Here is a 72,089-nt window from a genome sequence, read left to right as displayed (position 1 = left end):
CTGGCCCCTCATTTGGTGCATATATGTTTAGGAGGGTGATTTCTTCCTGCTGTACATATCCCTTGATTAATACAAAATGTCCATCTTTGTCCCTTACAACTTTCCTAAGTATAAAGTTTGCATCATCTGATATTAATATGGCCACTCCTGCTTTTTTTTGGGTGTTGTTTGCTTGGATGATTTTCCTCCAGCCTTTTATTTTGAGTCTATGTTTGTTCTGACTATTCAGGTGCGTTTCTTGTAGGCAGCAGAAGGTTGGATTGAGTTTTTTTTTTTTCCTTCACAATCTTCTTTTTTTTTTTATAATGCAATGTATTGTATATAATAATATATTGTATATACATTGTATTCCATTATTGAATAACAATATTTTTTTTCTTAACACCACCCATCACCAGTGCAACATTCCCATCACCAATGGATTGAGTTTTTTGATCCATTTAGTCACTCTGTGTCTCTTAACTGGTGCATTTAGTCCATTGACATTGAGAGAAAGAATTGTCCTGGGAGTTAGTGCCATCTTTATATTAAAGTTTGGTGTGTCTGTTGGTAAGCCTTGTCTTAAAGTATGCCGTTCAGTTTTTCTTTTAAGAATGGTTTTGAGTCTGTGAAGTTTTTGAGCTGTTGTTTGTCTGTGAAACTATGTATTGTTCCTTCAAACCTGAAAGTGAGTTTTGCTGGGTGCAGTATTCTAGGCGAAGCATTTATTTCATTGAGTTTTGTCACTATGTCCCACCACTGCCTTCTGGCCTTGAGTGTTTCTGGTGACAGGTCTGCAGTAAATCTCAAGGATGTTCCCTTGAATGTAATTTCTCTTTTCGATCTTGCTGCTTTCAGAATTCTGTCTCTATCTATGGGATTCGTCATTGTGACTAGGATGTGTCTTGGGGTGTTTTTTCTGGGGTCTCTTTTAGTTGGCACTCTTCGGGCATGCAGGATTTGATCACATGTATTCATTATCTCTGGTAGTTTCTCTTTAATGATGTTCTTTTTTTTTTTTTTTTTTGTTTTTGTTTTTGTTTTTGGGTCACACCCGGCAGCACTCAGGGGTTACTCCTGGCTTCATGCTCAGAAATCGCTCCTGGCTGACTTGGGGGACCATATGGGACGCCGGGATTCGAACCAATGACCTTCTGCATGAAAGGCAAATGCCTTACCCTCCATGCTATCTCTCCGGCCCCTTAATGATGTTCTTGACTGTTGATTCTTCCTGGAGATTTTCTTCCTGAGTCTCTGGGACTCCAATGATTCTTAAGTTGTTTCTGTTGAGCTTATCATAGACTTCTATTTTCATCTGTTCCCATTCTTTGAGTAATTTTTCCATTGTTTGATCATTTGCTTTGAGGCTTTTTTCCAATTTCTTCTGCTGTATGTAATTGTTATGTATCTCATCTTCCAGTGTACTGATTCTATCCTCAGCTGCTGTTAACCTGTGGGAAATCTCAAACATGTTTTTCTTCAATTCATCTACTGAGTTTCTCAGACCTGTTATTTGATCTGAAATTTCTGTTTGGAGTTTTCTCATTTCTATCTTCATATTCTCCTGATTCTTTTTAATTTTCTCTTCTATACTTTGTTTGAGTTCTTTGAACACGTTCCATATTGCAACTCTAAACTCCTTATCTGAGAGACTGACTAGGTGGTTGGTCATGTTCAAGTCATCAGAGTTGCCATCTTCATTCTCTATGTCTGGCACTGGCCCGTGTTGTTTCCCCATTGTCACACTAGTACTGCGTGTTTTTCTACGTGTTGTGATTGTATTCATCAGTTAAATGCTGTGCACCGTCGCGAAGGGGAGCGGAGCAACCGTGCTCCTCTGGCTTCTCCCTTTCTGGGCGTGTCGACTCACCTCCACGGAAGGCTCACAGGAAGGCAGGCTGGCAGATGGGCCGCACCCAGGATGAAATCAGGCCGAAAATGCAGGACAGCAGAGTAGAGAGGCAGAAGGGTGCTGGCATCTGAGATCCAGCGAAGTTCAGTGGCTCCTCCCTTTCTGGGCGTGTCGACTCACCTCCACGGAAGGCTCACGGGAAGGCAGACTCCCCGGAAAGCTCACAGGAAGGCAGGCTGGCTGATGAGCCGCACCAAGGGTGAAATCAGGCCGAAAATGCAGGACAGCAGAGTAGAGAGGCAGAAGGGTGCTGGCATCTGAGATCCAGCGAAGTTCAGTCCTGTGTCTATTCTAAAATTTTTTTTAATATAATTTTTATTTTGATCATAGTGGCTTACATATTGTTAACAATAATATTTTAGGTACATATTTACATAAAATCAGGGGGGCTTCCCATCCCCAAATTGTCCTCCCTAACCCTCCGTTTTTTTCCTACCTCCCTTTTCCTCTTCCCTCACCCTCAGGGCAGCTAGAATATGTGGTCCTCTCTGTATCTAACCTACTACTTAGTAGTCTTGCATCAGTTTGGTCTTGATGCCTCCCTTATTTCCCCCTGTAATTGGGGGCAGGGCTAGCTAGTTCAAGTTACGTGGTTTTGCCTGAAAAAGAGAAAGTAAATAAACTGGGGTAAGGGTCTAATACCCCGAAAATGGGTAGAATCCTTCTAGAGGTTCTCATCATCAATTTGGGAAGTGAATGAGAACAAGAAGGTGAAACACTCCACCAGTACCAAAAGAAGTGTCAAATATCCAGTGAGGACTCCGGTTATATCGATATGCACCACAAAAAACAGATTAAAAAAATAATAAAAAAAAAAGAAACAAAAAAAAAAACACCGTGGTCTTGAAATAAGAAACATGGCGTAGCACAAAACGAAAGAAGAGAAAGGAAGAGAGAAAAAAAATAAGAATAATTGGGGACAACAATTTTAATAATCACATTCAAACAGAGAAATCGACCAAAATTTTAAGTGTGTTTCCTATAAGTAGCAAATGTTTGCGCTTTGTTTCCTGACCTCCCCCACCCCACTGTGCTTTTTTGTTGGAAGATTTTAGTACATTGACATTTAAGGAAACTACTGACAAAAAGGGCTGTTGGGCCATTATATTGTGTAGGGTTGTTTCTGTTATAATAACACATTTGTTTTTTATATAAGTTGTATATATAGTTCATTTAGAATTGGTTTTGTTAGCCTGAACGTTGCAAGTTTCTTTTTTGTCTAAGAATGTTTTTATCCCATCCTTCCATAAAAATAAGAGGTTTTCTGAATAGTGACTCTAGGTTAAAAATTTCTTTCATTCAGTAATTTGAATATGTTATTACACTCTTTGCCTGCCTGGATCATTTAAAATGGGAGATCTGGTTTGATTCTTATACTCTTTTCTTTATACGTAAGTTTTTCTTCTCCCTTCTTGTGTTAAGGAGATCATATCTCTCTCTTAATTTTTGCCATTTGGATTAATAAATGTCTTGGTGCTGTTCTACTAGGGTCACTTTTGTTTGGCACCCTGTTTGCCTCTAGAGTTTGTACAGCAACCTCTTTCCAGTGAGTGAAAAAGTTCTCTGTTATTATATCTCTTCCTAATTGTTCTTGCCCTTTCCCTTTTTCCTTTCTTTCTGGTATTCCTATAATTTAGAGATTATTTCTCTTTGTTTAAGTAACCTACATTTTATTCCATTGTTTTGTCTCTTTTTTATTATTTTTTTTAAATTTCTTTATCAAAGCTGGCTTATAATTTGTCTTCAAGTTCATCACATAGTTCTCCAGCTATGTGATTCTGCTATTATGGCTTGTCAACCTGTTCTTTATTTCCTTCAATTCCATTTGTATAGATTCTCTTATATTCTGAGAAAGTTATTCTTTGAGTTGGTTGAGTTGTTCATCAATTGACTGCTTAATTTCACAGGCTAGCACCTTCTTGATTTATATTACTAAAACATTAAGTGTTGATTTAGGTTCTCATCTCTGAGGCTTAGGTGCTTTGATTTATCTAGGTTTCTCCCCATATCCACAATTTAAGTTGTCTTCCTAGATTCTCCATTATTCTTTGCTCTTTGTGGGTTGGAATGGTGGTGAATCCTTTTTCCTGTTACTTTAGAAAACAATTAATTGAATTGATTATAAAAACTAACTTACAGGCTATTTCCTAAACACAGGAGGTATTCTGGTTTGGGAGGGCAGACTGAGTGGATGTCCATAAGGGTACGGGGCTGAGCCTAGAGCTTGAGGGCTTGTGATCTGTGTTTTGCATGGAGATCCTGGAGAGCTCTGGTTCCACAAATAATTTTAAGTCAAATATTAATCAATAATGTCTCATGTTATTGGATATTATCTTGACAGAGTATTAAATTGTCTAAGATTTTTTAATAAGCCTTAAACTAATAGAAGTCAATACAGTTCATGTAACAGTTCAATAATAAGCTAGCCAAATTCAACAAGTCAAGAGAAGTGTTTATATCACTTCTGAAATATGTAAAATTCAGGAATTTCTGTTCATTGCAATTTCTCAGGGATTCAAGGGCATCAGTTCTATTTTTGTTATGCATGTTTTTTTTAGCTTTGAGACAGAAGGAAAATAACTGCAGTTTTTGCTGTTTTTGAAAGATTTCATCACATTTCATTAATCAACATGTTATGTAAGTCACATCTAACTTTAAAGGGGTAAATAAATTAATTTTAGCATATACTCATGGTGGTGTAAGGAGCTGTAATATTTGTAAATGGATCCACTGGCAATACTGTCTCCTGATAAATATTATCTAACAAGTTTGTCCATATCCTGTACATAACATTTGACTGCACTTAATAGTTACAGGTGTTTTTGTCAAGAAATCATCAGGCACTTGACCTTCTACTAATGCTTCCAGGAACTACCCCTCCTAGAAGAACTCATGGAAGGCACATCAACAGAGGTGAACTAATCTACCCATGAAAGGTGGAGACAGAAGAGCCCAGCTAATGCTATTTGCTTCACAGCCACACACATCTCCTAGTCAATGGAACTCAGCACAACAAATAGAAAACATTAAATTATAAGAATCACAATAGGGAAACAACACAAACCTCAATCATGTTTAGAGAATGAAGATGGCAGCTCTGATGATCCAAAAAGTGCTAACTACCTACTTAGTCTCTCAGATAAAGAATTTAGAGAAGAAATATAGAGGATACTCATAGAACTCAAAGAAAACATGGAATGAACTGAATGAACCACAAATAAAAATCAAGAAGATACTCAAATAGAATTGAGAACTTTCTGAACTGAAAAACTTGGTTAGCAAAATGAAAACCTCCCTGAAAAGCTCTCCAACAGAGTGACAGTGGCTAATGACAGAATCAGTGAGCTGTAAGATGAGATGCATAACAACTCCATACTACAGAAGAGATTGAAAAAGAGACTTAAAACATATGGTCAGACAATGGAATAAATCCTCAAAGAATGTGAACAGATGAAAATAGAAGTCTTTGATAAACTCAACAGAAACAACATAAGAATCATTGGAATCCCAGAGACCCAGGAAGAAAATACCCATGAAGAATCAATAGTCAAGGACATCATTGCAGAGAAACTCTCAGAGATAAAATGTGCACGCAACCAAATCCTGCATGCCTGAAGAGTACCAACTAAAAGAGACACAAAGAAAAGCACCCCAAAACACATCCTAGTCACAGTAACAAATCCCACAGATAGGAATAGAATACTAAAAGCAGCAAGAAATCACAAAAAGGGAAATTACATTCAAAGGGGCATTCTTATGATTTACAGTAGATCTGGGGCTGGAGAGATAGCACAGTGATAGTGCATTTGGCTGACCTGGGAAGGATCTGGTTCAATTCCTGGCATCCCATATGTTTTCCCAGCCTGCCAGGGGAGATTTCTGAGTGCAGAGTCAGGAGTGACTCCTGAGCGCCACAGAGTGTGACCAAAAACCAACCAATCAATAAATAGTTTAAAAAAAAACCGATTTACAGCAGATCTGTCACAAAAAGCCCTCAAGGTCCAAAAGCAGTGGTGGGATATAGTGACAAAACTAAATGAAATGAATGATTCACTTATAATACTTCATCCAGTAAGACTCACATTCAGGTTTGAAGGAAACATACATAGCTTTACAGATAAACAGCAGCTCAGAAACTTTGCAGACTCAAAACTAGCCTTAAAAACAAAAACAAAATGAAAGGTCTACTTTAAGACATGACAGACCAAGAGATACACCAAACTCCTACATAAAGATGATGCTCAGTTTGAGAAAAGAAAAAAAGCAATAAAGTGGGGTAAAAAATCAAATAAGTAGAAAATGGGTGTAGTCCTTTTTTCCCTGTCCTTTCTCAAACTGAGGTTAAAAGCCTCTAGAAGAACTACATCCATTTTCGGCTTATTTGAGTTTTACCCCACTTTATTGCTTTTATCTTCTTCAAACAAAACCACATAACTTGAACTATCTAGTTCCGCCTCTCAAATAGAAGTGGAAATAAGGGAGGGTACCAGGACCAGACAGGTATATGATCACTATGTAGTAAGCTAGACACAGAGGGGACCACTTACTCTAGCAGCCCGGGGGGTGAGGGTGGGGTAAATGGGATGCAGGATGGGAATGGGGGTGGAGGAAGGACAAATTTGGTGATGGGAATTCCCCTGATTCAATGTTAATATGTACCTAAAATACTACTGTGAAAGATATGTAAGTCAATATGGTCAATATATATAAAGATGATGCTAAATTCCATTACAAAGATCTCTCAATGTCAATGGACTAAATGTACCAGTTAAGAGAGAGAATGGCAAAATGGATGAAAAAAAAAAAGCTGAATCCAAAATTCTGCTGCCTACAAGAACCACATATGAATTTCAGAACAAACATAAACTCAAAATAAAACATTGGAGGACAATCATCCAAACAAACATTATTTGCAGACTCAAAACTAGCCTTAAAAACAAAAACAAAATGAAAACAAACATTAAAAAAGCTGTAGTGGCCATATTAATATTAGATGACACAAACGTTAGATTTAAAAAGTTATAAGGGACAATGATGAACATTTCATAATAATTAAGGGATATGTAAAAACGGAAGAAATCACACTCCTAAACATATACATATCCAAAGAGAAACCAGCAAAATATTTAATACAATTGTTTACAAATCTGAAAGAAGACATCAATGGCAACACAACAATAGTGGGGGACCTCAATACTGCTTGAGAGGTCACTCCTTGAGAGGTCAACAAGGATGAAATCTAACACGAATATACTAGCTTTAAAGGGAGAAATGGAAGTGACCTTCTAGATATATAGGGTTCTCAATACCCAGATAACTAGATATACATTCTTCTCCAATGCACATGGGTCATTCTCTAGGATAGATCACATGCTAGCCCATGAAACATACTTTCATGAAAATCAAGAGGACAGAAATAGTAAGAACTACCTTCTCAGATCATAAGGCACTAAAATTAGAACTGAATAACAAGCAGACAGAGAGAAAACTTTAGCCCCTGGAAATTAAACATCTCACTATTGAACAACCAGTAGGCCAGAAATGAAATCAAAGAGGAAATAAAAATATTTCTGGAAACAAATGGGAATGAAGAAACAAATGATCAGAATTTGTGAAAAATTTATAGTTTTGCAAGGATATATCAGGAAGGAAGACTGGACTACATAAACAACTTAATGATGCAGTTTATAAAATTAGAAGTGATCAACAAAATGAACCAAAAATAGGTATGTAGAAGGAAATAACAAAGCTTAGAGCAGAAATTAATGAATTAGAAATTAAAAAAAATCTGAAAGATCAATGAAAGCAAAAATTGGTTCTTTGAAAAAAAATCAACAGATCGATAGAACACTAGCAAAGAAAGGAAGAAAGAGAAACTTAACCGGATTAGAAATGAAAAGGGAAGATCACTACAGATAATACAGAAATTCAAAGGGTAATCAGAGACTACTTTGAGAAATTCAATGCCACAAAACAAGAGAACCTGGAAGAAATCAATAAATTATTGTTTACAATTGAATTAGGTAGCATATTTAAAAAGACCCATCACTATTACAGGGCTAATTAAATTGTACTAACAGAACTTAACAGGAAAAATCAACATCTGACTTCATAAAAATGTGGAAAAGAAGTGAACAGACACTCCCTAAAAGAAGAAATACAGGTAGCAAAAAGGCACATGAAAAAATGCTTCACATTACTAATTACCAGGGAAATGCAAATCAAAACAACAATGAGATACCACCTCATGTCATAGAGCTCAGCACACATCACAAACAAAAAGAACAATCAGTGCTGGCAGGAGAAAGCAACTTTCATTCACTGCTGGTGGCAATGCCATCTAGTCCAGTCTTTCTGGAAAATAATATAGATATTCTTCAAAAACTGGAAATTCCAGCAATACCTCTCCTAGGGGTATACCCTAAGAACACAAAAACACAATAGTAAAATGCCTTCTGTACCTCTTTGTTTATAATAGCACTATTTACAATAGCCAGAATCTGGAAACAACCCAGAAGCCTGACAACACTTGAGTGGCTAACAAAACTATGGTACATATATACAATGAAATACTATGCAGATTTCAGGAAAAATAAAATCATAAACATTTTCTACATATAGATATACAAGGAGGCTATTATGCTGAGTGAAATGAGTCAGAGGGAGAGAGACAGACACAGAGTAGTCACACTCACCTGTGAAATTTAAGAAAAATAAAAGACAGTATGGTAATGATTCCCAGAGACAACAGAGATGAGGGCTGAAAGGACCAGCTCATGATGTAAAACTTACCACGAAGAGTAGTGAGTGCAGTTAGAGAAATAACTACACTAACAACTATCATGACAATGGTAGTGAGTGTGAGAAATAAAATTCCTGGGTTGTGGGGAGGATGGAAATAGTGGTGGAATGGTTGCACTGCTGAAGGGGTGTGCATTTTTATGACATGTATTTTACAAACATGTTTGTAACCATGGTGCTTAAATATATTAAAAAACTTATCATGTCTTTAACATGATTATTTATCTTTCTGATATTTTATTTATGTTTCTACCTGAAAATGTTCCAAACAAGAAGTCTCAGCATATTTCAGTATAAAAAGTGACTGCTTTGCAAGCATAGACCTAGGTGTTCTACTTCTGCCCCACATGCACCCATGTTTGTGATTCTCTGTGCAGCAACTGGGTGTGCATAACAAGTGCATTACAACCAAGTTTGGGCCAGCTCTGCAGCTAAAGTGGGGGACTCCTGATGATACTGTTCTGTTACTGGAATGTGTGATCAATATAATAAAATGTTTCTGCACAACTGAATATGTTAGTTGTACCTATCTATAACAACATAACATAACAACAACAGAGACGTGTATATTGAAAAATAAAATTAAAAGCTCATAATTCTCAAGAATGTTATTTCAGTTAGATTCTATGTCCAAATCCATGATTTTAAAAACAACAATCTTTAAAATTATAAAGTGATACTTATATATTTGGATTTGGGGTTATACCTAGTAGTGTTCAGGGCTTATTCTTGGCTCTTTGCTCAGAAATTATTCCAAATGGTGCTTGGAAACCATAGGTCATGATGGGTATTGAACAGAGATGACTCTGTTCAACTAGCAAAGCAAGCATATTAACCTCTCTACTAGCTCTTCAAATTAAAACTATATTTTAAGGGGCCGGTGAGGTGGCACTAGAGGTAAGGTGCCTTGCAAGCACTAGCCAAGGAAGGACCACAGTTCGATCCCCCAGCAACCCATATGGTCCCCCCAAGCCAGGGGCAATTTCTGAGCACTTAGCCAGGAGTAACCCCTGAGCATCAAATGAGTGTGACCCTCCCAAAAAATTATATTTTAGCCAATTAGAAAATTGTAACAAACGTAAAAATGTAGAACGTGTGTTATAAAGTTAGGATCATTAGTGTTCTTTAAATTCTAATTGTGTTGGGAAATTTCTTAAATTAAATAATAATTAAAATTCCATGAAAATACTTATTTATATACAAGCTCAACAAACTTTTTCTGTTACTAATAAATTCCATCAAATTTTCTCATATTACATATATATTAGAAGAATCAAAGAAAGACTAACCCCACTGATATATAGGCATTGTACTTTTGTGATAACATTGTTTTTCTGGAGTGAATTGTAAACTGTAGAGTGAAAAATTGACTATTTGAGGGAGTTTGGTCTAAAAAAAGTTTGAGTACATCAGTAGTAACCTTTTAAAACCAAAGTTTTGTTTTTAAGGATATTAATTTAATATATTTGCTTTCTATTTAGCACTTCTAGGGATATATATCTATTATTTGGGATGAGCACTGCTTTGATAATCACATCACACATAGATTAGGAAAACTATTACTACAAGATTATAGAAAAAGATTCTTTTACAAATATATGTAAACAACAGCAACAAGATTTATATATATATATATATATATATATATATATATCAAGGCAAAAATCTACTCCTATTTTCATTCCTTAAAGATTTACATGTACAATCATGACTGGGGAAATAGTATAGCAGGTAGGTTGCTTGCCTTGCATGCAGTCACCGAGGTTCAACCCTGACATCCCATATGGTTCCCTGAGCAATGGCAAGAATAATTTCTGAATAAGAGTCAGGAGTAATCCTTGAGCACCACCAGTTGTAGGCTCAAATCAAAAATTAAAAATAAAGAAGAGTTATATGTAGGGGGGATGCAAATGCAAATAACAACATAATATCTCACACCACAGAACTGGTACACATCAAAAAAGAACAAGAACAACCAGATCTGGGCAGATGTGGGGAGAAAGGTACTCTCATTCACTGCTGGTGAAAATGTAGATAAATTGGTTAAACTTCTTGTTTGTTTGTTTGTTTGGTCACACCTGGCAGTGCTCAGGGGTTACTCCTGGTTCTACTCTCAGAAATTGCTCCTGGTAGGCTCTGGGGACTATATGGGATGTCAGGATTCTTACCTCCATGCTATCTCTCCGGCCCCCTGGTCCAGCCTTTTGGGAAAATAATATGAATATCCTTAAAAAACTAGAAATTGAGTTCTCATGTGACCCAACAATACTACTTCTCTAAATATTTCTTAGGAAGCTCAAAATACAACGCAGAAAAACTCTCTACAATCCTATGTTTATTGCAGCATTATTCAAAATAGCCAGAATCTGGAAACAATCTTAAGTATCTAAGAACAGATGAGTGGGTAAAGAAACTGTGGTAAATCTACACAATGAAATACTGAATGAAATACAGCTGTTAGGAAAAATAAAATAATGAAACTTGCTTACAAATGGATGGATATATAGAGAGTAGGCTTAGTGAAATGAGTCAGAGGAAGAGGGATAGGCATAGGTACGGTAATAATACCCAAAGACAATAGAGATGATGGCCTAGAGGATTTGTCCATGATAAGAATCTTACCATAGAGTAGAGAAGTACAGCAAGGGAAGAGAGGGTAGTACTGTGATAATTGGAGATGATCACTGGAGAACTGAGTGCTGAAAGAAAATAAAGTGTTATGCATGATATCCCTTCAGTAACAATATTGCAAATCACTGTGCCTAAAAGACAAAAGGAAAAGAGACAAAGAGAGAGACTGAGAGAGATAAAAACAGAGAGATATCTGTCATAAAGGCAGGCATGGGGACAGGGAGAAGAATAGGAGTGAGGGAAACTGGGGATAATGGTAATGAGAATTGTGCACTGGTGAAGTGATGGATGTTGGACATTGTATGACTTAAATTCAATCATGAACAACTTTGTAACTGTATCTCATGATGATTCAATTAAAATATTTAAAGTAAATGAAAAAGATTTATATATATTTTATTTGCTCTTTAAGATAGTTCTGATATTTGTCATCCTTATTGTGATGGCTATGGAGAATATCATCCTGATTTGATTAAAATACATTTCTCATAACTTTTAGCTATTTCATGGTATGATGGGTCACAGAAAAATTTTAGAGAGACCAGACTGATCGATGGGAAAGTAGTGGCACACATTGAAGGGGGGCACACCTGTTTGACGTTCAGGGGTTACTCCTGGCTATGTGCTCAGAAATTGCTCCTGGCTTGGGGGTCCATATGGGATGCCAGGGATAGATCCCGAGTTTGTCCTAGGCTAGCGATTGCAAGGCAGATAGATGCTTTACCTCTAGCGCCACTGCTCTAGCCCCAAGTGGCACACATTTTTATGCAAACTACTAACTCAGCTGATAGTATGAGCTCCATTCAGGTGTGTTTAAGCCCATTATGCCAGGTTTTTACAACATTTATGTCACAGATTCAATAAGAGTAGATATCATCTGAGCCTATGCTTTTGGCCTCTGACCTTTCCCCTCAAAAGCATGCCCTATTGTCTTCAAGTCTAGCTCTAGCTGTGGGATCAATATTTTTGCCCAACCTGCTTAGTCAAAGTGCCTCTTATAATTGGGTTAAGATAGTTCCCCACATTGAAAGCCTATATTTCCTTTGGGTTCTGGTTTTCTGGGTTAACTTAATGATAAACTTCAATGATAATTTTTTTCTTTTGTTTGTTTGTCTTTGGGTCACAACTGGCAGCGCTCAGGGATTACTCCTGGCTCTATGCTCAGAAATCGCCCCCTGGTAGGCTCGGGGAATTATATGGGATGCCGGAATTTGAACCACCGTCCTTCTGCATGCAAGGCAAATGCTCTACCTCCATGCTATCTCTCTGGCCCCCAATGACAAATTTTGATCATAGTAGAATCAAAGACTATTTAACTTGCACTGATAGATCCCAACTTGTGTACCTGGGTACCATAAGTCTTTCCTCTTCTCTGTGCATCAACGTTTTTGCTCCATTTGGCTTCTCTGCAACTGAAATATCCTGGCACTTTCAAAGGATTCTGGTATTCATTCTACTGTCACCATTGACATTGGGTTAGGTTCTCACATACTTTCAATAGGGAAGACTTGGGGAAATCCATGGAGCCTCCCAGGTCGTGGAAGGTATCACTTCAGGTACTTTCTGGGAGCTCTAAAAGACAGGATGTTATTTTCCCTTCCCTACAGAAGCTTTAAATTGCCTTAGAGAGCTTTCAAAAAATTAGATTCTCTATGGCTTCAGCTGAAGTTGCATGCATATTCTTCTAAGGCCACTATCCCCACCTAGACCCAGAAGAAATGGTTGTGTGGGAGGCTTGCAGTTCTCACCACTTACATTCATCACAGATTCCTCTAGAATTTTCACTGTAGCAGGAAAATTGGGAAAAACAGACAGGAAAACTTTATCCCTCTGGGCTATGGATAGGTCTGAATGGTGCAACAACAGAAGAGAATCTCTGAGACCCCTTTTTTGTTCATCAGCTTTCCTATTCAGAAGTTGAAGAAGTTGGTAATAAGTAATGGTAATAAGTGAAAGAAGTACAATACTTGTTTGGAATACAGTCAGGGGGTGGGGGAAAAGGGAGATGGGGAGCATTAGTGCTGGGAATGTTGCACAGATGAAGGGGGACTGCTTTTTTTTTTTTTGGTCTTTGGGCCACACCCGGCATTGCTCAGGGGTTACTCCTGGCTGTCTGCTCAGAAATAGCTCCTGGCAGGCACGGCAGACCATATGGGACACCGGGATTCGAACCAACCACCTTTGGTCCTGGATCGGCTGCTTGCAAGGCAAACGCCACTGTGCTATCTCTCCGGGCCCGTGACTGTTCTTTTTATAACTGAAGCCCAACTACAAACATATTTGTAATTTCGATTTTAAGAAAATTAAAAAAAAAGAAAGTAAAAAAGGAAATGAAATGAAACCCTATTATAAAGAAAGCTTATTTTCCAGTCCAGTGAAATCAAGACAGGCCAGCATTTTGGTCACTCCATTCAGATCTCATCATAACAAGTTGAATTGTTGGTCTTAAAAAGAAGCATTAATTAAATTAAAACACTTGGTCTATGCCAAAAAAACTGTAGTTGAAGAAGTTGAGTTTAAGCCTGAAACATTCTAACCCATGGTTTGGTCTCTTAGTAAAATTGAATGCAAGTATTCTTATCTGCTAAGTGTATGTTTTGGGCAAGTAAATGATAATTTTGTGCCTCAATTAAATATATAGCCATAACTTCAAGGATAGATTTTATAAAAGTATTCAGTGCAAACAAACATAATATTTGTGCCTTGTCTACTCAGGATCCCTTTCCTCTTGTTCTTGCTTTGCTGTTTAATCATGATCACCCAGTAACTGTGTTCTCTTGGCCCTGACCAAGGACATTGAGCCCTCCATGTATCAGGGTAAGGGAAACCTGGAGTTCATTTGACCTAAGCTCCTTGCTCAGGACTCCTGGGAACAGTATTTGGTACTCCTGCCCCATGAATTTCCCTCCACAGCAGGTCATCAAAATAGAACAAAACCCTAAAGCAGTTCTCTCCCAAGTTGCTGTAGATCCAGAAATAGCATACCATGTTTTATAGAAAGGTTTATTCAGTAATTAAGTAACACAACAGCCCTTCCTGCCCAGCAGCTTAATAATAACTCAATAATTTTTAAAATGTTATGTTGACATATTTGTATTCCTGGCCAAAAACAGAAAGGCAAGAAAAAGAATATAGAAATGTGATGTCTAGCTGAGTTCATCAGAAAGTTGGCAACGTTGTTTCACCCTGGTCAGAATGATTTCTGGGTCATGATGTCTGTGGTTTGGAGATGAGTAGAATCTCAACAGGGAAGGCTGAGCGCTTTCCAGTATCCTTGAGTTTGATGAGAAAAGTACAGTGAACACCAAGTTAGGCACAGAGGAATGCAGGCACAGGACTGGACTGGTATCTATCTCTAGCTGGAAGACAGAAGAAATTTGCTATCTATAATCTGTACCCCTGCATCTTTCACTTAAATCTGGGATAGGAGACAGACCCATAAATCCTTTTACCTCCACTGTGAATATGATCTTTATAATCCCACTGAAGTCTAAGAACCAGCGTCTGTTACTTTTTACTCCTTTGTCCCCTAAGAAGGGGTAGAGGCAGTCATTATCCCAGCTCTGACTCTTCCTTGCCATTTATTTTTGTGGGATCAGTGGGTACCCTAGAGATCTGCCAGTCCTGCCACTTCACAGCTTCTCTCTGTCTCCCTTCACTACACAAACAGAGTAACAGCCCATAAATCCTACAGGATCTGCATAAAGAACTGAGGATGTGGGGAGAGGCCTCCTGCAGGAAGAGTGCCACAAAGGGTCACTGTTCTGTAAATTTGTGTCAAGTACCAGACACTTGATTCACTTTCACTTCAGCTCTACTAGGTCAAAGTGGAAAATGGGGTCCAGAGAAATTTGAAAATATGTGCATTGTGTCCAGTCAGCATGCTTTAAGGATCTCAACTCTTTAATGAGCAGTCTAGTTCAGAAATTCACAGGATCCTGAGGTAGATAAATGTGAATGATCCTTGTCTATAGTCTCCCTGTCTCCACTCTGCTTTTTTATCACCTTTTGAGGGACACTTAAGTCTCAGGAGGACTGTTACTTAGAATCTTTAGTTCTGTCTCCTTCTCTCTCCAAGCCTTGGATAGACATGTGCACAAAAACCACCCAAGAATAAGTGCGGCACTGAGCTCCTTAATTTATGATTACCTATTATATGGGATGGGAAAATAGCCTCCTTAGAAGCAATTTAATGACATATAAAGATCAGCAAAAATTTGAATAAAAGGAACTGTGCTTCTTTATATAAAGAACTACCCAAGTCAAGGTTCCTGTTGCGTTGTGAAAGCCACGATGGCAGCTCATCCTTTTGTAGGCGAGGGAGCAGTACAAATTCTATCCTACATTGCAAAGAAACAAATGAACAGCACCCTACTTACTCTGTAGTGGAGATTCATTTAGAAATACCATGAAACAAGGGTATTGAATAGGGATCAAGGACATGTTCCTGATGATAGCCACAAATGCATGTTTAGTTTTAGTATGTGCCAAACTTCTGTTGTTGGCATCCTCCACATACTCCCGTATGTCCTCACCATGTTTCTGAGAGGTAGGTGCCACTGCATCTCCATTATCCCAGCAGGGCCTAGATCAATGAACTGACTAATGTTTCTGTGCTTGAAGCCATTGTTCTATACTGAGGCCAGCAGATCCTACAGCTCTCTCTTACTCTTTTAGAGCTAAGTAACAACGCAAGGGAAGGTTCCACCTGGCAGATGCAAGGAAAGACTTTTCAGGGCAGAATGCCATAAAGTGTGGGAGAATATGTAGGTGAGAAGGAGTAGAGCGTTCTCTGTTTGCCATATCTAAAATTCCCACCTAACATTCTACAGATGCAGAAACTGGTTAAAGATCACATGATTTTAGAGACATCCCAGGTGGTTAATAAGATAATAAACCAAGAGGAAATTGGGTGCAGGAGTGTCTAGATGCAGTAAAAGGCCCACACTGTGTTAGAGATGGTGGCTCCAGGAATTCAGGTATGTATTTTTTTTAGGGTTACTGCTATTTCTTTAACCTTGTTGGGCACTTTATTCCTTTTCCTTTCCATTGGTTGCTGTAATTACCAAGGTTTGCTCACTTGGCTGTGGTACTTGTACCTTTAGTTGCAGTGCTTACCAGGGATCACACTACTAGTTATGGCACTCTAAGCTTTTGATACCAGGGACTGGAGTGATAGTACAGCGGTAGGACATTTGCCTTGCATGTGGCCCACCCAGGACAGAACCAGGTTCAATCGCTGGCATCCCACATGGTCCTCTGAGCCCGCCAGAAGTGATTTCTGAGCTGAACCCAGGAGTACCTCTGAGCACCACAGGGTGTGTCCCCAAAACTAATAGTAATAATAATAATAAGCTATTGGTTCCAATGAACAAGTTGGTGTCATGCACTTTAATATTTGGTTGGGGTACACTTTAGATCACACATTTATTTGGAATGGGGGATCACAAAATTTCTGGGATTTGAACTGCCCATTAGTTCACTGGTGGGCAGCTGGGATATTCTATATATATGTGTCTACATAAGGGTGGGTCCTAAAAATTAAACTTGTGACCTCAAGTTTATAAGATAGGCATTCCACTACTGTTCTCTCTCTGAGAGATCATTACTATTACTATTACTATACATTATAATGCATACATTATATTATTAATGCATACATTAATACATACATTCATACATTAATTAATGCATACATTATATTATTAATGCATGCATCTATTATTAATGCTATTATTATTATTTTTCTTTTACAATGATGAATTTTGAACCCTGGGTCTCAAAATTGTAAAACCCTGAGCTAGTCTTCAGATAGACACTTTCATTATCATGGTTCCAATACATTAAAGACAGAGCAAGGCCATGGGAGGGGGGAGGAGAGTTGAATTGGGTAAACAGACTGCCCCTTGCATAGAACAAGAGATCCATGTATAATATAACTATATAATTCCTTTTAAGGAAGTATTTTTTCTAAACAATGTCCAACAAACTATAATTCTACTTTCAATTCCCAATCAAGAACCCCAAGAAGAACCCCAAGATAATGTGATTCCCTACACTGGGGACCCTAGTCACTCACTCATTCTTCAATGGGATTCAGGATCCACTGTGTACTTCCAGCCTCCAGAGTCATCAGATATGCTCAGGACACTGCTTCTTGCAGTGTCTTGTAGATGCATTGATGTTGGGAGCAAGGCCATTGTAGTATTAACTGAAAGAAGAATAAAGGGCAAAGTTGGATAAGTGATAACTCTGAGAAATCAACAGAAGGTGCCACTATCCACAACTCTCAGTGCAGAGATGTTGATCCGTGGCAACCAGTCTCACAAGTCCCATGCCCAGTCATTTTAAAACTAGTATTTCTCCTTAAATACCTTCTAAACTCTGCCACCTACCTCCAGGCCCACTATCTGCAGCTATGATACAGCTATACACAATACAAACCACTATCTGCAGCTATACATAATGACTGCTCCCTGATCAACTCCTGAATGCTTGTGAAATTGAAACAATTTTCCTCGAATCTATTTCTGAACAACCCTGCCATCCTCTCAAGCCTTCCTTTCAAGCTTTCTCCATCAGCATCCTATGTCTGCTGTTTCCTGAATCAGCACTACACCTTAACCCACTACAAATAGGTGTTTACAAGTATTATTCTTGCCCAGCAAAGAACTCAAAAGTGAACAGGTATGTTTGCCTAAATTAGGCCCTTCCATCATGGCTTTCACTCCAGCTGTACTTCCTTGATTTTGAAGACAAGGGGATGGGGAAAGGGGGTTCAATATATTTTCCTTTTCTTACATGAAGATGATTTTTATGAGAACATGAGAAAAGGAGCCTGTATTCCAGAGCCCTATGCAGGGTATAAGAGAGAGTTCTGGATACTAAAATGTTGGATGTAAGCATACTTAGTACTTGGATACTAAGATTATATAGCACTTAGGTTCTAAGCAGCTCAAAAATGTGATTTTGTGTTTATAACTGGCATATTGTAGTGAAATGGAGCATGCAAGGAGTTGGCCCCATTTTGTTCTGAACACATACCTGGACCTCCAGAAAACATGAAGATTCCAAAAGAAGAAGCTGTTCTGTCAGGGTTCAAGAGTCTAACTGGCTGCAACTGGGATGCTTCATACCTATCCCACAATGCCTACACAAATGGTGACAGTGTGAAGTACAATCACTGTGTCACACTTGCCCCTGCTTGAAGCTTCAGGTATGCTGTAGTAGGTGGGTCACCTTTGATTCCTTGCAGCTGAGCAACTGGGGGTGAGCTAGGAGTCATCATATCCATTCACCATCTGTAGAGGAAGGTCATCTCAGGCAAGTCCTGACTCAGGAAAGTTTCTGAGGTTTGACTTTAAGCTGAAAGTATAGTCCCTAGAAAGAACCTGGGGAACTCTTGGGTGAGCTATAGGTAACTGTGTTAGATGTTGTGTGAGATAACATCAAGGCAATCTGGTGGTTTTTTTCAAGAAGGTCCAGGAGAAGAGGGTGTGGTGATTTAATAGTTGCTGAGTATAAAAAGCTAAGCCATTTAGAACAGAGTTTGCTCTGGAAAATGTGGCAATGGCCCACATGCAGAGCAATTCCAGAATGGGAAGAGAACACATGAGGAGAATAGTGAGAGGAAGCTCTGGACACATCCCAACATGGAGAATAGAGGACAGTCAGTTCATTGGTGGGCAGCTGGGATAATCTATAAGATAAAGACTGGCTCTCTTCTTCCATCTTTGGCAGAGTAACTGGGTTTATGGCCTACTTGGAGCTGAGCTGACTTAACAATCATGTCTGTGCCTGTCACAGGGGAACTAAAAATCAGTTCCCTCTGCTTTCAGTACTCATTCTACCCTTAGAGGGTGGCAACAGCTAGAAAGGAGATGCTGAATAATAAACACACATAGAAAGTTGGAATATAAGTCGATAAGGAAGATGTAGAGGAAAAGCTCAATAAGATCAAGAGTCAGAGAAGGGCTCTTCAATGGATACGAGGTGGTCATGTAAAGCATGAGGATAGAGCATTCTGTCATGGGGGTGGGAGCAGCCCAGGGTACCTACATATAGAGAGACATAAGGAACACATATGTGTGAAACAAATCAGAGATGGTGTGACAGTGCTTGATGGCAGCCAGAGAGGAGGCTGAAGAGAGAGGAGGCCTAACTCACAAAGTGAACCTGGTGAGGCTTAATGAGGCCTGGTGAGGCCTGGTCAAGCTGGGGGACATTTGGGTGGACTAGGGAGGTTTGGACTAGGGAGCACTGACACACCTGAGAGATCTTAGGAGGCCTGTTGAAATCCAAATAAAGTCCTGGTGAGCCCCTGTTGAACCTATGAGGAAAATTTGTGGCAACTTATTGCATATGCCACCTGATTCATGTCAGATTTAGGTCTAGGAACTCTGTGTCCCAGAGCAGCCTAGGTCTCAGCACAGGAGACACTTGGTAACAATCAGCCTTGACCACAAATGGAGAATTTTTGGCCAAGGCACTTTTGTCTTTTACAGTTCCACTTTGGGGGAAGGGAACACTGGCCTTTGGGAGGTCTGGGCCATTCCTGGACTCCTGCTGGATGAGGCCTGCTCACTTTTCCCTGCCAGGAGGTTGAAGAAGACCCCCTGGAAGGTAGCATAGACCATTTTTCTTTGCTAATTACAGCCCTAACATTTTAATGTTTATGCTTAACTACTTTCTTCACTACTTTGTGAAAAACAACTACAACACTTTAAGCCTTAGAGACCTATAACCCAAATAAGAGAATATTTATAAAGCCTTTTGAAGTCTCAAATGGAACCCAGTACTCATATACCATTGAATACATCTATTGTATGATGGAGATTTTGAAAGGGGAAAAGGCTCTGGGATCTGGGGGCTCATTCACACTGAACCACATGTACACACACATGCTCACAAAACACATGCATACAACTACACAGAGGCTGGAGACACCCAAAAGCTTGCCACTTCCCCTAGGGCCCTCTCAAACCCACACAGATTATTTTTTTTGGAAAGTGACATACCTAAAATTCTGTCACTTATGAGCTGAGTGGCTCAGGTTCGCAGTCCAACACATGTGACAGGGAAAACGGCAATGTCTCTGTTCCTCATTGAATGAGTAGCAGTGAAGTTCATGCAGCAAAATCTTACAAGGGATCTACTGTCTAATACTATTTCATGCACACTGAGTTTTGTAAGATCACTTTCCACATGTGCATCAAATTCTTAGTTCACTTTATATCTATACACCCTTGAATAGATTTTTTTCCATGGGAATGGATTCATGTTCCAGATAATGGTGTGCATAGGCAACTTTGGAGCAGGTGAAGAGGTAGGCTACAAAGTGGCTGTGCTGAGTTTATTTTATATAAAAACTTTTCTGAGCTACGCCCTGACACTTTTGCTAAAAAGATACCTAATGACAGTTCATAGCTCACACTAGCACACCTTCTACCTAGCAGGCTTTCTGCCTCACGGTGCATTTTCTTTCCTAGTTAAATAGAACCTGAAAAGAATAGGCCACTGTGATTGGGAACAGTTTACAAAGCTTATATAAGCCCCAAGTCCTATCCCACGTATTTTTCTGCCATGAGACTTTTCTGTTCTCTCACAAGGAAGTGAATGTCAACCCCTCCAAACAATCTCTTCCCACTTCACTTTGAACCTGGATTTGTAACCAAGTAATGGCAGCAATATTCTGGCTCTACATTGGATCAAAGATGCTCTTTTCTTTGTATTCAACACTCCTTCTTGAGCAATTCCCTCAAGGAGCTCAACTTTCATAATGTGAGAAATCTAAAGCCCAAAGAGTTGACAGACAAAGCAACCAAGGTTCATTTACTTGGAAACTAGCCTTCAAGTCATCTCTATTTTGGTAACAGACACAGCAGAGAATAAGTCTTCTGGTAATCCTAGCCCAAGATGAATCCAGAGATCAGGAAACATAGATAAGTTAGTCTCATACTCTGTTTAAATCCCTGAGCTACAAATTTATAAACACAATAATATGGTCTTTGGTGTGTGATTTATTGAACAGTAAATGGAAACTTGAAACAGCAGAGAAAAGTTCAATTTATTTAGGGAGGTAAATTTGGGAAATGAAAGATGGATAGTGTGGGTATCTGTTTTAACTGTGCAACCTGGAAAACTTCTGAACATGAATGGCACTCTATTCATAGTGTAACATAACAAAGTCAAAACCTGGTACTCTCCAAAACTCCTGGCTACCCTAATGGGTTTACCACACCACAGATTCCTCTTTCCTTTCTGCCATTATTATTAGGGATAAAGAATAGAGTTGGCATTAGAATATATAGATATATTTTTCTGTTGTCTTTTTACTAGATGGGTGACACTGGATAATCTTGATAATCTGCAAAGTGGAAAAGCTGATTCTCAGTTTTCAGTCTTCAAGCCATGGTAATCAAGTCTTTGCCCCTCTGACATCATAGAAATTGTTCTGGAAGGAGTCCTTAGTGGCTAGAATTTAGCTTTGCCAAATCCCCAATGTTCTACTCAGTTCTTACCTTAAATGACTTGACTGTGGTGTCCAATAGTGATGTATAATTTTATGTGTTGATTTGGCTGGGCAAGACATAAGACATTAATCTGGGTTTGTCTGTGATTGTGTTCCTAGCTGAGAATAGTGTTTCAATCAGAAGACTGAAGCAGCATAGTTCCTTTTTTCATAGGAATGGGCTTCATTCTATTCACTAAAGGCTTAAACAGAATGAAACGCTGAGTCAGAAAAAGGCATTTGACCTTTCTGACAAAAAAGAATATCACTCCTATCTTGGCTTCAGGCTAGAACTGGAACTTCACACTTTCAACTATCCTTTTGCTTCTGCCTCTCTGGAGAACTCTGTCCAGTATGCTAACCATCAGTTTTTATGCTAAGCATTGTTATTAAAAGAAGCAGCAATCAATGGAAGGCAAGAATAGAACAAAAGTCTGAGCAAGATGGAATTCACTCTCCAAGGAATCGTTCCCTTTGGATATCAATATGAGCTGAATGGAGACTCTGGGGATCTTTCCCTCTAGTGAAAATAAGTGTCAATCCCCTTTTTAGATTACCAAAACAGTGTGAGAAATCCATCTACATGAAGAATTTTAATAATAGCCAGCGTAGTAACATCATACTCTAAGATTACAGGGGTCAGTAAAAATAACATGTCATAGAGCTGAAGCAGTGGTGCAAGCGGTAAGGTGTCTGCCTTGCCCATGCTAGCCTAGAATGGACTGAAGTTCAATCCCCAAGATCCCATATGGTCCCCCAAGCCAGGAGTGTTTTCTGAGCACATAGCCAGGAGTAACCCCTGAGCATCACTGGGTGTGGTCCAAAACCAAAAAATAAAAACAAAAACCAAACAAAAACACCTTGTCATATCAAGAACTTAGATTTCAATCAAAATTAAAATAAAAGTTAATAACTAACAACAAAAAATGTCAGAATTATGTAGTCAGAGGTAGTACAGGGGTTAAGGCACTTTTTTTTTATACACAGCTGACCCCTGTTCCATATATACCCAGCACAGTCAATAATGGATACTGTTGCTGTGCACAGTGCCCAATATAAACCTAAGCATAATGGGGATATACCCAAAAGAGACCAAGAAACAAAATAAATCAACATTTTTAAATTACTTTATTTAAACACGAGGGTTACAAAATTGTTCACAATTGAGTTTCAGTCATACAATAAACTCCATCCTTCACCACATTTCCCACCACTGATGTCCCTAGTTTTCATTTCACCCTCCCTATCTGCCTCCAGGGTAGAAGTTTTACTTATCTGTCTATCTGTCTCTCCCTTTTTCCTTCCTTTCCTCCCTCTCTATCTCACTCTCTTTCATTCTCTCCTTTTCCCATTTTAGACATTGGTTTAAATGAATGTTACTGAAGGAGTAATATGCATATTACTTTATATCCTTTCTACACTCAGTGCTTGTCCAGAGTGATCAGTTCCAACTATCATTGCTATAGTGGTCCCTTCTTTACCTTAACTGCACAGCTCCACAATTTGTAGCTAGATTCCTGCAATATTAATCCTCATGGCCTCATCTCATATATTGATATTATTACCATACTTTTTATTTATTTATTTATTTTTATTTTTCTTATATCTCACAAATGAGTGAGATTATTCTATATCTATTCCTCTTTCTCTGACTCATTTCATGCAACATAATAATATCCATATCTACATACCTATTTGTAATTCTCTTTTTTTTTTCAGTGCATCATGATCTGAGAAGATAGTTGAGTCCAGTTCTATTATCTTGATTTTATGGAGGTATGTTTTATGGCTCATCATGTGGTTTATCTTGGAGAATGTTTCATGTGCATTGGAAAAGAATTCTACTTTGCGGGGCATAAAAAGTCATATATATGCATATATGTGTATATATATATATATATATATAAAATATACACACACACCTAGCACCTCTCTTCATTTCTTCCTTGTTAACTTTTAGCCTGGTTGATCTATCAAAAGGTGAGAAAATGGGGTTGAAGATTCCCATTATTATTGTGTTGCTATTGATATCTCTTCAAGTCTATTAGCTGGTCTCTCATTGAGTGCATTTATTTTTAGGAATGTGTTTTCTTCCTGATGTACATAACCTTTGATTATTAAGAAATAATTGTCTCTCAGGGTCTGGAGATATAGCATGGAGGTAGGGCATTTGCCTTGCATGCAGGACAGTGGTTCGAATCCTGGCATCCCACATGGTTCCCCGAGACTGCCAGGAGCGATTTCTGAGCCAGGAGTAATCCCTGAGCACTGCCAGGTATGACTCCCCCCACAAAAATAACCCCCAAAAATCAAAGAAAACAAAAATAAATAATTGTCTCTGTCTTTTCTGGGGGGTGGTATTGAGTCACAGCCAGTGGTGCTCAGGGGTTGGTTACTCCTGTCTCTGTGCTCAGAAATCATTCCTGGCAGGCTCAGGGGATCATATAGGATGCTGGGAATGAAACTGGGGTTTGTCTGGGGTTGGCCATGTACAAGGCAAATACCCTAGCGCTGTGCTATCACTCCTGCCGTTGTCTTTGTCTTTTATAATTTTTTTTTAAGACTGAAATCTGTGTGGTCTGATATTAGTATGGCCACCCCTATCTTTTTAAGGGAGTTGTGTGCTTGATGATTGTCCTCCTACCTTTGGCTTTGAGTCTGTATTTGCTCTGAATATTCAGATGCATTTCCTGAAAGCAACAAAATGTTGGATTCAATTTTCTCATCCATTTTACCACTTAGTGTCTCTTAATTGACACATTTAATGAATTTATTTTGAGAGAAATGATTGTCATGGGATTTTTTTGTCATCTTTATGTAGAAGTTTTGTGTGTTTATTGGGTTTATCTTGCCTTCATTTCTTTAAAGATTGGTTTTGAGTCTGTAAAGTTTTTGAGCTGTTGTTTATTCATGAAGCTGTGTGTCCTTCCTTCAAATCTGAATGAAAGTTTGGCTAGGTGAAGTATTATTGACTATGCTTTAATTTAATTGAGTTTTTCACTATATTCCACAATGCCTTCATTCCTGAAGGGTTGCTTGGATAAATCTGCTGTACATTTTAAGTATACTTCATTGTATGTAGTCTCCTCTTTGATCTTGTTGCTTTCAGTATTCTATATCTATCTATGGTTTTCATCATAGTGATTAGGATTTGTGTTGGGGTGATTTTATTTGGTTATCTCTTAGCTGATACTACTTGATGTTCAGAATGTGGCTGCATGCATACTTCAGCTCTGGGAACTTCTGCGCAATGTTGTCTTTGACCGTTTCTTCTTGGTTTCGCCCCCCTCCCCCGGACCATAATGATTCTTAGGTTGTTTCCATTGAAATTATCCAAGAGTTATATTGTCATCTGTAAATTTATTTTTTTCCATCTCTTTGTTTATTTAAAGGCTATTTTCCAGCATCTTTTGTTGTATGATGGTGTTATGCAGTTCATCTTCCAACTCACTGATTCTGATTTCAGCAGCTGTTACTCTGCTGGTGAAGTATTCCAGTGTTTCATTTTGCCTACAAATATTTTCAGTTCTATCATTTCTGTTTGAAGTTTCCTTATTTTTACTCTCATATCTTCTTGTATCTGATTGGGTGTCCAGTTCATAGTTTCTTTTAGTTATTTGTCCTCAACATTTCCTCTATAAAGTCCATATCAGAGTGTCTAGATAGATGGCTGGTACTAGTTGGGTCTTTAGAACTAAAGTTCTTATCAGAGCGTCTAGATAGGTGGCTGATACTAGTTGGGTCTTTAGAATTACCATCTTCTTTCACTAAGCATGGTGGAGTTCTTCATTGTTTCCCTATTGTGGTATTTTCAGTGTGGTATTGTTTCTTATGCATTGGGCTGGGTCTTATAACTAGAAGAAATATGCAGCTGCAAAGCAAATTTGCCATGCTGGGCTTAGCTCTGATTTACTATAACCAGCTTGTCTTGCGGTGCACTGATCCCACCTCTTCCCTAAATAAAATTTACAATTATTAACAAACAGGGGACCCTTAGAAAACTTCACAATAGGGGCCGGGCGGTGGCGCTGAAGGTAAGGTGTCTGCCTTGCCTGTGCTAGCCTTGGACGGACCGCGGTTCGATCCCCCGGCGTCCCATATGGTCCTCCAAGCCAGGAGCAACTTCTGAGCACATAGCCAGGAGTAGCCCCTGAGCGTTACCGGGTGTGCCCAAACCCCCCCCCAAAAAAAGAAAACTTCACAATAGAAATATAGAGAAGAATTAACTGGAAATTGGAACAAAACCGTACATCAGAAATTAAAAGTTTTAGTGTATGATTTCAACAGCAAGATGCAAAGGTCAAAGAATTAATAATTTGGAAATAAAAATATAGTAATTAGCAAAGCTTCAGGTTCAATGATACTAAGATATCTAGTTTTTATGCTATTGGATAGGAGTATGAGATTAAGGCAAGCAAGTAGGTTCGGAAGCCCCCTCCCACCAACCCCTGGCAATAAATTTTTTGAAGTAATAAAACCAGGTAGTCTATAAAACTAGTCCAACATCTACTCTAGTGACCAAGGCCTGATATGATCTTTAACTGGAGCTGGAACCAGTCTAGAAAAGACTGGAGAAGCTTCAGCAGGAATGAAGACCAAGGAAAAATATCAGTAAATAAGACCATCAATTACACCCTGACAACCACCTGTGTGATGGAATTTCAGCTAAGTGAAAAGCCCCATGTGGGGGCAAGTTGAGAGAAACTCTATATAAACCAATGTGTAACAAAGGAGTTGTACACATGTGCTATTTGAGCCCATATACATGGTGTCTATTTGCCCATGTTATCTGTATCTATCCTTTTGAGATGTATACTTCGATACACTCATGCTGGACTGTGTATCAGGGCTCTGTTGACTCTGTCTACCTTTGCATAAGGCTAAGTTCTATCTTGGGTATTTACTCCCTTATTTTTTAATCCTCTCCATCTCCTGCTTCAGTATCTTCCAATAAAATCTACTTTTACTTCACTGGTCATGTCCTCCTAAAATTCTCTTCTGTGAGGGAGCGTGATGGACCTGGATCACTAGGCAAGGTATTTACACAGAGACATCCACCAGGATCAGAAAAAAATGGTAAAATATTCAAAGAAATAAAATCTAAAAGTGTCTCCAAGGCCCAATTAACAAATTAATGAAGCTATGCAACTTCAATGGTATTAATCAAAGAAATCTAAACTAGTGGCATCAGATCCAAACTTTTACAGACTAGAAACACAGTGATAGTTGAGTGGGCAGAGAGATTACCTTGGACATTGCAGACTCAAATTCAATCCTCAATATCCCAAATAATTATGGGCCAGAAGTAATCCCTGAGGATTTCTAGGTATGGCCCAAACACACACACAACAATAACAATCTAGAAAAAATTTAAATCTGAGATACACCACTGTACCTAGGGGTAGTAGGGTGGGGACAGGGGCTGGCATCAGAGGAGAGGGGGAGGTAATTGGCACTTCTCATCAGAAAATTTGATGGTAAGAGGTATTTGGATAACTTTTATTTTCCTGAGAAAATATTATTGCCTTCCTAGAATTCTGCTTCTGTATGGAGATAATTTTCTCAGGTTTTTTAAAAATCTACATCTGTATGGAGATATCTACATCTGTGTGGACAATCTCAGAAAAGGGGGATTTCTGAGAGCTTGTTGCTAGTACTCTCCAAGAATGCTAAATAAAACACTTAAATAGAAACAGAATAGAATAGAAAATAATAATAATAATAATGGGATAAGTTAAGCACATTAAATGACTTTCTTCTTGAGTTTAGTAAGTTAATTATTTGATGCAAAAGTTACAATAATGTGATGTTAAATGCATAGTGATGGAATATTTAATATAAACATATTATAAAGTGAAAAGGATAAAGTGACATATAAAAAGAGCAATTTTCTATTGCTTACTCAAACTGTAAAATGACATTTGGGGCTAGAACAATGATTCAAGGGGTGGAGCAATTACATGTGAAAGGCCATTCAGTCCTTAGCACTGCCTAGTTTACGAATACTTTCTGGAATAACCACCATTGTGCCAGGGGTAGACCAAAACATTGCCATATAAACATGCACACAACTCAAAAATAATTTAAGAATAATGTGATATGTTTGTGTTTATATGGGACATTGTATATTATCTTTACAAGTTATATATCCTGTGTATAATTATATAAACATCTAATTATATATGCTTCACATAGTCAAATATAATTGTGTTAAATAGTTGTTCTACATACAGTTAGAATAAGTATTAAAATGTTATCAACCGCAGAGTGAGTATTATAATGCTTTTATTAACCAATAGAATTTAGAAAACTCGAGGGAGGGACTACAGAGCATGAAAACCGGCAAGGCTTTGCAAAAGCTGGCTCCCTGTGTGTGACACCAGGCGGGGAAAATCCGCGAAAGTACACCGGCCCAGTGGGGCCCAACTGTGAAAAACTGTGAGGGTGACCTGTTTATGTCGGTCTACTGTCCTCTTGCGTGAAACTCTTGCGAGTGGGGCAAAAAGAGGCTCCAGAAACCTCGCTCGCCCAGACGCCATTTTCAGGGAGGGACTACAGAGCATGAAAACCGGCAAGGCTTTGCAAAAGCCGGCTCCCTGTGTGTGACACCGGGCGGGGAAAATCCGCGAAAGTACACCGGCCCAGTGGGGCCCAACTGTGAAAAACTGTGAGTGTGACTTGTCTATGTCTGTCTACTGTCCTCTTGCGTGAAACTCTTGCGAGTGGGGCAAAAAGAGGCTCCAACGGAGCATGGCCGTTCCGCTTCGCTACGCGGCCCTGCACTCTTTCAAAGGAAAGAACACCATTGCAACAAGAAGGAAAAATCACACTAAGAACGGCGCTATATCACAGAAGCAAACATTTCTCTCCGGACTGTCTTCTCTGTTGCATGCTCGGGCCTAAGATTTGACCCAGTGTGAGGCTTCATCCATGGAGGACTCCCCTCCCTTAGAGGCAAGTCAGCCCATCCAGAAAGGGAGGAGCCAGAGGAGTGTGCTGCCTGCATCATATAGACAATGAATACCACCACAACACGTAGAAAAACCGACAATACAAGTGTGACAATGGGGAAACGATGCAGGCCAGCATCAGACATAGAGAATGAAGATGACAATTCTGAGGACCAGATAATGACCAACCAACTAATCAACCTCTCAGATAAGGACTTTAGACTAGCAATATGGAAGATGCTCAATGATCTCCAAGAAACCATGGATCGAGTTGAACAGAACACTAATAAGAACCAAGAAAATATGAAGGCAGAAATCACAAAACTCCAAACTGAAATAACATGTCAACTAACAGGACTGAAAAAGTCAGTAAACGAAGTGAATGACAAAATGGATAAGCTCTGGGACAGGGTATCAGAAGCTGAGAATAGACTTGGTGCTGTGGAAGATGAGATACATAACAATTCCATACAGCAGGAGAGATTGGACAAAAAACTTAAAGCAAATGAGCAGACAATGGAAAAATGAGTCAAAGAATGGGAACAGATGAAAATAGAAGTCTATGATAAGATCAACAGAAACAACTTAAGAATCATTGGAGTCCCAGAGACCCAGGAAGAAAATTTCCAGGAAGAATAAACGGTCAAGAACATCATTAAAGAGAAACTACCAGAGCTAAAGAATATATGTGATCAAATCCTGCATGCTCGAAGAGTACCAACCAAAAGAGACCCCAGAAAAACCACCCCAAGACACATCCTAGTCACAATGACAAATCCCACAGATAGAGACAGAATTCTGAAAACAGCAAGATCAAAAGGGGAAATCACGTTCAAGCAAGCTTCCCTGAGATTTACAGCAGACCTGTCACCAGAAACACTCAATGCCAGAAAGCAGTGGTGGGATATTGTGACAAGACTGAATGAAATGAATGCTTCACCCAGAATACTATACCCAGCAAAACTCACTTTCTGGTTTGACAGAAGAATACATGGTTTCACAGACAAAAAACAACTCAGAAACTTCACAGACACAAAAACAGTCTTAAGAGAAAAACTGAAAGACCTAATCTAAGACAAGACTTCCCAAAAGACACACGAAATTTTGAAATAAAGATGGCGTTAAATCCCAGGACAATTCTTTCTCTCAACATCAATGGACTAAATGCACCAGTTAAGAGACACAGAGTGGCTAAATGGATCAAAAAACTCAATCCAACCTTCTGCTGCCTACAAGAAATGCACCTGAATAGTCAGAACAAACATAGACTCAAAATAAAAGGCTGGAGAAAAATTATCCAAGCAAACAACACCCATAAAAAAGCTGGAGTGGCCATACTAATATCAGATAATGCAAACCTTATACTCAGGAAGGTTGTAAGGGACAAAGACGGACATTTTATATTAATCAAGGGTTACGTAGAGCAGGAAGAATTCACTCTCCTAAACACATATGCACCGAATGTGGGGCCAGCAAAATATTTAATACAACTGTTGACAAATCTGAAAAATAATATCAACAACAACACAATAATTGTGGGGGACCTTAACACGGCTTTGTCAACACTGGATAGGTCAACCAGACTGAAACCCAACAAGAATATACTAGACCTGAGGAGAGAAATGGAAGAAAGAGGCCTAGTGGATATATATAGGACACTTCATCCCCAGAAACCTGGATACACATTCTTATCCAATGTACATGGGACATTCTCCAGGATAGACTACATCCTGGCACATAAAACATACCTCCATAATATCAAGAGGATAGAAATTTTGCAGACTACCTTCGCTGACCACAAGGCTCTGAAATTATTTGTGAACTCCAAAGGGACTCAGAAGAAACAATTTAACACCTGGAAGTTAAACAGCCTCATTCTCAATAACCAGTGCGTCCGAGATGAAATCAAGGAGGAAATCAAAAGGTTCCTGGAAACAAATGACAATAAAGACACAAACTATCAGAACTTATGGGAAACAGCAAAAGCAGTACTGAGAGGAAAATTTATAGCTTTGCAAGCACACATCAGGAAGGAAGAAGGAGCTTACCTGAGGAGCTTAATGACACAGCTAATAGAACTAGAAAATGCTCAACAAAAGGACCCAAGAATAGGAAGACAGAAGGAAATAACAAAGCTGAGAGCAGAAATCAACGAAGTGGAAACTCAAAAAACAATCCGAAAGATCAACGAAAACAGAAGTTGGTTCTTTGAAAAAATAAACAAGATTGATAGACCACTGGCAAACCTAACAAAGAAAGAGAGAGAGAGAAACTTGATAACTCGTATCAGGAATGAAAAAGGAGAGATCACTACTGATATGACAGAGATTCAAAGGGTAATCAGAAACTACTTTGAAAAACTCTACGCCACTAAAAATGAGAACCTGGAAGAAATGGATAAATTCTTGGACTCTTATAATCTTCCACGGTTGAAGGAAGAGAATGTAGCATATCTAAACACCCCCATCACCATTGATGAAATTAAAACAGTAATCAAATGCCTGCCAATAAACAAAAGCCCAGGTCCAGATGGATTCACTAATGAATTCTATCAAACTTTCCAAGAGGAACTACTGCCAATCTTGGCAAGACTCTTTCATGAAATTGAACAAACAGAAACACTTCCAAATAGCTTTTATGAAGCCAACATCACCCTGATACGTAAACCAGACAGAGATGCTACCAAAAAAGAAAATTACAGACCAATATCACTGATGAATGCAGATGCAAAGATCCTCAACAAAATCCTGGCCAATAGAATTCAATGCCTCATTAAAAAGATCATCCACTACGATCAAGTAGGTTTCATCCCAGGAATGCAAGGCTGGTTTAACATCTGTAAATCTATCAACATAATACACAACATCAATAACAAGAAAAATAAAAACCACATGATCATATCAATAGATGCAGAGAAAGCATTTGATAAGGTCCAACACCCATTCTTGATCAAAACTCTCAGCAAGATGGGAATGGAGGGAACCTTTCTCAATATAGTGAAGGCCATCTACCACAAGCCAGTGGCAAATATATCCTCAATGGAGAAAAACTGAAAGCCTTCCCTCTAAATTCTGGCACAAGACAAGGCTGTCCTCTCTCACCACTCCTATTCAACATAGCACTGGAAGTACTTGCTATAGCGATTAGGCAAGAAAAGGATATCAAGGGAATCCAGATAGGAAAGGAAGAAGTCAAGCTCTCACTGTTTGCAGATGACATGATACTCTACTTAGAAAACCCTAAAGACTCTATCAAAAAGCTTCTAGAAACAATAGACTCATATAGCAAGGTGGCAGGCTACAAAATTAACACACAAAAATCAATGGCCTTTCTATACACCAATAGTAATAAGGATGAAATGGACATTAAGAAAACAACCCCATTCACAATAGTGCCACACAAACTCAAATATCTTGGAATCAACTTGACTAAATATGTGAAGGACCTATACAAGGAAAACTATAAAACTCTGCTCCAAGAAATAAGAGAGGACACACGGAAATGGAAACGCATACCCTGCTCATGGATTGGCAGAATTAACATCATCAAAATGGCAATACTCCCCAAGGCATTATACAGATTTAATGCCATCCCTCTATAGATACCCATGACATTCTTCAAAGAAGTGGATCAGACACTTTTGAAATTCATTTGGAACAATAAACACCCTCGAATAGCTAAAGCAATCATTGGGAAAAAGAATATGGGAGGAATTACTTTCCCCAACTTTAAACTGTACTACAAAGCAATAGTTATCAAAACAGCATGGTATTGGAATAAGGACAGGTCCTCAGATCAGTGGAATAGGCTTGAATACTCAGAAAATGTTCCCCAGACATACAACCACCTACTTTTTGATAAAGGAGCAGGAAATCCTAAATGGAGCAGGAAAAGCCTCTTCAACAAGTGGTGTTGGCACAATTGGATAGCCACTTGCAAAAAATTGAACTTAGACCCCCAGCTAACATCATGTACAAAGGTAAAATCCAAATGGATTAAAGACCTCGATATCAGCCCCAAAACCATAAGATATATAGAACAGCACATAGGCAAAACACTCCAGGACATTACAGGCATCTTCAAGGAGGAAACTGCACTCTCCAAGCAAGTGAAAGCAGAGATTAACAGATGGGAATATATTAAGCTGAGAAGCTTCTGCACCTCAAAGGAAATAGTGCCCAGGATACAAGAGCCACCCACTGAGTGGGAGAAACTATTCACCCAATACCCATCAGATAAGGGGCTAATCTCCAAAATATACAAGGCACTGACAGAACTTTACAAGAAAAAAACATCTAACCCCATCAAAAAATGGGGAGAAGAAATGAACAGACACTTTGACAAAGAAGAAATACACATGGCCAAAAGACACATGAAAAAATGTTCCACATCACTAATCATCAGGGAGATGCAAATCAAAACAACGATGAGATACCACCTCATACCCCAGAGAATGGCACACATCACAAAGAATGAGAATAAACAGTGTTGGCGGGGATGTGGAGAGAAAGGAACTCTTATCCACTGCTGGTGGGAATGCCGTCTAGTTCAACTTTTATGGAAAGCGATATGGAGATTCCTCCAAAAACTGGAAATCGAGCTCCCATACGATCCAGCTATACCACTCTTAGGAATATACCCTAGGAACACAAAAATACAATACAAAAACCCCTTCCTTACACCTATATTCATTGCAGCACTATTTACCTTAGCAAGACTCTGGAAACAACCAAGATGCCCTTCAACAGACGAATGGCTAAAGAAACTGTGGTACATATACACAATGGAATATTATGCAGCTGTCAGGAGAGATGAAGTCATGAAATTTTCCTATACATGGATGTACATGGAATCTATTATGCTGAGTGAAATAAGTCAGAGAGAGAGAGAGAAAAACGCAGAATGGTCTCACTCATCTATGGGTTTTAAGAAAAATGAAAGACACCCTTGTAATAATAATTTTCAGACACAAAAGAGAAAAGAGCTGGAAGTTCCAGCTCACTTCAGGAAGCTCACCACAAAGAGTGATGAGTTTAGTTAGGGAAATAACTACATTTTGAACTGTCCTAATAACGAGAATGTATGAGGAAAATGGAGAGCCTGTCTAGAGTACAGGCGGGGGTTGGGTGGGGAGAAGGGAGAATTGGGACATTGGTGATGGGAATGTTGCACTGGTGATGGGTGGTGTTCTTTACATGACTGAAACCCAAACACAATCATGTATGTAATTAAGGTGTTTAAATAAATTTAAAAAAAAAAAGAAAAAAAAGAATGTAAAAAAAAGAATTTAGAAAACTCAAGAGGGAAAGATAATTGTATAATCACATAAATTATATATAAATGATAATTTATTTAGAATTTAAAATTAACTTAATGTGTCATGTTAGTCATAGCATCAGATGTACGAAATGATTTTACTCACCCTGTGGTTGCAAATGATCACAATGGGGAGGAACAAAGATCCCTTGTGCTCCTGTATGTAAGAGATGTGTTCTAACCCCATACCTACTCATCAGTGTCAGCATGCCAGCCTGTCAGCCACTGTATCAGGTACATTCATACTACATTGGTAAACTCTTTATTAAAAATTTAATTATGAAAGCTTGAGTCACATATTTACAAAAGCATGGATTCTTATGGTTTTGAGGTACACAGTTACTCTATCTCTCCACCACCAAAATCTTCAATATCCTTGGTTTATATCCAGTCCACTTCATCATACACCACCCCTCAGTTTTGGTTTTACAAATTCTATTTGTTATCATTCAAAACTTGAAGGCTATTTTAGAAGACAAACATGAGTGTATCGCAACAGTTAGGACTGAATGAACAAAAATACTGCAAGTAACTAGAGAGTTGAAAGATTTAGTGTGAGTAGGATAAGGAGATAAATGAACTAGAAATGGGAGATTTGGGACATTGGTGATAGGAATGTTGCACTGGTGAAGGGGGATGTTCTTTACATGACTGAAACCCAACCACAATCATGCTTTTAATCAAGGTGTTTAAATAAAGATATTAATTTAAAAAAAAGAAATGGAGTTATTGCTAGCCTAAGGATGTCAGTTTGTGTCTGGAACTACTGAAGAGTATAGAGGGCCATTAGCTGAACAATGATAATGGATCAATTCCCTTTCCTCTTTATTTTTTCAATCTTCTCTGAGTTAATAAAAGCATAATCAATATTGACAATAGTTTGTTCCAGGTCATTCTCCCTCACTCCCCTCTCTCAGAAAAAGCAATGGACAACTCAATGTCTGGCATGTATTAGATGTCGTTAAACATCTGTTAAAGAGAACAAAAATTACTTAAAACACAGCTGAACTAAAGCTCTTTGATATCACTTTGGAACAGTAATAAAAATACCATTAATAAAAAAATATTTACCTTTAATGAACTTTAGGTGAGCTATTGAGTTTTCATATTCAGTTCAGTAAGTGATGGTTATTTTGCAAGAAACTGGAGCTGGTCAACGGATAAAGATGTAGGAGGTAGGTTTTCCTTCTTCCTCCGGACTAAAACATCTTTTTTCATGAAAGGACACTTTCTTATGTGTACAGCAGCAGTCAGAAGCTTAAATGTGAATTTTTTATATGCGCTACAAGCAATCCAAGCATCTGACTTCCATTCTACACTCACAGCTGGGAGCAAGTGCAAGAAATCAGAAGAAAGTTGGAGGTTTCTTAACAGGGGGTTTATCTTGGCACTCAGTTGCAATTAAATCTAGTGGGTTATAAGCTTCTGAATGCATTACCCTTTTTAAACAGGCACTTTTAAAGCGTGTTTCCACAATGAATAATATTCATAACCAATGTTATATATGGCTGCCTTTCACTCTCAAATAATGCTTTCTTTACTTGGAAAGGAAGGCAACTTTCCCCATCATCATAACTGAATCCAAACATCTGTCACCCATAAAAGCATGGTCTTAGAGACAGGCTAATATATATCTGGTTTTCAAAGCACACAGGACCACATTCTTTAGCAACAAATTTGCATCTACATTCAAATGTAGTACATGTCTATGCAAATACTCCAAATGCATTTCGCCAAGAAACAATGTTTTCATTACTATTTCTTTGAATGATTTTAAGAAAGCAATAAAGAAGGCAGTGCAGCTGGAGGGTAAAAAGATTATGGATTTAGGATTAGATGGCCTTTGTTTCAATCACAACCATTTTAACAGATACAGAGCCTTGACAAATAGTACGAACTCTTCAGTTTCCAAATCTATGGAAAATGCAATGATAAACCCATTTTTACAATTTCACTCTTCTAACCTACTCACAACCTATGTGCCATGGTCTGGTGCCTTTGCATCAAAGCCACCTGCTAAATAGAGACTTGTTATTCTTCCCAAAAGGAAGCCCTTCCTGATTTTGGCTGGAAGGTTACCAACTCATTTTCAACCATCCCAGAAACCTTACAAGTAATTTTATTATAGTTTTCATTGCATTATAAGACAGCTACTTAAATTCTAATCTCTCAGTCCCAAAGAGTAACTCACAGAGAATAACACAGGTATTATTTTCTCTATTTACATGGAAATAAGCAAAGGATTAGCACAAGGTAGGTACTAAGAAAAAGGTAAAACTAAATAGAAGGAATTATAACAAAAGTCGATTCCATTTGAATGACATAATATCTTACCAGCACGATCATAATAGAAAGGTGGGACCACAGTGATAGCACAGTGGGTAGTAAGTTTGCCTTGCACACAGCTCACCCACATTAGATCCTTGGCATCCCTAAACTCCTCAGGAGTGATCTCTGAGCACAGAGCTAGGATTAACTCCTGAGCACCAGCAGGTGTGGCCCCCAAAACCAAAAAAATTAAAAAGCCTAAGAGGGTAGGTAGATAGCACGAAGATCTGAAGCACATGCATTGCACGAACAAAGCCCCAAATCTAATTTCTGACACCCTTAGGACCTTTGAGCATTGCTGAGCATAGTCCTGATAGGCCTCAGCACCACTGGGTCCAGACAGCAACGCAGGCTCTGGAAATAAAGTGTGAGTCCCATGTAGCTGTACTGAGTATCACGAAGACAGATGAGCCCTTTTCACTCCTGTACATTCAGTACCTAATATAGTACATGAGACTGAGCAACTGTGAACATCCCTATCACCAAAGACTGGCCAGATGATGTGTAAACCTGAATAGTAGAGAATCTGTGTAATGCAAAGCCACAAATATTTTGTCTTAACAACCACTTTGAGTGATTTCTAAAAGAGGTATTTTTTTTATAATTTTTTTGGGGGGCCACACTCAATGATGCTCAGGGGTTACTCTTGGCTATGTGCTCAGAAATTGCTACTGGCTTGGAGGACCATATGGGACACCAGGGATGGAACCAAGGTCCATCTTAGGTCAGCCACATGCAAGGCAAATGCCCTACCTCTGTACTATCACTCCAGTCCCTAGAAAAGGTTTATTAAAAATATCCAGATTACCCTTGACCCTAGATTATGGCAATGATAAGGATAGGGAAGGAAATAAATCTAGGCTGAGGAGTAAGAAGAAATGGCTGGGAACTAACAGAGGTAGCAGTTAGGAACTTTGGGGATATCAGATATTGGATATACATATATATTTAATCAATTGAGCCAATAATACTTAAGCATGTGACCTAAACTACAACTCCACATAAAGATTTGCCTGTTAAAAATGTGGGCTTGGGGTGGGAGGGAAACTGGAGACATTGGTGAAAGAAAATTGACTCGTGGTGAAATTGGTGTTAAAATATTGTACATCCGAAACTCAAAAAACTATGTAGAACAAAGTGACTTATTATTTAAAAAATTAATTGAAAAAGCCTCCATTTTAGCTAGTAGCTTTCAAAATTTCTCACTATAATTTAGCACATATTTGTGTGTACATATACATCTAAAAAGTATTTGTATTTTTATAAATATATTGAATTAAATGAAGCTCTGTTGTTTGGTATATATGTGTTTGATCATTTTAATTCTTTGATAGAGGCACCCATTGTCTGGCTTATCTCATTTAAGTTCTTTTGTTTGTTTCTTTTGATGTTTGGACAACATCCAACCTGGTTTTGTGTTCAGGGATCATTTCTGAAGGTTTGGGGGACCATATGGAATGTCAGGGAACAAATCTGGCATGTGAAGTAGGAGCTTTGCCCACTATTGCTCTGGCCTCTCATTTCACTTCTTTTCTTTCCTCCCTCTTTCCCATTTTTAATTTCAACTTTTCTGATATTTAGCGTTTTCTTTTTAAATTTTATATAAAGCCATGTGGTTTACAATGTTATTCATAAGTGAATTTTAGATATATAATGTTTTATTATATTTAATACACAGTATATAATGTTTCAGCACTAATTACACTATCATTGTCAACCTCCCTCCACCAGCTTCCAGAATCCATTCCATGCCCCACCCCTATCCCAGCCTGCCCTCATAACAGGCCTGTTTTTAAATTTGTGTGTTAAAGTTTGGGCCTCATGATTTCATTGCTGTTGATTTTATGGCTTGGATATTTTGTTCTGTCCTTTCTTTTTTTGTTTGTTTGTTTTTTTTTGGGGGGGCCACACCAGTTTGATGCTCAGGGGTTACTCCTGGCTAAGTACTCAGAAATTACCCCTGGCTTGGGGAGACCATATGGGACGCCGGGGGATCGAACCGCGGTCCTTGGCTAGCACTTGCAAGGCAGACACCTTGCCTCTAGTGCCACCTCGCTGGCCCCATTGTTCTGTGCACCTGAGTCCACTTAGCCCCTGTCTCATTAGTTCACATCTGTCTTTTTTCTCCTCCAATCAATTTATTTCCTTCTCACTGAACTCTGCTATTTAATTTTATGTAAATGCTTTGAAGACAATTTAACTTGTAATTTAAATAATCCAATTGGATTGTCTGTTTTCTAGTTGGAGAAATTCCATTATGGAGTTTAATTCTATCACATTATTTTTTATTTATTTGTCACTCAATGTTGTGTTTCTTAAAGTACATTTGTATTTCTACATTTTCTTCATTGCTGCTTTTACTGAATTAATAATTCTTTCTTGTTTCCTTTATTGTCCCTGTTTTTTTTTTTGGGGGGGAGGTTTCAGGGCCACACCTGTTTGATGCTCAGAGGGTTACTCTTGGCTAAGCACTCAGAAATTGCCCCTGGCTTGGGGGGACCATATGGGACACCGGGGGATTGAACCGTGGTCCTTCCTTGGCTAGCACTTGCAAGGCAGACACCTTACCTCTAGCGCCACCTCACTGGCCCCTGCCCCTAACTGTTTTATAAGTAAAAGTTTCTGCTCCTTTTGAGAACTGTCCTCTTTTTTTTTTTTAAATCAAAGTGGATTACAAATCTTTCACAGTAATATTTTAGGTACATAGTGATAGTGAATCAGGGGTGTTCCCACCACCAATATTGTCCTTCCTTCACCCCTGTTTCCAGCATGCATCCCATACCCCCCCTTTTAATCCTCAGGCTACTAGTACAGGTGGTCCTCTCTGTGTCTAGTATGTTGTGAATTGAGTATCGATTTTGTTGTCATTGGCTTTGGCTTTGGTGCTTAAGTTTGAACCCTTTTTTATTTCTACTTAATGTTCATGTGTCTAGTATGATGTGAATTGAGTATCGATTTTGTTGTCATTGGCTTTGGCTTTGGTGCTTAAGTTTGAACCCTTTTTTATTTCTACTTAATGTTCATGTGACTGTTTGGTCTTGATACCCTCCATTATTTCCCTCTCCATTTGTGAGGCAGAGCAAGATGGTTCAAGTTGTGTGGCTCTGTTTGAAGGAAAGAGAAAAAATAATAATAAAATAAAATGAGGCAAAAATCAAACAAGCAAAAAGTGAGAGGAGTCCTTCTAGAGGCTATATCTATCAGTTTAAGAGCAGAGAGGGGAAAATAGCAAGAGAATGCAAGCAGACCCGGGGGTGAGGGAGGAGGATATGGGAGGTAGGACGAGAACGGAGGTGTATGGAGGACAAATCGGTGATGGGAATCCCCCTGATAGTATGTAAATATGTACCTAAATATTATTGTCAGCAATATTTAAGCCACTATGATCAAAATGAAAATTATATTAAAAAAGAGCAGAAAGGGAGAAGGAAGAAAAATATAACAACAGTACAAAAATTAAAAATAAAATAAAAGATAAAAAAATTAATAAAAAACCTGAAAAAGCAACAGAGCAATATAGACAGTAGCCACACAATAAAAAGAAAACAAAACAAAGCCCAAAAGAAAAAAAAATAGCAACAGACAACAATAACAAAACTTAAAAAGAAAAAATATTTGATTGTGCTTCTCTTTCTTTTTTATTTTTCTTGCATAGGCACAGTAAATATTGGAGAGATTAGAAAGGGAATTCCCTTGGCCTAAGAGATACAGGGTTTCTCCACCCTTGAAGTATTTTTTTTACCTTAAAAATTGCACTTCGGGCTAAAGCTATAGGTCTATAATTCTTGTCTTGCATGCACTTACCCATGTTCAATCCTCAGCATCCCATATGATCCCCCAAATACTGCCAAGAGTTATTTCTTGGTGGAGATACAGAAGTAACACCTGAGCATTGCTGGAGGAGTTACTTTAAGCATTGCCCAAAACAAAAAATAATGCATTCATATATTTCTAACAATGTCTAAAGTGACTCAGAATCTATCTTCATTCCAATTAGGCATTGCTTTTAGCATTCTTACAATGCCCTCCAAAACCGTTTTTGTCTAATAAACTCTTATCATTTAGTTCCATGTTTATTTTTTCCAGTAATTTGTTAGACACATCAACACTGCTTAGCAATGATTTGATTTCCGTTATTTTTCCTGTAACAGACACTCCTCTGAATTTATTGATCTACTTGATAACATTTTTTTTCGGTAATTTTTCAGTGATATTAAATGAATTGTAAGTTAACATAGTTGGATATATGAAATGTTTTTCTTCCAAATCTTTCAGTTAATATGTTACAAAATTAATATGGTTATGTGGTACAATTGATATAATAACAATTTATCTGGCCTTAATTAATATTGTTATTCAATATTGAATTCTGGGCTGATGACTCCCTTGAAGATAGCTCATTATCTTTTCACCCCTATTGGATTATAGTTTCTTGTCAGTCTTGAAGTCAATCTCTTCTTGGAGCTAAGAGTTCATCTTTATCATTGAAGGTTATTGTTACAATTTATATTCAGGTGCAGATTTACTTACATTAATCTAAGTATGCTTGCTTAATAAATACCAAGGTCCCATTGAAAATTCTCATCAGCTACTGCTCCAAACATTTTTGTCCTTCCGTTTCTTTATTTTTTTATTTTTATTTATTTATTTATTTATTTTGGTTTTTGGGTCACACTCGGCAGCGCTCAGGGGTTACTCCTGGCTCCAAGCTCAGAAATCATTCCTGTCAGGCTTAGGGAACCATATGGGATGCCGGGATTCGAACCAATGACCTTCTGCATGAAAGGCAAACGCCTTACCTCCATGCTATCTCTGGCCTCCATCCTTCCATTTCTTACATTTTGCAACATTTTTTAGATGTATGTTGTTTCAGGGGTCCTCAAACTTTTTAAACAGGGGGCCAGTTCACTGTCCTTCAGACTGTTGGAGGGTCAGATTATAGTAAAAACAAAAATTATGAACAAATTTCTATGCACACTGCATGTATCTTATTTAGAAGTGAAGAAACAAAATGGGAATAAATACAATATGTGGCCCTTGGACCATAGTTTGAAGACCCCTGTTTAGATGAATGTTGGAGATTCTTAGTGACCCTTGATATAATTTATTTCTCTTCCAAATATTTATGTTTTGTACTTGTTTTTGTTCTGTGGATCTTGGTTTCTGAGATTAGACATGCTCCTAGTTTCATGTCATTGGCCTGTCTTTTCATCCATCAAATTTGTTTTGGCCATGATCTATTTCCCTACACAATTCCCACCATCAGTAAATGTACCTCTATTTGTTCACATGTAAGCTTAAAAATATATCATTTCTGTTTTTTGTTTGTTTGTTTGGGTCACATCCAAAAGCGCACAGGGTTACTTCTGGCTTTGTGCTCAGAAATCGCCCCTGACAGGCTCTGAAGACCATATTTGATGCTGGAGATTGAACCCAGTGGGCCGTGTACAAGGCAAATGCCCTACTACTATGATATTGCTCTAGCCCCACATATCATTTCTAAGCATGAATTATTTTTCTTTTTCTACAACTTTATTTTTTTTTTTATTTTAAGCATTGTGTTTTACACTTATGAGAATGCTGCCAGGAATCTTTATTCCACTTCTATAAAAGCATCAATCTACCATTCAGAAGGTGTGGCCTAGTCTACCTGGAACTAGGCAGTGATCCATAGTGATAGATTAAAATCTGCATTGTGGCATCTTCATGTCTATGTAGCTGGTCCAACACAGAAACTTTTTATCCTGCTGTTGGTATGTGCTCTCCCCAAACTTCAACTTGGGAATATTTCTTATAGATCAGGCCATACTGGATCTGGTGCAAAGATTCAGAGATGTCCCATGTGGTAGCCCCGCTGTCCAGGGTGAAATTTCATAACCAGTTCCTGCCTTCACCTGATTTTTAGCACTTTTCCTCTGAGGCACATCCTTTCACATTAACAAAACATTTTATATCAATAAAACAATAGCCAACTTCTCAAGGCTGCATCAGGAAAATAACCTTCATGTGGATACTTGAGTAAATCAAGATTAATCTGAAGCTGGAATAATGGTCAAGTTTCAGGTTCTGACAAAACAATATGATCCATATTAACTAAGTTCTCTCTGAATCTCACTAGCTAGAAGATGCTGTCTGTTAGAGGTCTGAGTTACTAAAGCCTCTATCTATAGATTGCATTTTGGTACCTAAAGGGAGTTGGCTAGCACAATTAAAAACCATCCAGGACCTTCATCCCACAGTTTCTTAAAATTGCTCTCAATAGAATATTGCAAAATCTGTTCTTTAGATTACAAATAAATTACAAAAAGAGCAGCTTGCATTTGCATTGCCATTGCATATGTCAATAATTAATAGACTCCACAGCCCTGGCTGGTGTGGTGAAATTTAAAGTTAGGATCTCAAGATCATTTAGATGTTTGGAAAGGTTGGAATTTGAAAGCCACCACTAGAGTCAGTGAAGCTTAATGGGCTTTCAAAAAGGCAAAATCATTGGCACTAGGAGGGCTAGTGAGTGTGATTTACATGATGGAAACAATGAGAATCATGCTCAGATACCTGAGTTGGTGGAAATATGATCACTGATGTCCTGGATTTCCATGTTGTCTGTGTATTGTGGGCATTTCTCATGCAATAACCAATCTCTAGGCCTTCCTTGTGAACAGGAGAAGTTTTTTTCAATAATTGCTTATATGCTCTAGGAGAGAAACCAACAGAAAATGGACCAATGGGGTTGGGTGCAGATGAGGTTTTTAGCATAGACTGCGATGTTCAGAGCTCTCTGTAGGCACATGCGAGTTCAGTCTGCAAGGTTAGATTCAAACTTCTCATTTAGTAAGAAGACTAAGAAGAAGCAGCCGATTGATCCTTCAGAAGCCTTGCTAGCTCTGTGGCCTTCAGGTTACATGCAACTAAATCCAGTTTGATGTCCAGTACTGCATATGTTCCACTCAATACTACTAAGAGTGATCCTTGTGCAGAGCCAGGATTAAGTTGTGGGCACAGCTTATAATCACAAGAAAATCTCAAAAAACTTTGCGTAGGCTAAAACCTTTTAATTGGGTATCAAAAGCACAATGTGGGGCCAGCGAGGTGGTGCTAGAGGTAAAGTGTCTGCCTTGCAAGCGCTAGTCAACGAAAGATCGCAACCGCGGTTCAATCCCCCGGCGTCCCATATGGTCCCCCCAAGCCAGGGCAATTTCTGAGCGCTTAGCCAGGAGTAACCCCTGAGCATCAAACGGGTGTGCCCCCCCCAAAAAAAGAAAAAGCACAATGTATCATTCTATTTCGGCATATACCTGCCCAGTACCACACCCTATACTCACTGACAGAAATGGTTCACCAATGCATTAGCCTCATCAAACTACCAATCTACCAAATTTGTAAATTCTGGACTTCATGACTACAAGTGGCCACATACTACCTCATATAGTATTATCAGTTCAGTAATATCATAAGAAATCTATTAGGAAAATTATGTAGTAATCTATCAAGCACGGTGAGTTTAAACTGTTACACAGATGGTTCAGCTAGCATCAACCACATCTCAGTAAACCCTTAGACAATGACTTTATTGATACCATGAGAAAATAGAGCAGTTATTTCAAATTGACCCTTGTTGATCTAAGTTTTGATCATTTTATTTGCCTTTGTACTGTAACAAACAATATGAAATAAATTTGTTTGTGCCTGAAAGTTAACGTTTGCAATAAGTTTACCCAAATTTAGGTTAAGGTTCCTAAATTTTTTCTATAAACGCACAATTACTCTAACACCATTGGTTGAAAAGATCATCGTTTCTCTTTTAAAGTTTCTTTTTGGTACAGTAGTCAAAAATCCTGTGCACAACAGGGATTGTATAGCTTGTCATTTTTACCCTCAAATGCACCAACAATATAATATGGCTTCTTTCCTTTTTTTGCATAGGCACATTAAAATGGGAAAATCTTATGTATAGAAACAAGTTCTTATCTATAAGGGATAAGAACCCATAAATTTTATAATACTGGGGGCACCTTTCACCTTGAACATATGTCATGGGGACTCGACTTAGACCTCATGTGATCAAACATTGACTGTCCAACCCTAAGTCCCAGATCCCAACCATAGGACTGGCACAGTTCCCTGCAGCAGAGGAGTCACTAATACTTTTCTGGTACCAACTTGCATAGAATAGGTTCATATGGCACCCTGTCGACAAGGAAACAGCAACAACTTTATCTAAGGGCAGGTCACCCTACCTCATCACCTTATGGTGAGATTATATCAGAAGACACTCCATCCTTTGCTCTGTGCAAAAACCAAGATTGCTAATACAGAGGAATGACTAAAACAATGGTGCCTGGGCAGAGCTTATAAGAAAGACTATCCTAGACTTTATTCTAGGATCTGTGCAAAAACCAAGATCTCAAATTACTGACTTTGACAACCACAACTGAGCAGAACATTTCCTGGCACCATAAAGAAAGACTTTGGTGTTTGGCAATGAACAGGTCCAGCGCCTGTAGTCACACTCATGACAGTATGCTTCAATGGTGGAGACATCCTGTATCTCTCAGGCCAAGGGAATTTCCTTTCAAATTTTCTCAATACTTGATGTGCTATGCAAACAAACAAACAAACAAACACCTCACCATACCAGCCCAGCCTTTTTTATTTAAATTTATATTTATAGCTTTTAGACAGAGACTCCCACCGCTTTCCTTTTTTTTTTTTAAATCAGAACCATAGAACCATGAATCATCTTGTTCTGTCTCAAATTTCTATGTCTTCCTACAAACTGAGAAAAAAAAGTAGATGGTGCCAGGGGCAAAACAGTCTTATGAGCATTGAGTGGAAATAAAAAATGATCAGACTTAAATACCAAACTCAAAGCTAATGACAATAGAATCAAGAGACCCAAACTGAACAACAGGCTATACACAATAGGGACCTGTTTCACTAGCAGTCCAAAGGTTTAAAGGTAGAGGTATGGTATGCATGCTGGGAACAGTGACAAAGGGAGGTCATCACTGGTGGTGAAATTGTCCTAATTCACTGTCACTATGTACCTTAATATAACTGTGAAAGACATGCAATTCACATTAGTCTTAATAAAAATAAAAAAATTCTGTGCATATATTTATGTGAATCTTTATTTTGCCCAACAGATGTATTTTTGTGTCTAATTCCATACCAATTTGGCAAGACTGATTGTTTAGGAACAAAGTGACTCTTGCCATAAGGCTAAATGATGCTTCCCACTTATTATTTCTTTTAACATTTGGTTATTATATACCTTTCTTTCAATTTATATTTTAGAAAAAATTGTCTATAGCTACAAAATCTGTGCTGTAATTTTGATATAGTTTTATTCAATCTATGCATTACCTTGGGGAAATCAGCATATTTACTATGCTGAATCTGCAATTTAAAATGTCTCTCCCTATATTAGGCTGTTCTTTGATCTGTTTCATTAGTGCTTTATACATTTAAACATATAAATACTGTAAGTATTTTTGTTAGATTTGTACCAGGTTATTTGATTTTTGAGCCATTATAAGTGGTACTGGATTTTGTATGTTTATTTAAAAGTAAAACTTAGTTATTCCTTTAATGAAAAATGGGTGTCACTTGTCATAGAGAATAACCACAAAATACATAAAATTTAACTGAACCAACAGCTTTTTAAATTTTGTCTGTGTACACTGTAAAGTCTGTTCATGCATCATCAATCATGCATGCACTATATTTCAGAGCTTAAGCCAATCTTTAATGGTTCATGACTAATCAATACGATTTTCTTAAAATATAGCCATTGGGGCTTTTATCTAAAAATCCTCAGGCTTAAGATTCTAACCAACTTCTGAAGTAGCAAATTTTAGAGTCAAATAATTCTTCTTAAAAGTTCCTTTCTTGGCTGGTGTTGAAATCCATAATCCTTTTTTATCCCAGTTAAAAATTCTATATCCCAGAGACAGAAGTAACTTCAAATGACTTCAAAGTACCACCAGATATAACTTGGGTGATGTATTCTCCTGATCCAGTAAAATATCATTTTATATATAATTATTTTGAGTCCTAACTCCAGATATCTTGCTTGCCTCACAGCCTTTCAGCTGGCAGGAAGGTGGCCAAAGGACCAGCCTTAATTGGCCCCTTGTCCTCTACAGATATCACATATCTATCTTTGCAGCTCAGGTGTCCTTCCAAAATAGGACAGAGGAAAATAGATCTTATTTTATAATAGGTAAATACAACTCCTTTCTTAGTTATTCCATCTACCTTTGAGAGAGCAGGGAATTCTTTCCAAAGTCTGAAAACATAACAATCTAATGCAGGCACTGCCCACCTGGAGCTAGAACCATGGACAACCACCATATGCATGATATTGAATTACCAAACCTACTATGGAAGAGGGAGTCAATGATTATATTTTCAAGAGGGATCTTCATACTGTTTAATCTATATAAGCACTCAATAAGGTTGAGATGTTTATCTTCCTTCTACATTAAGAAAAGAGACTTTTACATATTTTCTCCAAGATTGCTAAATCAGTAAATGGCAGAACTCTTTTGAGCTTCAAGCTAAAGCTTTAGTCCCCTTTTTACATTGCTGTTGAGCAAATGGAAAGCTATTAATACTGAATGAATAAAAAATTAGAAATAAATATTATACTGTTTGCCAAGAAGTTTTCTCCAAAGGTCATGAAAAGCAATCATTCTCTTAGTCTTTTCTGGCAGGGGCCTTGGGGTTCCTGCCCTAGGTCTGAGAGGCCTGCCCTGGAAGAAGTTAGCCAGCACAGTCTGTGGAGAATTTCTCCTTTCCTACCGCCAAGGCCTTTCGGGCAGCTCTTCACAGTTGAGGGCTATTTGTTTGCTCAGTTCTACTCACCCAATGAATTACTTCAAATAAACAGCCTTGTCTGAACTTGGCCTCTAGAGGCGAGGGAGTTAAGGTTGAGGAGTATAAGGAAGTGTGGGCAGTGGAAAGATCAGCCTTGAGTTTGCATGAGGAACTGTTGCTCAAAGAAGAAAATGATTTGTCTAAGACTAAGTCCACATTCATCAGATGGGAGCCAGAATGGAGCTCCAGTTTTGCCTGCCCACATGAATCCTTGGAGAAGGAAATGAGTAGCAATGAAACAAAGTGATCTGTCACTTTGTGATGGAGAGTAGGTGATGGAGAGATGGGGCCAAAGTGCAGAACCTGGGCCTATGGAGAATTGTCTCTTCACCCTGAGAGGGTCTGAGTCTCCTGCATATCTTGAGAACTTCAGATAGAGCTCAGTTTCAACTTCCTCCCTGGCAGGGCTCATTGCACCATCACAACTCAGCACAGCTCTCAGCAAACCTGAAGTGAACCCTTGGGGGCTTTATTTTCATTTCTTCTTGGCAAGACATAACTTCCTGCTTCTAAGAAAAACATCTTTCAGCAGATCCATGAACCAGTTCCAGGGTGTCCCACATATCCCCCAGCTCTAACAGAACAACAACATGATGAGCTAACTGGAGCCCAATTGGAAGCACATGGAACCTGTTTCCTTTCAAAAATCCCCCAGGTCCTAGGCCTGGAGGAGAGAGGTGTTTGACAAATCATGTTGGAACTTTTATCAGCTTCAATGTGAGAGCAAAAGCCAAGAGAGGGAATGGAAGCTAACATAGTCTGGTCCTTAGAATCTACCTAGTGCTTTTCTGAACTCATTGGTTACTTTGAGTTAGTGAAAGTTGTTCAGGCCTAATTCAGGACAGGATAAGAGGAAGAGCTATGCCTAAAGAGTAATACCTATCTGCTAGGTACTGGACTCATCCTGGAGTTAGAGGAGAAGAAGCAGAGCACTTTTCCCCACTTGTGTGGGAAAAGCTTCACAGACTATAGTTACAGGCATAGAGAGGTAAGGGGTGAAAAAGTCTGACCACAAGCAAATGTTCCATTGGTCACTTGAGGATAATCCAGTAGGTATAGGTTATCCTCAAAACTCTCATATATAATATAATATGTATGTATATATGTATATATTATGCCTCATCCTTATCTATGAGAAGCAAAGGCAGGTGCGTTTGTGGACATTAATGTTCTGATTCCTCTCCCTCTCCTCTACATCACTACAGATAGTCCTGTGTCTGACCCAGAGTATCTTTTAGCATGGAGCTAGAAGAGCCCAGAGTGACTAATGAGTTCAGAGAAGCACTTTGTCTGAAAAGCCTCTGCACTCTTCCCTGGCCATCAACAAGGAGAAATAGCACAGCTTACTCAAGCTACTTGGGGACATCTGTCCTTGTTAACTCCATTGACCTAGGTCAGGTCATTCAGGTTAAATTCTTACAACAGCTTTAGAGGTTTGAACAAATTTCCTTTACAATATAGCATTCACTTCATTTATAGTTTTCTGCAATCTCTGGGAAACAGTTTTTCCCCTAATGACTTTACAGAGACTACCTTAAAAAGAGACACTAAGCTAATCAAGTTAGGAATCAGAAAGTAAGGGTTCTCCACACAAACCTTGTAGTGCAAAGGGACCTTACACCCTGAACATTGACAAAATGACCTGGCACAGACCTCAGAAGAAAGGGCATTTTTCATTCACACCTGAACCAGGGAAGCCATCCACGAAACATCCAGGTTTGTCTATAACATCACCTGGAAGCAATCCTCTACCATGGAAGACCCTACCACTGCTCAGACATCAACCTGCTCAAAAGAGACTTCCCTTAACACTGAGAAGACTTAACAACAACAACGACCTGCTTACAGGACAGGGCTCCCTGCATTGCCCTTTAATGGTGAGGTGAAACGAGAGGACGCTCCACATCCTGACTTCAATGTAGGATATGCAGATTCCAGGATCTTTCATACAGAAACATGATACCAACAACAGAGACTGTGTGAAAAGTGTGTTGGCACTACAGACAATGTCTTGGACTGGATGATCTAGCTTGCCTGGAGCCTAGAGTTGGTCTTATGCCAGGAAACTTCAGGGGTAGGGTCTCTTTGTATTTAGGCCAAGGTTATTCCTTTCCATGCCCCTCATATTTTGGTGGGCCTATGCAAACAACAATTGCCACTCTAACACCGTTTTTACTGTGTTCCTTTGACTCTAATCCTTAAAAACAGAAACACTTAAAATTTGAGGTTAACTTAAGCTAATATGCATGTACATGGAAATGTAAAAAATACTATGCCTCTAATGTTTAAGGAGTTATGTAAGTTTTATGGCTTTAGATTGCCTTGTGTACTGTTAAGAAATATTATAATGTGTTACAATCTGGGGACTTGAGGGACAAAGTAATTGTACATGGATTCTGTTTTATTTATCTTAATGTTCTTTGGCTGAAAGTTCAAAGTTAAGATTTCAGCAAGGAGACTTCTGAGAATTATGTTATGGGTGATTGTCCTTCCACTGTAACTTTACCTTGTCCTCTTTCTTTGCATCTTTGTTCTCATAATTAAAAATAAAAAAATTTAAAAAAAAGAAAGTAAGGGTTCTCGTTACTCCTTGACTGACAAAATTCCCAGTTATGCTTATGCAATAGATATGCAATATCTATGATATTGGTATAAGGATATCTATTATGAGTTTGGTGTGGTAGTTCCTTAAGTAAATCAATCATCCCTTGTTGTTACAAAAATATCAAAGATACATAAGAAAACACAAGATAAAATAAAGTATTATTAAACTAAAAATAAAGAGACTAAATGAAACCAGGCGTAAGACTGAAAACCACATATACCAATGATATTTCATTTCTAAGGCTGAAAATTTGGTTTTTTAAATTCTTGCCATCCATATGGAAATAGGACTCAATATGTCCCACTATTACCTGAGGGCCATATTCTGAAGCAGAATAATTTTCTTCAAGGTTTTTATTGGTTCTTCCTATTAAACAAGATAGTAACTAAGCCAGGAAGTCTTTCAAGGAGTACGTGGTATGCAATAATGAATGATGTTTTAGGGGCATTTAATCAGTTCTTACGGAGGGAAACTTCTCTGGTAAGATAAAAAGCAACACTCTGCAAAGCAGTTTAGAGAGAGTGATTGTTCATTCCAGCTGCCTGAATCCTGGTTTAGCTGACTTAATATAAATGCAGATTTCACAATACCCAGAACAATAAGATAACTAATCATGATCTTTCAAGAAATCATCCCTGTCACATGCTAACAGATTGAATTGAGATTGTCCTCAGGGATGAAAAGCTACTTTCAGTTGCTGATTGAACACTTTGGCATGATGTGTTGGCTTCCTCCAGGGAAAACTGAGATGCCCAACAATGATTCAGTTCAGAGTGCTTGTGTAGAGTTGTATAAGCATGTGTCAGTGTGTGTGCTCCATAATCATTTGCAGAAAATTATTTTGAATTCTCTAGAAAATATAGACCATAATAGGTTTTCAAAAAAAAAAAAAAACCCAACATACATTCAATGGACACTAAAATGTTTGAAAAAGTTCAGAGCCAGGGAAATCCATGAGCCCTCAAATCAAATAGAATTTCTATAAATTTCTCCAAAGCTGGATGTACGTAGTCGTATATATTACAAGAGTGTTTGTGCATACAAAACATGTTGTCCAAAATTATATTGTCATGCTCTACTCATCACTACAGTGCTATTCTTTCATCATTGTCTATTGGACTTCTTTCATGATTTAGTCCTTATGGTAATGAAACAGTACAAATCCATGAGTTATTTTTGAATAGCTTTTGTTTGTTTTTTCCTGCCTTGTTTCTTTATATCCCACATGTTTTGATCATTAATATTTGTCTTTCTCCTTCTAACTCATTTTTCTCGGCATTAAAAACCTTCTTCTACAACCATGTTATCACAAAAGTTGACATTTAATCTTGATTTTCTTCCAATGTATGCAAACATATACATGTATGTATATATATAATCATTCCTTTTTTATATACAACTTCGTGGTTTTATTTCCTGGATAGATAGGAGTAAAGTTGCTAAATTGCATAGTAAATGAGTTATAGTTTATTTATTTATTTATTTATTTATTTTTTACCATTTAACTTGTTTTAATGTTTCTTCACAAATGGTGAAAAATACTAAAGTACAGACAAGGAATAATAATAATGTTGTAGCCAACATTATAAATATGGAATCATAAATTCAAAATATTTTCTGTATTAAAAAATAAATCTGGGGGCTCGAGTGATGACACAGCGGTAGGGCATTTGCTTTGCATGTTAGCTGACCTAGGTAGGACAAACTGAGGTTCGATCCCCTGGCGTCCCATATGATTCCCCAAGCCAGGAGTGATTTCTGAGCATATATGCAGGAGTAACCCCTGAACATCACCTGGTGTGGCCCCAAAACCAAATAAATAAATAAAATGTTTTTAAAAAATAAAAATAAAAAATAAGTAAATCTGGTAGTCAATGAAGCTTTTTGGGGTCTCTGCATCTAGCAGGGCAGGTCTCTGTGTTCCTAATTGTGCCCGCCTTTATCCATTTTTCCAGGTCCTCCACATCTGCCTTTTCTTCCTCTTTTCTGTTTCATCAAAAGCCCATGAGGTCCTCCAGGGCTACCTCATCTGCCTCCACCAAAGTCACCTCATTCCATGCCTTGGCCACAATGGAAGCCAACTCTGTCTCCTCCACGACTTCCTCCAGGACTACTGTGGTCCATGAGGCCACCTCTGCCTCCCCAACATGCCAACATGGCCACCTTTGCCATGGTTACCACCCAGGGGTGGAAAGAGTGGCAGAAGAAAACCTTCAGGCTTTGGGGCTTTTTACATTGGTTGCAGTCTGTTCTCCAGGCAAATCTAGTTTCCATATTCCAGATTGAGACACTGCCAGTCTCCAACTCCGTGTTGGATATTTCCTTCCCTGATGGGTTCCCCCTGGAATCTCAGGTCCTCTTAGAAGGAAGCCTCCTTTGTCTCCTCCTCTGTCTCCCATTTGACCCATGGGTCCCCCTGGTCCTCCTGGGCCCCGTGGAACTCCACAGAGTGGGATGGCATCCCTTTGCCCTCACTGGATGGCATGCCATCTAGCATTTGTTCATTAGAGGCTTCTTCCGAGCAAGAAAAACTTTGTTTGCATCCTTGAAAACCTTTCCCATCAAACCACTCCATGGCTTCCTTGGCAGTTGGTGGGTCTTCATATGACACTGTGACATCACCTTTGGGTTTTCCTGTTTGTTTTTTGTTGCTGTTGTTTTCTTTGTTCATTTGTTTGCCCAAGTAGATATGAATCATGGGTTGTCCAATTCTTTTGTTCCTTTTAACAACTCCACACTGCTTAAAGAAGTCTGCCAGATCATTCAAAGACACATTATAATTTAATCCTTGCACTTAAATCACACTGTTGTCATAGTTTTCATCAGAATCAATAGGTGGGCTATCAAGATCTTGTCCTTCATTAATGGGTTCACCAGGAGTATTGAAGCCACCTCGCTCTCCAGCATCCATTCCACTCTGTCCTCCTCTCCACCCACCTCTGCTCATGCCTCCATGATCAAATCCCCCTCTTACCCTGCCCCGATTATCAGGGCCACTCATGCTCCAGTTCTCTTCTGTTCCAGAAAAATTTCCAGACTCCTGCCCATAAACACCCATGCTATTGGGGTTGTACTGTCTGAACAAACTCTGTTATCTGTAGCTGCTGCTCTTTTGGCTATATTGATTTGGAGCTTGGCTGTAGGATTCCGTTTTGGGGTACTAACTAGTGGGGGCTGCTGCCCATAGCTGCTTTGCTAACCCTAGTTACTCTGCTGTCCATACTGCTAGTTTGCCTGTAGGTGTTCTGCTGAGAATAACTGCTCTGATCACAACTAGTTGGCTGCATAGAGGAATAGCTGGTAGATGGATAGGATGGTGGTGCTGTCACTGGCTGTCATACTTATTTGAGTCTAACATTCCATAATTTTAAGGCATACTTTAATACTTAATTTTTGTACTTAATAAATGAAAAACTTCATATTGCCAATGATGCTTCATTAATAATTTGAGAACTATATCAATGTCATGGAGGCTAAATTGTGTAAAGCCTATTATAATTCATGATAATCCCTAATGTTTACTTATAGGTTAGTTATGCAAATTTTACAACATTATTATTGTGTAATAGTCAATCAGGCTAAACTGAGTTATTATCACCACTCAACTTAAATTGTTCCACACCAAAAATATTTTTCTTATTGTCTATAATTTGCCATAAATCATCTAGCATTTTAGTGTGCTTCATATGGTTTTCTTAATTAATTTTTCTGAGGTAACTTTGGCATACGTTTTTCTTATCATATAAAGAATGCTTTGTCTTCACTTTATCCTAAGATTGCCTGACAATGACATTTTATGTTGTGTTTCAAGATATTGTATTGAAACTATTCTTCTTGGGACATGAACTGACATTGCCTGAAAGAATAAATACAAATGAACAAAAGGCACAAGAAAACATGCTTTATATCACTGATAATCAGGGAAACTAAAATCAAAACAACAATGAGATATCATCTCATGCCACAGAGACTGGCACACATCACAAACACCAAGAATAACCACTGCTTGCATGGATGTGAGGAGAAAGGTAATCTCATTAACTGCTGGTGGGAATGCCATCTAGTCCAGTTTTTCTGGAAAACAATATGGATATTTCTAAAAGAAATCCTGGAAATTGATTTCCCATATGTTTCAGCAATACCTTTACTAGAGATATATCCTAAGAACACAAAAACTCAATACAAAAATGCCCTCTGGACTTTTATGTTCATTGAAGCTCTATTTACAATAGCCAGAATCTGGATACAACCCAAATACCTGAGAACAGATGAGTGGCTAAAGAAATTGTGGTACATCTACACAATGGAAAACTATGTAGCTGTTAGGAAAAACAAAGTCATGAAATTTGCCTATAGAGAGATGAACATGGAGACTATTATGCTGAGTGAAATGAGCCAAAGGAAAAGAGATAGACATATAATAGTCTCACTTATCTTTGGGATTTAAGAAAATAAAAGCTAGATAATAATACTTAGAAATAAAAGAGATGAGTGCTGGAAGGACTAGCTCATGAATATGAAGCTTACCACAAAGAGTGGTGACCTCAGTTAGAGAAATAATTATACTAACAACTACTATGATAATGATAGTGAGAGAGAAAGAGAGTGAGAGAGAAAGAGAGATAGATAGATAGACAGATAGATAGATAGATAGATAGATAGATAGATAGATAGATACATAGATAGATAGAATGCCTGCCCTGAAGACAGGGAAGGGGTAGGGGAGGAAGAAAATGGGTGATGGGAAAATTGCAAGGTGAAGAGGGGTATACACATTTTATGAATGAAATCCAACTACAAACATGTTTGTAACCACAATGCTTAAAGAAATTATTTTTTGAAAAATAATAAAATATTTTTCTTGGGAACTTTGACCAGACATCAAAAATTATTTTCTAGAACTCCTGACATAATTGCTTTTTCTGTACATTTTCCTCCATTAAATTCTGCTTTATAGCTTTAATTTCTTACAAGTTTATGTTTTCTATCATTTATTAGATTGCTTTTCACCACTTTGTAGACATTTTGTAAGACATCTCTTTTATAAAAGAATGCATATATTTCTACAGGCGCAAATGCTCTGCACACTCATTTATTCATCTGCTTTCTCGCTAATTCCTTCTAAAATTGTAGTAAGTGACTTTTTTTATTGTGGCCAAAGTGAGTTACAAATCTTTCACAGTAATATTTAAGGTACATAGTGACAATGAATAAGGGGAATTCCCACTACGGATGTCCTCCCTTCACCTCTTTTCCCAGCATGCATCCCACTTCTCCCTCCTTTACCCCCCCCCCCCCAATGATGCTAGCTTAACTGGTCCCCACTTGTACAGCTTGTTGTAGATTGGGTATCAATTCTGTTGCTTATTTTGGGTTTGGTGTTCAAGTCTGATCATTTTTTATTTTCACTAAATGTTCATATGAATGTCTAGTCCTGGTATCATCCATTTCCTCCCTCAAATTATGAGGCTGAGCAAAATGATTTCAGCAATGTGATTTTGTTGGAAGAATACGATATGAAAACACACACACACACCACACAACCAAAAAACTAGAAGGAATTGTTTAGGTGTTATAAATATCTGTAGTAAGTAAATTTTTAAGCACAATTTTTAAGAAACATGAGAGTAGTTGATATTAACAACATATTATCTAAAGATGGAAAACAATAAATAGTGTCTACATAGAATCTCAAACCTAAATGGACAAATGACTGAGTATGCTAATTTAACATTATGCCTCTACAGATTTTGGAACTGATGGTACAGCTGGCTGAGGAAGGGAGGATATGAGTGGGTAGATCCCTGGGGAATTTCTGATTATATATTTGTGTTTGTAAATGGTTCTTTCGTGAATCTGTTGATCTGTGTCTGTCTGTTTCTGTTTATGATTAAGTTGTACTTTGATGTAAGAGACAGGCATGGTTCATTTAGTCTGCTGTTACCTTGTTTTTCTCACTGTGGTCAATTTTTTCCTTCCACTCATTTATTGTTATTTAACTATGAATTATTAAAATATGCAATGGTTTGTAGTGTGTAGAGAGAGGAAAGAAAGAGGGAAGGGAGATGAGAGGGCAAAGAGAGATAATCCATTTAAAATTATTATTAATTAGGGGAAAGACTTGGTGTTCTTTCAAGATATAACATCTCTTGAATCATGATACAAGTCCTGCAGTCTTGACTATGATTCAAAATCAAAGCTCTGTTGTCCTTAAAGAGCTTTGCCCATTAGCAACCTATAGTGGCAGAGTAAAGATTATTAAAGATAAATAAAATCTACTGACAAGGCAACATAAAACAATGTTACTTAAATGGAAGTTGAATGTTAGATGATTCAAAATCTTCTGGCAAAATTTGAAGAATGTTGGCCTAAAGAACCATGACTAAAAAAACCAAAACCATCAACTAAGAAACAACATTTGGATAAAGGTTCTTCTAATCAAAATTTCTCTGAGAAGAAAGAAATCTTTTTCAAGACATGTTTCCTGTTCTCTATTAAAGTTCAATTCATGTCTACATGTTACATATCTACAAGTGTATATATGTTTACATGTTCACGGAAACTGAGGATTTTAGGTTCAACATCTTTTCGAGTATTTTGAACTCTCAATGACCTGAATTTTTAATCAACTCCCTGGGTGAGGGATTGCCTTTCTAGAATATTCCTGTGTTAGTCTTCTTGGACTATCACAACAAATTATCATAGACTCAGTGACTTATGCAACAAAAATCTATTGTTTTCGAAGTTGTAGAGACCAAGGAGTTCAAGCTAAAAATTTAGAATGGGTATATTTGGGTGAAAGTTCTCTTTCCCATTCACAGATGTCTACCTTTTTTTTTTTTTGTGCCTTCACACTACAGAGAGATAGAAAAGATCTCTCTGTTCCTCCCCTTAATCTGTAAAATGGGAACCAGAGCACTACCTTCAAAGCTAGTGGAAGGATGAGATAATTAATATTCAGTAATACATGGCAGGGAATGTGGTACACAAATAATCCCTGCTCTATGGACTTCCTCTTTTTTGGAATGTGACCGATTGTGAAACCTGCTTGTTCAGTGGTCCATTTCCTAGAAATATTCAGATGAGTGGCAAGGAGGTTGCATTTCCAAGGGAGTCACAAACCATGGCCTCCTTTATGGACATATAGGGTTTTCTTTGCTTATTCTTTCACCTTTTTTCTAAGACTTCTCTGCCTATGGTTTAAGTCAGTTAGTTCACTTCTGATGTTAATCTTTTTGTAGGATACTTAAGAGCAATGCTTCTCCAAGTGTACCCCTAACATGTATCAACATCCCTGTACAGAATGTGCGTTCTTGGGATATCACACCACTATCTAATTAGTCAGAAATTCTTTGAGATGTCTTCCTTTTCCTACTTTTTAGGCCACATCTGGTGGCTTTCAGGGATTATTCCTGGATCTTCACTCAAAAATTACTCCTGGCAGACTCATGAGACCATATAAGATGTTGGGGATCAAACTTCAGTCAAACTGTGTACAAGGCATGTAGACACCTTAGCCACTGTGCCCACTCTGGCCCCTGAGATGCCTTTTTATTAGTGATGTCTCAAGCTTCTCAGGAGACACTGGTACCACTTGGGAATTACTGATTTAGGACCAGAGAGATAAGTGTATCTGGGGTGGGGGATAGTTTGATCCTCAGCACTCTATGTTTCCCTGAGAAGTATCAGAAAACCACCTGAAGTACGTAGGTACATAAGTACCTCCAGATGTAACTCCACAATACTTCATTTTTTTTTGTTTTGGTGAGTGACAAGTAGGCATGTAGAGGTCCTGGAAAGAATGAACAAATGGAGCACCTGGTATGTCAAAGTCACTCCTCAAGTTATTAAATTTTGTCTTCTATTTTCTTCTTGGACTTGGCTCAAAGATCATCGCTCTCTACATTTTTTCTCAGTTGGTTTGTTTTGTTCACTGCTCTATCCCTGTCGCTCTGACCAAATATTTAGGTGATGTTAACAAAATAAAGGAGTTCAGAAATATCCTAGAGTTACTTGTTGTCTTTTGGTGAACCCATGAGACTCAGATGAACAGAATAGAATGGGATCTTGTCAAGCCACACACTTTGAAGAGCATTCTGCATACACTCTCAAAAAGGAAAGAAGGTGCTCACTTTGGCAGCACATATACTAAAATTGGAATGATACAGAGAAGATTAGCATGGTCCCTGTGCAAGGATGACATGCAAATTCTTGAAGCATTCCATATTTAAAAAAAAAAAAGGAAAGAAAGCTGAAAATTAGGAATGTCTCCCTGTGTGTAGGTATAAAGCAGGGCTTCAAAGAAGGTCAAACATACCATCTTTTGAAATACACTCAAACAGCAATAGAAATGGAAGTTGGCGCAGTGTCCTCTTTGGCTCAGCAGTTAGAGCAGAAGAGTAGCTATGCCTGCCTGTGAACTCACACTGGTTACTGCATTGGCCACTCTGCAGTTGACTACTCTGTGAACATCAGGTCTTGAGTTCACTTATTTGTCTTATGGGTAAGAGGTATTCTAATCCTCAATTTAACTGTGTAGCATAAGACTACTTTAGTTTCTCTATAAAAGGGGATCTCAGATTAGTGAGATGGCTCCATTTATGCCTTCAGTTTCTTTCTGACCTTTCATTAGAGTCCACACAATTCCCTGAGTTTTAATTTTTGGCCCTATACTTATTGTTGCTCAGGGTTTACTCCTGGCTCTACACTCAGGAATTACTCCTGGCAGTGCTTGGAGGAACCGAATGAAATGCTGGGGATTGGATCCAGGTGGACTGCATGTAAGACGAACACCCTATCCATTGTATTACCGTTCTTACTCTTTAAAAACAATTCTGTATTGTCCTGAACTGCATATGTCTCAAACACACACACATACAGACACAAATTGATAATGACCATGAACTACTTAGGGGCAGAGTGTTCTCCTCCGACTTGCCAGTCTCAGCCCAATAAAAGTGTACTAAATAATGTGTGAGGAAACCCTTTGCAAATGACTAATTTCTATACAAATCAACTGCTACCAATTATCTAGCACCTAGTAGGACCATGACTTTGAATTCCTTTGAGTAGTGGGGATTTAATTCTATTGAAAAAGTCTCTGAAATGATGGGACAGGATCCCACTAGGGAGGGAGAGGTAGGGGAAGGACTTGGCCTCAGGATGACAGAGTTTGCGGCATCCTCCAACCCCTTCCCTTGGTGAGTCCTTATCATAATATCTTTGGGTAGTTCTGGGCCCTGGGTAGGCTTCTCTGTTAAAGCTGAGACAGAAATGTGACAGTGCAGACAGCCTCAACCCCAGGCATGCTATCTGTTTGATTTTTCTTTTGGTCAATTAGCCTTTTTTTTTTTTTTTAATAAATAGCCTTGGGTCACAGAGCTTCCATCAAACAGCTTTTCAAGCACTAGGACTTTGATGAGGACAATGAAAGGCTTAATGAAGATTGATAGCCTGTTGAAGTCCACTGGACCCTTCTCCATAGTGGTAAGAAACACTCTAAGGAGCCTGGAGGTGGTTGCTGGGGGTGGTGGGGGTTAGGGAGACAGCAGGTGGCCTCTAGACCACAGCACTGATAGAAGCTTCTCCAGAAGACACACACTGCTAGCAAAATAATCCATGAGGGGCTGGAGAATCAGTACAATGTATAGGGTGCTTGCTTTTCTTGTGACTGACCTGGGTTTAATTACCATCATCCCCAAAGACTAATAGGAAAGCCAGGAGTAAATCTTGAACATTGCCAAGACTGTCCTCCCAATAATAAGATAAACTCTGATGAGCTCTCCAGAGGTCATCCACAGAAACAAACAAAAGTAGTTTGGAAAGTACCATCTCACACTGAAACACAATGCATATTTCCCTAGAACAAAATAACATTTCTTACATAAATTTTAAATAATGAATTTTAAGTCTTTTGGAACAAACTGGGAATCCCAAACATAGTAGATTTTCATAGGCTAGTTTTGGCCTCTCTCATTGAGGAACTCATCCTGAGCAATAAAGAACCTTCTCTCTCTTCCCTCTTGAGTAGCAAAGTTGCATCACTTCCTGTACAGTTGGATTCTGCAGTGTGTAATGATTGCAGATGCATGAACACCCTCTCCCAACCTCCCTTCTTGCATAAATAAGGAATATTCATTTTCACACCACACACTCCAAAGAATATAAGCATGGCCTCCAAGTTAGATCCCTTCTTGGTTACCTTTTATCTTTTCCTTTACAGGAAAATTCAGCTGGCACACAGGACTAGTCTGACTGAGTCCTGAACTCTTCTGTTTAAACTCTTTCCTGTTTAAACTCTGGATAACCCAGTTGGATACCCTGTCTTTCTATCCTATAGGTAGGACCCCTCTGAAACTGTTGTCTACAGATGACCTCTCTAGCTCCCACTTACCCTCTTTCCCTGAGCCTCTTATGACCTCCACAGTGAAGCCTTCACTCCATTGTAATGCTGTACATCTGGTCCTCCCTGAATCATCATGTTATGTATTATATTTCCCCTGTAAAATTTTTAATTCTTTCTTTCCTCTAACTCCCATTGGGATATATGTTTACAATAAAATATAAAGTGCAGGAATGCATGGGTTTAAGAATGGTCATGCCCTGTAACTCATCTAACTCAGCATGTATTCAAGCTGTATTATAATTCAGTTATCCTGTGTTTACATTTCTTTCTCTCCAACATGAGGGGTGCTTCTGTAAAGGGAGCATTATCTCACTCTTCTCTAGAGCACTTCTGGCAATACTCAGTGGTACAGATGGAGCTTGAGAGAACAGATGTGAAGACCCCTCACAAGATCACATTCAAAGTCTGTAAGCCTCAGATCTTCAGTTCCCAGATGTTTGTATGTGTTTTTTCTCCAATGCCCTTACCCCCACTCCCTACTGTAAGTTACAGAAAAGGGCAACATTAGATTCTTTTCATAACAGAACACTCAGTATTTCTCTTGCTTCATATTTTAGCTAGTGGTAACAGAGTGAACATTCTGATTTTTAAATTCACAGGCTCAGGGAAGGTTACAAACTCAAACTTTTTAAAAAATGGGATTCTCAGCAGCAGAGGTGAGTGGTTTGTTTGTTTGCCTCAGGTTTTTGTTTTGTTTTGTTTTTAATCCTATTCCAGGAAGAAAAACAAAGCGAGGAAAATGAGTTATGGGCTCACCAAAAATAGAAGACTGAACTGAGATGAAATCCTAGGCAAGTTTGGTGTTCTGGCCACTTGCCTCATGCTCTGGCCACTATATTCAGCAACAAAAAAAGATTCAGACTATTTTGATGGAATTTATCACCCAATACAGGTGACAACATATAGACAAAACATTGAAAATAGCTGGGGGGGGCAGAGCAATAACACAGATGTAGAGCATTTGCCTTGCACGCGGCTGACCCAGGATGGACCTGAGTTTGATACCTGGTGTCCATATGGTCCCCCAAGCCAGGAGCAATTTTTGAGCACATAACCAGGAGTAACTCCTGAGTGTCGCAGGGTGTGGTCCAAAAGAACAAAACAAAACAAAACAAAACAAAAAAATAGGAGGGACTCAAGCAATGGTGGCCTGAGTGGGGATTAAAGGGTCAGAGAGAAGAGGGTATACCTCTTGGTTTTGTGTGTATTTGTTTAGAGTCAGAGATTATCTTCTGTGTTTTCTACACATATAAAATCCTTCTGGTTCTTTCCAGATCAGATGGTTCTTAACCTTGAACATATGGTATCTAGTCTTAGCTGGGTATCAAAAGTTGAGTTGACCTCAGTAAGGTCTTCAAAAATTTATTTAGTCAACATAGATTTTTATTAAAAGTGGAAAAGTGGAAAATAAGATATAATTCTTTTAAACATCAACCAAATAATAGCACAAAACAGCAACCTATAAAAATGGTGTGAATAGTTCAATTATCCAATATGCTCTGTTTATTCTAAGGACATGAACAGTTTCTAAATGATATGGGATTATATAATTTTCAGGGATCAGCTCAGAAGGAACACTGCCTTAGTCATTGAGAGAAACCAATAAACCTTTGTTGTAGACATATATTTTAAACTTTAACTCAAATCCTCAGACTGTCCCCATGGCCTATAATTTACATGTTCACATTCTGCTTTTTTGATAGCATTGTCTTTAATTATTCATGTCCTCTTCATTTCTTCATTTCCTTTATCCCTAACATGTTTCATTGAGAGGAAAATGAGAGAGAGCAAGAGAGAGAGAGAATGAGAGAGCGAGAGAGAGGGAGAGAGAGAAAGGGAGAGAACGAGAGAGAGAGGGAGAGAGAGGGAGAGAGAGAGAGAGAGAGAGAGAGAGAGAGAGAGAGAGAGAGAGAGAGAGAGAGAGAGTTTCAGGAGAAGTTAGCCAAAGAATTTCTGCCTGGGAAACATTCACTGATTTTCAAGTGCTCTGAAATCTGCAACTTTCAGATAGATCATGCCAAGCCTTTCTCCTTACTTTCAGAGTTCCACAGCACAGTTTAAAGAAAATTTTCTCCATGTGTTTCTAATCTTCTTCCATGCAACTCATCCAAATATTAAATTTTATGAGTCTGTAGATATGCATGATGCCTTTGGAATCAACTTTACAGCCTTCCATGATCTAGCATCTATTGAGAAAGAAAGTGAGTTTGTGCCAAAAGTAAATTGTTCGGCATCTCCAAAAGTTGACATTGGGTCTGTAATATCGAAGTTATAAAGCTTATGTGAAAGTTCAACCTCAGAGAAAGTGCTCTCATAATTTACCAGGTTCAGAGCATCAGAAAGGAAGCTTTTATTGGAATGGTTGAAGCCTCTTCATCCTCAGCCTCTTCATGTTTCATATTCGCTCACTATATCCCCCTTGAAGCTCAACAGTATAAAGATGTATTCTAACACTGCCAAGAGGCTCTCACCAGTTAAGGGTAGCCTTTCAGTGTGTTTTAAATGAGGCTTTGGCAGAAAATTAATAATTTTTATTTCTATTTTTGAGTTATTGACAAGATAGAGGTAAGAGTCCCCAAAGTTAATATGCTGCATCAGTAATCAAACTGTCAACACAATTATCAGTAACTAATAAGGTCAGTGTAGAGAAGGGGATCTGAATGCAGCTCCTTCCATATTTATATTAGCCACAAAAGAAAATAGCATGATACCTAGTTTTTCTGGATAACAATGCACAAGGAGAAGAAATGGGCTTTCAGTGGCACCTTCTTTCCAAGCAGAACAATTTACTAAAAGCATGAAATATACCTCTTCTCGGCCTGCCCAGGTTTTCCACTTGGCTGTGTTATTGCACATTGTGCTTATATGGAGAAGAAAACATGTGCACGAACAAGGCAAAATTCCCAATTCCAGGAACCATTCTCATTTCTACTCAGGCCAAAAGGCCTGCAAAGCAATTCCATGGTGTTATGTATAGCTCTATTCACTTAGAACCAAAATCTAGGTTTACATCTTTAACATACCATCTAGTACCATATCACTCTGGGCAAAGCCCTTCACCTCATTTTCTTCTTCTGTTATGTATATCTCTGTTCACTTAGAACCCAAATCTAGGTTTACATCTTTAATGTACCAGCTAGTAACATATCACCCTGGGCAAAGCTCTTCACCTCATTTTCTTCTCCTGTAAAGTGAGAACAACAGCAGTAATAACCTCTGTGGTGACTTGAAGAAAAATATATAAGAAAATATGACAAGATTTTTGGTAAAAAGTCATGTCACATAAGAAAATATTGTCAGAGTCACCAGCGGCTGGTGAGTTAGGGATCTTGACTCTGAGAACCAGTTGCCTGAGATTAGAAGGGTTCCACTCTTCAAAGAGCTCGACTTTCTCAAGGGAAACTTTTTCTCTATTCAACCTTGGCATGCTAAGTGGAGTCAAGAAAGAGGTCTACAGAACCTACCTAAAGGGATTCTGTAGGACATGGAAAGAGCATAAGCACATTTCCAAGGCTCGAATCTCAACTTTAAGCTTTAGAAAAGTGGCATAAACCTAGAACAAGCCTAATTTTTATAGACTAAAAATTATAAATGAAAAACAATGAATTAAATAAGAAAAAGTATATGGCAGTGGGTACAATTTGAAGCAGGATCATGAAAACCAGTGTGCAGATGGGCCTAGCAGGCATAGGAATAAGCAGAAGCCTTTAGGAAGAAATGGGATCTAGTTGGGATGGGGTTAGTGGGGAGAGCATGATCTAATGGAAGACAGAGTTGCCTCCACCATTACAAATGTGACTTTTGAACACATTAGTCTCCATAACTATATTTTGCATTATTTTGAACATTACTTTATTCAAAGGTGGAAATCCTCTCTGGTTGCCAATAACTCAGACAAGTTCAGAAAACATGGTAATAAAGTCATTTATCAGCAGATTTATGTCTTTCAGTCACATCATAGTCCTAGACAAGTCATTTTTCTCATTAAGAACTTGGTTTCCTGTCTACAACACAGAGTGCCAGCAAAGAATAAAAAAGAGCACTCATTAGGCCCCTGGCATATGACAGGCTCTCTGTATTATTTTTGTAGTTTTCTTCTTACACTTGCTCAAGAATATATCAATCAAGCTGTCTTAACTTTTTCTGTTCATTAGAACCAACTTTTGTTAATATTAGTGGTCAATGATACCAAGAAAAAGATGGTTATAGATGAGTTCAGATGAATGAGGCCTCAAAAAACAACCCAAAGTCTTGGTGCATCTGGTTTGCTCTGTTGGCACAAAATAGAAGTGCACATGAGTAATACGACTTTTCTGAACTATTTAGGCAAAGGGTTTACAGGAAGAAAGTCCACTTCTTCACAGACCCTGCTCACAATTAACTGTAAAATGGCGGTTTTCCAATCTTCCAGGAGTGTTCTTATCCTGAAAGCCCTATGAGTAGTTAACAGAGCTCTGTCTGCCAGTGGACTCCAAAGAAGTATTGAATGTACTGGCCTCACTGAAATAGGGGTTTACAACGAGTCATTTTTTTTAAATAACAGTTATTTTAAAATTTCATTTTCCTCTCTTTTCTATACACAACCCCCATATTCTGTAATTCAACTAGAAAGCTCCAGGGCCAATCTTTTCTTGAATCCTATGAATTCTCCATGTGCTGGAGCATGAGTTGTCCAGGCACTTCTCTGTGTGCTGAAATAAGAGCTTTGTGTGCAGCCTTATAGCCCTGGCATGTGTCTTTTCTATTACACATGTCTGTGTTATGTGTGGGACCTTTAAGCTTGCAGGCACCCAGAGAGGAAATACATTTTTTAGAAACCAGTGAGTTAGGGAGGAGATGCACCTAAAAGGCACCCTCCCAGATGTGTCCTAATCCTAGTTGGGGAAAGTCAGGGTAAGGGTTTCTAGGATAAACATATTGGTCATATGGACCACTTGATTTTGGGTAATTCATAAAATATTCAAGGCACTACAACACACATGAGTGCAAACACTAGAACAATTCCTTGAAATAGCACAGGAAATGTGTATTTCCTCCATTTTATTCATATTCCTATTTATCCTGTTCAGTGAGGCATTTGTCTTTACTCTTCTACACATTCACTTGCATGATTGCCACCTTAAACTCTGCTTAAATTTTGAGGTTTTCATCTAGCTAAGCCTTTCAGAAAAATCTTATTCTTTAGCTATTTTATCATTGTAGATACTTTTCACTTCCTAAGTTTTCAGAACCACAGAAGCACATCGTGCTCTACCTTTCTTTACTCTCCTGCCTTGTTTCTCTTCTTCCTACATTCTTCTATGGTCACTTGTAGGGTTCTCAAGGTTTCAAACATCTATCTATGCTTTCTCCTTCAGTAATCTCTTCTGGGTTTCAAATACCAATTTTGCAATTAACGCCATTTCATTCAGCCTCAGTCAACCTTCACAATTCCTAAATCACCTCTCAAACACTTATAAGGAATATGAAACCCAAAGTGTCCAAAGAACCACAAATTTCATCCATTATTCTTTCCTAGGCATAAAGCATATTTCCACTTAAAATATATCTATCTATATAAAATATCTATCTATATAAAATATATTAATGTACTATCTAGTTCTTTCCTTTAAGTTATTTTCATCCTTCAATTATAATTTTTTCTTTTTTTTAATTTTTTGGGGCCACACCCATTTTATGCTCAGGAGTTACTCCTGGCTATGCGCTCAGAAATCACCCCCGGTTTGGGGGGACCATATGGGACACTGGCGGATCGAACAGCATTTCGTCCTAGGCCAACACTCACAAGGCAGACATCTTACCTCTAGCACCACCTCTCTGACCCCCAATTACAATTTTTTTATTTATTTACTTATTTCTTTTTTTAATTAATTTTTATTTTGACCAAAGTGGATTACAAATCATTCACAGTAGTATTTTAGGGACATAGTGACATTGAATCAGGAGCATTCCTACCACAAATGTTGTCCTACCTCCACCCCTGTTCCCAGCATGCATCCCATATCACCCCTCCTTTGACCCCCGGGCTGGTAGTATAAGTGGTCCCTTCTGTGTCTAGCTTGTTGTAGATTGGATATCGATTCTGTTGTAGCTGGCTTTAGATTTGGTGTTTAAGTCTGATCATTTTTTATTTCTACTCAATGTTCATACGACTGTTTGGTCTTGGTGACCTCCATTACCCCCCCCCCAATTTGTGAGGCAGAACAAGATGCTTCAAGTTATATGGTTCTGTTCTTATATCTTCATTACTATATTGTAAGCTTTTCAGAGAAATACTTTTTGTATTAGATTTATTGCTGAGTCCTTAGTTCCAAGAATTATCCATCCAGTATATACACAGTCATTTAATGAATACATAAAAAAACCCACTAACTTTTTGTTATATAAATTCTAGTCTCTTTTTAGCTCTCTTTAGGTTCATAAAAGTATGTCTGTAACACTATTCTCCACATGATAATTTTCCTCTTTAACAAAGGGAGAACAGTTTCAGTCTGAGAAACTTGGCAGAATAGTATCCTGCTAGAATTTAATAAACTTGTTTTATTTTCCCTGTCTTTTTAATATAGTTCACTTCTATTTATGGCAAGTATTAAAGTTTCTATATTTGTACTTGTGGTATAAAGTTTTCTTTTATGTTTTATTTATTTAGGCAGCATAAGTAAATTGATTTAAAGAAAATATTACATGAATTTAAGAGATTGGACATTGGCAATGGCTAGAAAGGGAGATGGCCTCTGCCAATATTTAGCCACAGCAACACTTAGGATTCAGAGCCAGAGGAAGAATATGACGCAGGTGGCTCCTCATTACAGGGTCAGAGAGGAGATCTGTCCAGATGGTGGGGAGGATTTTCCCACTGAGAAATTGTATCAAATGGTTGCCACTTTTTTCTGTGGTTAAAAAAACTGTGATTCTGTCCTATCAAGATATTTTGGGAAAGAATTTTCACAAGGCCATTGTCATATGAACACAAGAACCATCTGAGGAGAATCCTAGATGAGGGCATAAAGGAAAAAAGAGACATGAAGATAGTACAGATAAGTAAAGAGATAGTACAGTGGGTAGGGTATTTGCCTTACAATGGCCAATCCAGGTTAGAAACCTGGGATCAAACATAGTTCCTTCCGGGGTCCAACCAGAAATTATTCGTGAGTGTAAAGTCAGAAGTAAGCCTGAGCATCACCAGGTATGGCCAGTAACCAAAAATTTTTAAAAAGTGAAAAGGAGGCTCCCCACCAGTGGTGCTCACATGAACATGAGTGAGTGGATCTTGCCCAGACCCTAGCTGTACCTGGACAAACATTACCCTGAAGAGCAGAGTCCCCTCCCCTCCCCCAGCAGAGTGCCGCACATCAATGCAGGTGAGAGGACTCTGCCCAGAAGAGCTGAGCCAGAAGTGGCTGAACACTTCTCCTAGTCAATGAACTCCAGCACAGACTTAGAAAACACAATAGTACAGCTTGACAGTGGGGAAATGATGCAGGCCTCCACCATGCTTAGAAATGAAGATGGCAGCTATGATGACCCAAGAAGTACCAAACACTTATATAGCCTCTCAGATAAGGACTTTAGAAAAGAAACATGGAGGACATTTATAGAATTCAAAGCATGGAACTAACTGAATGAACCACAAATAAAAATCAAGAGGAGAGGCTCGAGAGATAGCACAGCAATAGGGCATTTGCCTTGCACATGCCAAACTAAGATGGACCTTGGTTGAATCTCCTGGCATCCCATTTGGTCCCCCCCAAGAGCCAAGAGCAATTTTTGAGTGCATAGCCAGGAATAACCCCTGAATGTAACAGGGTATGGCCCAAAAAGAAAAAAAGAAAAAAGAATCAAGAGAAAATGAAAGTAGAAATGAGCAAACACCAAACTGAAATAACAGAGCTGAAAAACTCGTAGGCAAAATGAAAACATCACTGGAAAGCCTATCAACAGAGTAACAGTGTCTGAGGATAGAATCAATGAGCTGGAAGATGAGATGCATAACAGACCCATACAACAGAAGAGATTTCAAAAAAAGCCTCAAAACAAGTGATTAGACTTGGAAAAAAATCCTCAAAGAATGTAAACGGGTAAAAAATAGAAGTTTTTGATAAACTAAACAAGCAACACACATAAGAATCTTTGGAGTTCCAGAGATCAAGGAAGAAAAAGCCCATGAATAATTAAAAGTCAAGGATATCATTTGCAGAGAAACTCCCAGTACATGCAATCATGACATGAGATGACTTGCATGACAGAAGAGTACCAGAAGAAAGAGATCCAAAGAAAAGCACCCTAAGATACATCTTAGTCACAATGAAGAACCTCATAGATAAGGATGGGTTACTGAAAGCAGCCAGATCAAAAAATAAATTACATTCAAAAGAGCATCTCCAAGACTTACCACAGAGATGTCACAAGAAACCCTCAAGGCCCAAAGGTAGTGATGAGATATACTGACACAACTCAATAAAATTATGCATCACCAAGAGTACTTCACCTAGGCAAACTTATATTCAGGTTTGAAGAAAGGATACATAGCTTCATAGATAAACAACAGCTTAGAAACAGTAGAGACTCAAAACCAGCCTTAAATAATGGACTCAAAGGTCTACTGTAAGATAAAACAGACCACAGCACACACCAAATTCTTACTGAAAAATAAAACTAGATTCCATGACAATTATCTTTCTCAAGGTAAATGGACTAAATGCACCAGAAAAGAGATGAGGAGTAGAAAAATGGTTCAAACAAATGAATTCGACATTTTTTCAGCCTAAAGAAAAACATATGAATAGAACAAAAGCAGACTCAAACTCAGATGGAGGATAATCATTCAAGCAAACAGCTCCTTTAAAAAGGCTGGAGTGGCCGTAATAATATTAAATAACACAGACTTTAGACTTAAATAAGGTATAAGGTGCTAGGATAGACATTTCTTAATAATAAAGGGATCTGTACAACAGAAAAAATCACACTCCTAAACATATATGCACCTAATGAGCAACCTGAAAAATATTTAAAACAATTGCTGACAAACTTGAAGGAGGACATCAATAACAACACAATAGTGGGAAACTTCAACACCACCCTGGTATGACTTAATAGGGCAATCAGACTGAAATCTAACAACAATATACTAGCACTGAAAGGAGCAATAGAAGAAATAGGCCTAGTAGATATATAGGACTACATATATCAGGCACTCCATCCCAGAAAACTGGATATATATTCTTCTCCAATGCATATGGGTCATTCTCCAATTTAAACCACATGATGGTCCATAAAACATACCTTTATCAAATCAAGAAAATAGAAATTATATAAATTACCTTCTCAGATCATAATGCACTGAAATTAGAAGCGAATAACAAGCAAACACAGAGGAAAAATTAACATCTGGAAATTAAACAGCTCACTCCTGAACAACCAATGGGCCAGAGATGAAATCAAAGAGGAAACCAAAATATTTCTGGAAACAAATGTGAATGAAGACACAAATGACCAGACTCTGTGGGACACAGCTAAAGTAGTACTAAGAAGAAAATGTATAGCTTTGCAAGCTTTCATCAGAAAGGAAAGGAGGCCTAAATAAATAACATAATGAAACAGCTTATAAAATTGAAAGTTATAAATATAATGAGCAAAAAATATAGAGATGAAAAAAATAATAAAGCTTAGAGAAAAAATCAGTGAATGGGAACCCCCCCCACCAAAATCCAAAAGATCAATGAAAGTAAGAGTTGGTTCTTCGAAAAAATGAAGAAGATTGATAAACCACTATCAAAACCTACAAAGAAAGGAAGATTAAAAAACTTAATAAACTGAATTAGAAATAAAAAAGAATAGATTACTATAGCAACTACAGAAATTAAAATGGTAATCAGAGACTACTTTGAGAAACTATGCCACAAAAAAAGAAAACCTGGAAGAAATGGATAAATTCTTGGACTCTTATAATCTCCCAAGGTTAAACTAATTTGATATACAGATCCATCTCTATTGAGGAAATTAAAATGGTAATAAAAAACCTTCCTCAAAGGCCCAGATGGATTCACAAACAAATTATTTCAAACCTTCCAAGAGAACCTACTGCCTATACTTTTCAGGCTTTCCAGATAATTAAAGAAACAGAACCACTCCCAAATAGTTTTTATGAAGATAACATTACTCTGATAACAAAGGCATACAGAGTTGCCGCAAAAGAGAGAACCACACACCAATAGCCCTGATTGACTCAGATGCAAATATCCTCAACAAAATCCTAGCACATGGATCCTCATCAAGGATCCTATCAAGAAGGTCACACACCATGACCAAATAAAATTACTTTCAAAGATGCAAGGATGGTTCAACATATGCAAGTCAATCAATGTAATACACTACATCAAGTAAAGGGAAAATAAAAGCCATTTGATTGTTGACTATAAAATATAATATATAAAGTCCTTGGGTAGGGTGAGACTGTCCGAGACACCATGTTTCTAACCCCTCAGGCAGGCGGGTCTGATGATGCAGGGTAGTAGCAGTTGAGAAATAATACACAGCAGTCAGAAAAGATAGTCATTGGAGTCAGATCTCTTTATTCCTCATGGCTTTTCTCTGCCACAAGTTTTTCTGCCATTTGTTTCCTTTGCTGAGCTCTCTCTGCTCTGTGCTCCTAAATGATGTACTTTTCCTGCCCATCTCTCTTGAGCCCAAATCCAGCACTCTTTATTTTCTATCCAAACCCCACCCACCAGGGTTGGGGAAGGCCCTGTAATCCAAGTGGACTTTTGCATACCAAAAGAAGAGGTTAGGGAAACAGAAAGTTGGGGGAAGGATTCCACTTAATAATGTCAATAGTTGCAAAGAAATCATTTGATAAGGTCCAACATCCATTTATGATAGAAACTCAACAAGATGGGAATGGGATGAACTTTTCCCAATATAATCAAGACCAGTTAGCACAAGCCCATTATACTCAATGCAGAACTCAAATATTATTCTCAATGCAGAAAAAACTGAGAGCCTTTCCCTAAGATCTGGCACAAGGCAAGGCTGCCCCCTCTCATGTCTCCTATTCAAAGTAGTACTGGAAGTATTTGTCATAGCAATTAGGTAAGAAAAAGATTAATAGGGCATCCATATAAAAAAAGGAAAGAATTCATGCCCTCACCGTTCACACATTACAGTTTACTATATTTAGAAATCCATAAAGTCTTCATCAAACCAACAATGAGGTGTCATCAAATGCAACAGAGACTGACACACATCACAAAGAACAAGAACAACAAGATTTGGCATGAGTGTGGGGAGAAAGGAACCTTCATTACCTGTTGGTGGGAATGCAATTTACTCCAGCATTTCTGGAAAACAATATGCATATTCCTCAAAAAAACTGGAAATTGAGCTCCCATATAATTCAGCAATACCACTCTAAGAGATATACATTAGAAACACAAAAACATAATACAAAAATGCCCTCTGTACTCTATGTTCATTATAGCTCTATTTTTACAATAGCCAGAATCTGGAAACAAACCAGAAACCTGACAACATATGAGTGGCTAAAGAAACTGTGGTACTTCTACACAATGGAATACTATGCAGCTGTTAGTAAAAATGATGTCTATGCATGGATGGACATGGAGACTACTATGCTGAGTGAAATAAGTCAGAGGGAGAGAGATTGAAATAGAATAGTTTTACTCCTTTGTGGGATTTAAGAAAAATAAGACAGTATGGCAATAATCTCCAGAGACAATAGAGATGAGGGTTGGAAGGATCAGTCCATGATATGA

At 38.3% G+C, this 72,089-nt stretch overlaps 1 non-coding gene and 1 pseudogene across 1 annotated transcript; one reads left to right on the top strand and one right to left on the bottom strand.

Moving 5' to 3' along the window:
- Positions 1-51,836: 51,836 nt before the first annotated feature.
- On the bottom strand, positions 51,837-63,174 carry LOC126033396 (RNA-binding protein EWS-like; annotated as a pseudogene).
- Positions 58,038-58,144, top strand: LOC125995335 (U6 spliceosomal RNA). Its single transcript, XR_007490876.1, has one exon. It is a non-coding gene; the product is annotated as a U6 spliceosomal RNA (small nuclear RNA).
- Positions 63,175-72,089: the final 8,915 nt, after the last annotated feature.

The sequence above is a fragment of the Suncus etruscus genome, chromosome 17 (assembly GCF_024139225.1).
Source record: "Suncus etruscus isolate mSunEtr1 chromosome 17, mSunEtr1.pri.cur, whole genome shotgun sequence".
Lineage (NCBI taxonomy): Eukaryota > Metazoa > Chordata > Mammalia > Eulipotyphla > Soricidae > Suncus > Suncus etruscus.
The sequence above is the reverse complement of the archived record's forward strand: the minus strand, read 5'-3'. Positions and strand labels throughout refer to the sequence as shown.